The following is a 67924-nucleotide window of genomic DNA, read 5'->3' as shown; positions in this document are numbered from 1 at the left end:
TTTCCGGAACATTTTCAAAAATTAAGTTGAAAAAATTAATTTTTGTAAAAAAGTTGCCATTTTAAATCCCCCCCAATGAGCAGGTTAAGTGATAGATTTTCAAAAAAATGATATTAAATGAAAGGTAAATATCTAAGGTTTTAGTATAAAAAAAAATTATGTTGATTTTTGAAAAAGTTATGGAAGTTTTAAGAAAAAAAATGACAAAATTTACCGATTTTTAAATTTGTAATTTTTTTGGATATTTCCCCCATTTTCGGGTAACGAGGGAATTTTTTTCAAATTTTAAAAGTAATGTTTCCAACTAGATACGATTTGTGATCTTTTGACGTATTTTTGAAAGAAATCGGTCCAGTGAGAGCTGAGAAAAAGTGGTAACAGACACAAAAAATATAAATAAATAAAAAATCATATCATAGTAAAATTAATACCTTCTCAGCTTCGCATCGAAGCTAATATAAAAAATGATTTTCTTAATATAATTATTGTTTTAAGAGAAATCGGGTAGATAAGAGTGGATATTGAGTGTCTGCTTAAAGAATCACTTGTATCTTATAACGTATAACCTAAAATACAGATAAATTAATTGAAAAAACTTAAATAGTAAATTATAACAACACGAAGAGTGATGATTTGAAAGAGTGAAGCTAAAATTATAGAAACATTCTCTATAACATGTTAAATTTTTAATTAAATAAGTTCATATATCATAAATTTAAATTTGAAAAATAGTGAATAAGTACATTTATTATCAGATTACCCAACAAGGAATATCGTAATATGATTACAATGATAGATTGACGTAAATTAATAATTGTTATCACTTTTAACTTGGCTAACCATGGAACACTTGTATTAGACATACAGTAATGTATCTAACTTTTGTTATAAAGATTAGAGATAATCATTTCTGTTTAAAGTGTGTAAAACGTTAAAAATTGAATTAAAAAAAGTATAAAATGTCAGTTAGATCTGTTCCACTCTGTATGTCTATTTTAAAATTGAAATAATATTAAAAATATTAATCTAAAACTAAAAAATCATTAATACGTTTTTTCGGGAACAATGTTGTTATCATCAACGTTAAACACATATTAACGCTACTACCGAAAAATCCCCTAATAAACTTGTCACCTAGTGACTTCATCATAAAATAATATTATCACATTTGATCAGTTTACATTAGTGTAATATAGAATTTTTCAGTGTGGTTAGATACTAATTAATTAAATTGTTCTTATTTTTAAAAATTTCTATTGCCTCCTTTCTATTAAGTTCCTTGTAATTATTTACATTTTTAGTTAGTTTTATGATTTTAATGGAGTGATTATGTGTCAATAAATGTTTAGCCACAGGAGATTTATCAACTTTTTGATTATTAACGTTTCTAAAGTAATACCACAATTCTTAAAAAATCTAGCTAGTTAGTATATTTAAAATCCCCAGACATATTAAAATAAGTGACTTAATTACTTTTTGTTCCTCACAATAGTGAGTATACTAGGTGCACTCCTTTCTTTATTCAACATTAGTGTTCAGTCTAATTTTGAAATTACATTTCATTATACCCTTTAAATCTATCTATTTCTTATACAACCCATGTTCTTTATCAAAATCTATTCTATTCATCATATTATTATCTAATTGGTAAACCACACTATTAGATGTCATTTTGTGTTTATAGCTGTGGTTTGAATTGATCAGAATTTACCTAAATGTGAATGATTGAACGCTGTATTAAGGGAGAAGTCGTTCTCTTCTGTCTGTTCTCTTGTATGTTAAATTTTTTCAATATTGAAATATTTGTTCTGTAGGCTGTCCATGGAATATGCAGCAATTTCCCATACAATGTCATTTCAAACAATTTTATTTTCCTACAACAAGATGCACTAATAATTCCTTTTATCCAATCTTTATAACAACCATTTGTTATATTTATCGGAATGCTCAGAAATAAGGCTACTATGTCAAAGAAATTAACCTATAATTAATTTGAATATTATAACCAGATAATTTTTAAACTATGTCAATATTATTTTTAACTGCAAAACAATCAAATTTTTGAATACAGGAAAACACCTTTACTAAGTATTTAGCTAAATTGTAAGTTACAGCATTAATATTTGACATAATAGCTCTCACATTATCTCCTGGCTTTACTTTGAGCTCTTTACGTGATGATCTTAAGTTGTTAACAGAAAATCTCTTTTCTCACTAATAAAGATTGACTACTTAATATAAACTTCACCATATTAAAGAAAAAATAGCTTAAATTATTTAATTTGTGAGTTAACTTTTTCGAGTCACCGTAAATTTTGTTTTCATATTTTATTTATTCATGTTCTTTTATTTATAATTTATTATTACCTTTTTTTTTTTTTTTTTTATAATTTTTAAATATTACCTAATGATGACTAAACATTTTTGTTATGTTCTAGGCATTTGTAAATTTTAATTTTATACTAAATTTGGATCATACTTATTATTTATAATTATTCATTGGAAAACTAATGTATATATTATGGTTTATTTTTCAAGTTGATAAAAGTGGTGATGTTTGCATATCTATACTTCATGAACCTGGTGATGATAAATGGGGGTATGAAAAAGCAAGCGAACGTTGGTTGCCTGTACATACAGTAGAAACAATATTAATATCAGTAATATCAATGCTAGCTGATCCTAATGATGAAAGTCCTGCAAATGTAGACGCTGCAAAAGATTGGCGTGAAAATTATCCAGAATTCAAACGCAAAGTAGCACGTTGTGTGCGTAAAAGTCAAGAAGATATCTAATAATTATGTCGCCAGTTGCTCTATGCACTATGTTACCAACATTTATATCAATTATTGATGCCAGGGTAAACAATTTGTACATTACATCAGCTCTCTCATTTAATTTTTATTAAATTAAATACTATTCTTTTATTTAAGTGAGAATCCTTAAATTTTATTGTTATTTTGTTTTTGTTTTTTTTTTTAACATAAAACAGTTTTTTGGAAATAATTAATTGAACCTTATAATAATTATTTGTTAAATAATATCTGTATGCTACTTTGTATCTTTTTATTAAGACTATGATAACCAGTAATTTAATAAGTCAGTTCCCTTATTTTTATATCTGTTATGAGTATACTACAGAAAATTCAATCATAAATAATTAACCAATACTAATTGAATAAATGAAACATGCTTAATTCATTAATTAAAAGAAAATTACTTCAAAATGAATTCTGTATTACTTGATACAACTTTAAATAGAAACCAATTTTTTCCTATAGTTATTGCATTATTTATTTTTATCTGTTCCTTTCCCCACAACAATTTTCTTTTTTTTTTTAATTTTTTCAATTCAGTTGTTCTGTATGATATATTGAAGTATTAATTTTTATTATTCAAATTATCTTACTAATTCAGCATAAAGTTAATACTTTATGCTGAATTAATTATATATAATATCAATGGTGCTTATATTGTTATTAGTCAACATTTCATTGATATGTTTGCATTATGTTGTGTAATTACATTACATTCAATTTGACTAAAACATTTTTTCAATATTATAATCTAATATGTATGATGTTTTTCAGGTAACAATATTTAGAGCAACCACAACATTTTTTACAATGTGATTTATTAATGTAAGTTTTTCCAATGCCTAATTAAACGTTTCTACAACTGTCAGATATCAGAATTGTATTTTTATTACTACATTTATTTGTTTTTATTTCCTTAGGTAATTTCATTTTTATTAATTCTTTCATAAAATCGATCAAAGAGTAATATAAAAATCTGTATCATAGTTATAACTTAACTAATTAAAGTATATTATAATTATTGTCTGTACCTTTAAAAGTATTAAATTTGAATAAATGTTAAATGTATTATCTAAACAACTTTTATGGATCATCAATACTATAAAATTAATCTAAAGTTAAAAAAAGGTAAACTTCAATTTTTTTTATAACTCAAACTTAACAATTTGGGGAATATTAAAATGCTTTTTTTAAATCTCTTAAACTTATAAGATTTTAATGAATACATTTTCATTATTTGGTATTAATATGAGCAAGTCTAAAATGTTTTATTCTCGTTGAGTTTAAGTATAATTATTTATTTTTATTACTTTTACACTAAACATTGAATTTATTAGTTATGAGCTTTTAAATTACAACTAAAACTAACTTATGTGCATTTAAATATTCCTTTGGGTTTGAATACAATTATTAATCAATTAATTTACTGAAATAAAATACTAATAAATTATTAGTGAATGTAAATAAAATATGAATTATGTCAACCTTTTTTATTGTTTAGAGGAAATAAAAAATTATACAGTTATGCTTGACTAGACTGATAATGTTATATTAAAAATACTGCATTTTAATTTAAATTCAATTTTTTTTTTATAGACTACTAAATGAAATTCCTATTATTTTTCAACTTAATAAATGATATACATATATATAATAAACCATGATACACTACATGATAAGTTCCAGTGATCTGTTAATCATGAATTTATTATTTTTTTATATATAGGTATTAATTTTTTATGTAAAATTATATTATATTAGGTATTATAGATGATATTTTAACTAATTATGCTGCTTTGTCTATTGTAATTTTTACTATTTTTAATCCTTTCCTGATTCAGCTATTTATTTCATTCAAAATGTATTTCACATGGTTTTATTTAATCTAAAGATATATTATGTTTTACAATTTACAAATAATACGCGTCTTAATTGTTAGTCTGCCTGCTTTCATTTGATGGCATGGCAGCTTGTGTGTATATAAAATGTTGGTATTTTTTAACGATCTTACATTTTTACTTCTGAAAATTTATAATTGATTATTAGATTGATACATAGTATCTATCTGATATTAACGTTCACTAAAGTCCAAAAATGTATTACTAGTAACAAATATCCATACTAAACACCTTTGTATAAAGATATTAGGTACTCTAGGGATACAATATAAAATTAGTACAATTAAAAAAAAAACCATTTTTGGACTTTAATATTCTTCTCTTCCGCCTTTATCGTTACTATTTGGTGTCAACCACCCTTATCCTATACATCCACTCATCACATTCATCTTAATTCCTCTCATCATAGTACATAGTACTTTAATGTTTTATAAAAATTATATTACAAATAATGAAACTTAAGATTTTTTTGGAGCAGAAAATATGTGATATTGAAAAAAACAATAGACGAAAATATCTTACACTAGTATTTTTTATTTCTGATTCAGTTCAATGTTCTAAATTTTTATAGTATCATTTTTTCATAACTAATTTAAATCGAATGGGATATGTTTGCTCAGTACTACCACCTAGTATTTTATTTTTCTTCACTAGCTTTTAATTACAAGTAACTGGTAAATTTACGATGGAGGTCCTGGAGTCTAGACTTCTTATTTTAAACTATTTGCGTTATACTTGTTTTCAATACAACTATTAGTATGCAATGAGTATATTATTTAATTTAAATACTTTAAAAAATGCTATCTTTAAAAACCATCAATACTGCAACAGTTTATAGTTCAGTTATTCTAGGTTTTTTTTAGGATAATCAAAAAACTATAATTATAGACGTTTTAGTACAAAGAGACATTTTATTTTCATAACTATCAATAGTATTACGAGTCTCACAAAACAACATGTAGATAGGGCCGTCTACAATTTGCGGGGCATACAAAAAAAAAAAATGTGATGCAATCTCCAAAAAAAAGATTAAACTGCCGGAACCTCTCACATTTAAAAATGTTCATATACTTAAAGATTTTTTGCCTGTTCTCACCTAATTTATGTACAATTTATTTGGTACACTATATAGAAGACCGGTGACGTAACCAAATAATAATTTCGGGAGGGATTAAATTTTTTTCTCTACATAGCTATTTAAAAAAATTATTAAATAAGCATAAAAAAATTTATCACAACTAAAATATTCAAACATCGTTAATAATTTCGAGGTAGTTATAACCTCCTAATTCTGTTGCTGAAGTTATTCACTATTATTGTCATGCTAGAAATTGTTACTAAGTTATTGCTAACTTCACACGCCTGAAATTTAAACAGTGGGAACCTAGTAAAATGAATAATTGTACCTATACTTAAACAATTTATCGTGACCTACATTTATATATTTACTATATGATATAAAGAAAAGTCCAGGGTTAATAAAATAATATTGATTTTGACTAAAATTGCTTGTTATTAAAAAGATAGATAGATGGCGAAGTCTTAACTAATTCGACAAGAAAAAGATATGGTTAATTAATCAAATAAAATTAAAATTGTATAAAAAATATAATTAATTTAAAAACTAAAAAATATTAAACTCAAAAAAAGTTATTGAAAAACCGCGGATACGTATTTTGGAAACAATGTTACCATCATTAACGTTAAACACATACTGACACCCTGACAAATTCCCTTATATACCCCTAATCTATCTATATCACCTAGTGACGTCATCACTAAGTAATGTTATTACATTTAGCCAGTTTACACATATAATTTTTTCAGAGATATATAATTACAGAGACTTTTTTTAAATTTAACTAAATATTAATTATTTGTGTATTATATTATTTTTGATGTACGTTTGTTATAAAACGATACCATTTGATAATTTTACATAAATCAAACGTAGTTTTATACAATTATTGACGTAGAATAAACGTTAATACTATAATTATGCTTAAATGTTTTTGGGTCAAACATTGTTTTCCTAAGCTGTAAGAAAAATGTAGTACACTTAACATTTTTTTACTTGTCGAATCTTAATATATTTACCGTTTACACTTGAAGTAATACAAGTTTAATTGACGATAATATTAAGTGTTAGTTACATTGAAAAACTTATTAAGGGTGATAAATTCATTAGGATATATAAGGGAGCTTTTTTTAGTCGGGGTGTCAGTATGTGTTTAGCATTAATGATGGTAACATTGTTTCCGAAATACGTATCCGCGGTTTTTCAGTAACTTTTGTGGCTTTTTGAGATTAATATTTTTTAATTTAAAAAAAATTAATGCTTTTAATATATTTTTAATTTTATTTAACATTTCTATGTTAAATGTTTTAATTGCGTCGTTTGTGTTATTATTCTTAGATTATCGGACTCCCTTTATTTTTGAAGTCTTAAAATTAAAAAAATGTAGTTCGGTAATTTTTTATATGGGTCTTAAAATAAGATCTATAATATTTGACATTTAGTTGACACGATTAATTATCAGTAGTATAAGTTTGTGTGGGTTTTCTGTATTATTAGTAGGTCATAATGACCAAAAAGAATAATACAATTTTCATTCTTTCAGCAAAATTTGAAAAATTAAAAAAGTCCTTAATGCATATGAATCTTTATTGAAATTTCATTCTTATCAAAATTTATTTTTTATTTTTATTAGTATTTTTGTTAAAAAATCGAATAACCAACTTTATATGTTATTTTACCAAAAGAAGTATTGAACTTTTTAATTGTTTTTAATAATATTTGTTTATTGTAGATTTATTTGATTTAATATTTTATTAACAATAAATGTTTATAAAATAAAAATAAATAAAATGTGAAAAGTTAATTATTAATTCATTTGTGAATCAAGTAACATTAGACAGAAATTAATATTGCTGATGTAAAATAAATATAGTATATTTCCACATGTATTTGATAATAGAATCTTAAACCTACATAATTTGAGCACCAAGTTTAAAATAGGATGTCTAAAAGCTTGATTAAAAAGTCAAACCCAGTTAATTTGCCTATGAATGGTAAAATTAATGATTCTGTATAGTAAACATATATATTAATGTAAAAACTCTACTGTTAGATAATTTTCATTACTCTGTCTATCTAATAAAATTACTAATGTATTTTTTTAAGACTTTTGTTGCAATAAAATTGTCAAGGCAATCAAACTTTTTCATCATTGTAAGTCGCAAGCCAAATGTAATGAAAAATCATCAACAAATGTAAAATATTTTCTTTTTACTAACTGTTTTGATACTGGAAGAATTGACATAATTGAATAAATCGAATTTAATTTCTATAATTTTGTATGTAAATTATGATTGCTTCCCAATTACCTTTTAAACGAAATAACTCGTTAAGAAGATAAAAATTACCAAGAGTAAATTCTAAAAGATATATGCACTAAAAAATAAAACAGTTATAAGGTTTGTAAGTTTGTTATAACTAGCTATCTTAAAAATAATTATTGTTATATTAACATTTTTAATTTAAAAAATGCATTTTAGGTTTCCACAAGTTAGGCACCTCAATTTTAATAAAACAATAGTAACAGTTTTAATAATTGTTCAAAATTAATAACAACAAACCGAATGATGAACAAAATTTTACATAAAATAATTCCATCTTGTAAATTATGATTACAATTCAACATTTGACCTAAATATAAAAGTAAAGAGTAGAAACCCATTTCTTATATTTAATTGTTGAGTCTACATATTATACTAATAAAGGCTAGACAAAAAAAATGTGAAGAAACATTAAAAAATAAACCATCACGTTGCACTTCATGAGTGAAATATTATGTCATTATATACTAATTTTAATGTATACATATATATGCAATTTATTTATTCTTTTACAATAAAAATGCATACACCCAAAGTGGGTGTTAATGTGAAGTAATGCATGATACATATTGTTTGAAAAAAGTCCTTTTTAATCAAGCTCTAGTGATTTGAATGAGGAGGACAAAGACGATTTTTTGCTACTTTTCTTAACTCTTTTCGATTCGTCTGTTTTCAAACGAGATTCCTCTTCGAAGTGGGGCTTCATTAAGTTCATCCATTCTTTAAAATTAACTATATTCAAGAAAAAAATATTTCATTAATTTTAATAGCTATGAATAGTACAAATTATTAATAATCAAAATGTGGATTTCAATATTTCATGAAAACTTAATAGGTATTTAAAAGTCAAGTTAACTTTCATTTTATCTTTCTGTACATTATTATTTGAACAGGAAAATCAATATTTTTTTTCAGTCTCTATGCGTAATTTTTTATAACGATTCTCGATGAAATTAAAAACACAATTACTAAATGGAAGAACATGGAATCCACGAGAAGAGATAACACGATTATACAGAGACTGAGAATGAATAGGTTTTAGGAAACTAACTCATGTCACCCAATGGAAAAGAAAGGTCCTCTTAAATGCAAAACGTGCGGAGTTCAAATCACAGTGAAACATATACTCGCAGAATGTCAGAGACACGCAGAAGAACGAAAAATTGTCCATCCAAGTACGACACCAGGGAAGATATAAATAAACAATTAGATTCTTAAGGAAAAATCAACCGATAAAATTTGAGTTTATACCTAGGTTTTGAGACCTAACTTTATTATAACGTAAAAAATTAATTGTAACTAATGGCCATTGCAACCGACGTTGTACTTTATTATGAAAAAGGAAACATTGAAAAAAATTCGCATAAGCCTAACCTAATCGCTTGAATTAAGTTGTAGGGGTTAAGAAATTTTAATACGTTTTTGAGTATCCTTTAATAGATTTATACGAATGGATTATTTTAAAATCACTATTATACATACTAACACGATTAACAAAAATGAAATGTTCGCTGTACCTCAATGTATGATTTATTTTGCCTACGCGAGATGTTTTAAACCATATTTCAAATGGAATTGTGAAATTAATATACCTAAATGTACTGTTGTGAATATTCAATAGTTTTTTAAATTTGAAATTGAAAAAAATGAACTATCAAATATTTTTAATAAAAACTAATTGAGTAATACGGCACACTAGAGAGATGGTGATTTCCTACAATAAAACATTTTTTTGGGACGGTACTGATACTAATAAGCCGTCTGAGTTTCTGGTTTGCGCAACAAATGTTTCATCACACACATTCATTTATCTAATAGTTCGACTGCGGTAAACATAAATCATAAAATTAGATATTCGCGTGTGTAAAATTGAATAGAAACAAAGTCGTGACGGATGTCTACGACTAGCGATCACGTAAGTGAAAGAACATGAGCGTTAATGAAATGGTGCAATTACAGCGATCACTTAGCGACGCAGCATACGCAAGGCAACTTATTCCGAGTGTCAACTGTGCGTCTGAATAAGCATTATCAGTGTGTTTTTGAGGTTAGTGTATTAAAAATACCGATTTACAATAACAACGAACGATACATGGAAATTCAAAGATATCACGTACCGTGAAACTTCTCGACGGATTGTATGTGACCGCCATAGTCTTCAAACAAACAGCCTTTTGGTAAAGTTCTGTAAATTTTTTCTAAATCTTTCTCTGAGTAAAAATGCAACTGAAACAAATAACAATTTTAACTATTATAATGTCAGACAAGGGTCAAACGTAAATTATTAAAAAAAGAAAGGTTTACAGTTATTTCATTATTAATAGCGTATCCTGGAACACCGACGCAATGGCAGATGCCGCGGTTGTGTAATAATTTGTATATATTTACGGTAGATATCCTAGACGAAATTTTTTAATATCCTAATCACAATTTCCTCGTAAACACACGGTTTGCACTAATGTAACTGGATAAAAGAAACTCCTCTTAAAACGAGACATAAACCTAGTTATGATAAATTTTATCGTAGAATACATCACATTTTATTGTGAAGCCGAACATCTCACATCTTAATAGTCTACGGCTCGTTATGTAAATATTATGTCGACATAAGGTTTAGTTTCACTAAAATGTAATTAAGAAAACAAAAATACATGCAATGACATTAAATGCTGGACAATTTTTTTCATGAAAAAATATTTTATATGTTAAGATTTCCATGTCATACGGACGTACAAATTCTACCGAGTTATTATAATTGTAGCTCGTTAGTATTAGTTAAACGTGTAAATTTTCAATAATGATAATATTAGTACTTTTTAGTAGGTCATAACTGAGGTTTTTATAAAAAATTTTGTAAACAATATCGTTACATTATTGAAAACTAGGATGAATCACACAAAAATCAATCATTCATAAATAAAAACAACCGCTTAGACAAAAAATATACTAGTCTCATTTAAATATAGCTTAAACACACTAATGAAAAAAAAAATCATACGCATCTATTGATACTCTTAAATTCATTTTAGACGTTTACAACTTTAAAATTAACACATAATATTCTAGACACATATTCAGAATGTAAAATTATATTTTAGATATAAATACATTATTAGGAAGAGCATTTTAAAATATAGTAGTCATAAAATGAGGCTATATAATTTTCATAATTGTGGGACTAGCAAGAAAAACCCCATCAGCGAGAGTATCTTTAAATATTTACTTGAACAACTTAAAAATGTTCAACTTACAATGCTCAGTAATTCTTTCTTCATAAAAGGTTTGATAAGCACCATAATTTTATCTATAAGAGCGTGTGAGTTTAAAACGTGAATACCCTTCAGCCGAACTGGAATTCCTTCCTGGAAAAAAATAAGGGTTTTCAATTATATTGAGACAAAAAATTGACGTAGATATTTGTATACAAATTAACTCATTATATTTGAACTAATCGAGATGTTTAGGCATGCTAAGTAGCCAAACACTCCTTTCCTATTTGCACCTATGGTCTATTGACAATAGAAAAGTTATTATTAACACTACTTACTGTGTACATATTTGAAAAATTTAAGGAGTTTTCCCAATACTACAATTTTGTATATGGGTACATTAATTTTCAAGAAGAACGTTGGTAGTTATTTACTAAGGAAATTGCAGATGTCGTTTTAATTTTTATAAATTATGATTTTTTCTATATCTTATAGTAAATATAATGTATAAAATATTAATGTTACAAAGAAATAAAGTATAGTTTACCTTTCTATGAGCTATCTCAAATTTCATTTTCACCGTTAGAGTTTTATATTAATTACAATCATGTTTCCATTATTTTTTCAAAATAAATATAAGAAATCCCCACTTGCAGATATATTTTATAAAAAATCAAATAATCTTTAATAGACGTTGCACGTCTTAAGTTTATCTAAATTAGGGTTGAGATGTTTCAAAAATTTTATTTTAAACTCCATGTTTAAAACATGTTTTAAAGTAAATATAAGTATATTTTTACTTTATTTTGAAAGTTTTTCTCAAATTTCAACGATATAATTAAAATCAAATTTAATAAAAATATGATTTTTAACCATTAACAAACATAGAACTCATCATCATTGCATTCCTGGATAATTCTAAAGTTTACTATTAAAATTTTGTTACAAATAACAAAGTTCTATTATCTCTGTCAATAATATAACCAGAAACTGAATTTAAAGCACCTTTGTCAAGTAAAAATGCGAAAAATCTAATTAAAATATTAATTTTTATTGGTAATTTGTTATATTTCATTAATAATAATTAATAACTGAACATAACAAAATTTCACAGAAGTAAAAATAAAACATTACTTTAAAATTTAACAAAAAATGATTAAACAAAATGAAAAACTTGAATAAAGTTAAAAATTAATTAGACTATTAACTCAATGATCAATAAAGATAACAAAATTGGTAAAATTTTATTAAGAATTCTATTTTGTAGTATTGTTAATACTATTTAGTATGTTATTATACTCAGACTGCGATTTTTATATGTATTTATTTTTTTGTTTTAAACTTGAACATATCGAGTTTGAAACTTGTTTAAAATACAAAAACAATGTATTAAGAAAAAATCGTGTTTAAAATGATTAAAATAAAATTTTTTATTAAAAAAAAAATCGTTTTTTTTTCTCAACTCTGGTTAAACGTTTTACCATATGTTATGCATGAATAAAAAGCAAACGTTATTTGTATATAAATATATATAGAATATATTAGAGTATATATAGAATACTTATATGCTCTAATATGCGATAACAATATATGCTAACGTTTTTATTATTTACTAACATGTCATGATTAATTATCATAACATTTTTTTGAAAATTAAACTTCGAGTATGCATTTTTTAATGACCTTGATAATTGGTTTTATTAAATAATTGATCCATTAGCAAAATTTTAAGGCCACCAATAGTTTACTGCAACTTTTTAACTAAAACTCGTAGTCTGTTATCAGACGATTTAATGTTTTATTTTTACTGGTGTACGCTAAATAATAAATAACAATCTTCTAGATTTAAAGAGGTTTTTTTTTTGTTATTACAAGTTGCGGTACGACTTTGTATTTATTTTTTTTATGTTTTTATAATTTTTTACACAGGTTAGTAGCATACTTGTATAATGAAATTTGTTATTCTGACCACAGGCGTTTTTTCTTGTCGTTCTGTTTACATTCTTTAAAGATACAGTAGATATGTAATGCTTACATAGTTATATTAAGCAGTGGAACTTTATTCCTCATAAAAATCACGATTATATAAAAAATGTAGTAGTAATTCGATTAATTTTTTAAATACTTGTGTTTTAGTTCTATGATAGTTTACTATGATGGAAGATTTGATTTTTACATTTCAAAAATGTTGATTCGTAAACAATTTTCAATGTATTTTTACTTTATTGAAAAGTGCTAAAATTAAGATATCAGCTTTTGATAATAGTCACAGATGTAAAAGAGTACATAGAATCATCAGTAACTTCTTACTTGTATGAATATGAAGAACTTCCTTAGTGATGATACGCTGAGCCTTGTAAGATGACCTAATTTAACTCCTCGCATATCGAATAGAATAATAAACCCTGGACACGTTCCTTCTACCCTCAAACATGCCTCAAGTGACATAAATAACAGTTTGACACCGTCATTGAACACATATTTACTAGATTCAAATAACCGTAGTTTATGATAGATTATTTGATAACCTTCCGGTGATCGAATTGATGGACATCCATAGTGTCTAAAAAAAAATAAAATTTTAATTAGTCAAGTTAATATATTTATTAAACAACCATTATATGTCGATAATTTTATCAAAAATCAATGAATTTTACTACAAAGCAAAGTAATTTTTTTTCAGCTATTTTTAGTCGACATTCTATAATTAATATATATTTATAATTCAAGAAAAACTTCCACTAATAAATGCACTTTTTACACTGCGGAAATATTGTATCTTGTAAGGTTTATAGAAATCACATAACTGCATAACTCAAGGTCATCAAGTCCAAAAATGACCTTAAATTTTTCTACCGGGTATATTTTATGATAATATTTTTTAATACAATTATTGCAGTTATAATATTTTATGGATATAAATGAAATAATTGTAAAAAGGTGTCATAAGTAGGCTGAAAAAGTCTAAGACTTTATAATATCTATTTAAAATTAAAAATATTAATTTAAAACTAAAAAATATTTAACTCAAAAAGCCACAAAAAAATTACTAAAAAATCGTGGATACGTACTTCAGGAACAATGATACCATTATAAATGCCAAACACATTCTGACATGGGCCAGTATATTTTAATTTTAAATAATATTAGCCACAAGTGATCAATTTTTATTATATGAAAATATCTTTGTTTAATTTATATATTTATTTAGTTAAATAAGTTGCATTCAATCATTTTTCTATAATAGATTTTTAAAAAATTTTCAAAAAAAAAAAAGGTTATTGACATCTAAATTTTTTCATAAGATCTAATATTATACAGATCAGAGATTTTTGGTTCACCTTTTTTGGGCCTCCTCCATTGCCACCATTTTTAAACTGATAACAATACCTTTAAATTTTAATTTTTTTGTGAGCCAATTTGTTAATTGAAGGGGCTAAGCTTCTTCTTTTTACGCATGAAGCAAAAAAAAAAACGCGGAACCCAGTCAACATACTTCAACACTAGATCTGTTTAACGGACAGTAAAACATAATTTAGAAAATTATTTTATCACTATATGAAAAATATTTGCAAACGCCCTGCTACACACCATCTTTTATTAATAAATTACATAAAAATGGGTTAATAACTATATCCTTGACAATAACTTTCTATTTTATCTTTCATTAGTTATCCATAACAAAATAAATATAGAAAAATAACTGAGAACACAGTGTTTCAGTAAACTCAACTTTGAAAAATTCAACAAAAAAAATTTTTAATGTCACATGAGTTTTTTCATTAGAACTGTTATTAAATCAACTCAAAATATTTTAAATTGAACTTTGAGGCTTAATATTCCTATTTTCTAAATTATATGTAAAAAATCGTCTATAATAATGAACGAAAAGCTTGAAAATATTTTATTAATATAATAATTTTTAATTAAAAACTTCAAAACATATTTGCTAATAATTGTTGTAAAACTTTCTCTGAATAAATAATCATTTTATTTAGTTATAAACAAATTAAAAGTATCATTCTAAAAATAAATTACTTTATTGTATTGAAATTTTAAATAAATCATTTTATAATAAAAAAAGGTATGACACAATAACAAAGATAACATAAATTAATTTGTAGTTTCATGAAATAACGATTGTTTAAAAAAATAATTAGTCATAAATATAAAAAAAAAATTTTCAGAACTAAATTTTTCATGTTTATTTACATAAATAATTAAAAATGAATTGTTGTATATTAGTTATTTATTATTATTTGAATAGTCTATAATGCATAATATGCCTCAAGATAACGGGAAAAGCGATTCAATAAAATTAAAGTTTGTGACCTTAAGCTAAATTAGTATATTTTATACGTTATATTAGAAGTTAACCTAAGGTGACAAATATCCTGTTAAAAAAAATAAGTGTACATAAATTCTAACTTTATAAATAGTGACTATTGTTTATTATAACTATATACTGAAAAAAAAATATTTTCATGAATTATAAAAATTTCTATGTTGCATCAATAATTATTTATGAAATCAAAAATTCTAATTATTGGAGGCATTACTTAAATATATGACAACTAATTTGATTGATAAAATAATTTTTATATTTATAATTATTAATATAAAAATAACATTTTATTTTCTATTATATTATAATATAATGGAAAGTGAAATATCAAATAAATATATTAGAGAGATTCACATATTCCTCTCCAAAAACAGTTGATAAATTAGTAAAAGGTACCTATAGATTTTTTGTTTTCAGTATTTTAAAACTTAGTGTAAAATTTTTTTTTTCTAAATAAGTAATACCAAAAGTAGAGAATTCTTTAATTTTTTGCTAAGTAATAAATTAATTTTTATGTAGTAGAAAATAATTACATAATGTAATTATACTTTATACTTATATATAAAATTTTTCCTAAAAAACTATATATTTCATATAAATTAATTTTGATAGAAATTACAAAAAAAAATTTTTTTTTACAAAAAAAAAAAATAGTAAAACTTTTGATGAAAAATGAAAATATAACTTTTTAGGTGTTTTTAACAGGGATTTTTTTACGTCGCAATTGAAATATGATGATTAAATATGATTTAACAAGGACGAATAACATATAAAATTTATAGTCTATTCAAAGTTTCATTAATTCAATTAAAAATCCATTAAATGGATAAAAAAATTTTTTATATTTTGTTATGGATAATTATTTGATATATATTTATATTATAAATATTTTAACTTAAGTTTCTCAATAAGTTCATTAAGTATGATTTTGTTACCACTTACTTCCCTTTTTTTACTCTAACTGGTTCAACAAAATTAATGTTTTTTTAATATTCACCGACGTAATTACGTAGGATGATATATTTTTTTTATGACAAAAATAATAATATGGTAAATACAATTTTTTTTCGTCGGAAGGGGTAGTGAAAATTTTTCTCATGTATATCTACCCATTTAGGACGATTCTCTAATTATGACACTGGGGCTTTTTAGAACATATATTTTACAATTTATTAATCATATCAAATCATTTTTCAATCCATTCCTTGGGATTAAATCGTAAAAATAGATTCACTCTGTGTAGTTTTTTAATAAATTATATGTAAATCATATAGATAGTGTGTGGTTTCATGGGGATCACGTTATTTGGCCAACAATATAATTAAAAATATTTCAAACAATTATCTTTATAATTGACTAATCATCGTCATCTACTTGGCCTCTATATCAATTATTTGAGACTGGTTCTACTTTACGAACTAACAGGTTTTTACATCTGCTGTTGACTTCACGTAACCGCATTATGATTGAGTGTGTCAGTGAAGAGAAAAGTAAATATCACTGTTAAAATTCCCGTAAATCTTTTCAGAAAATATAAGTATAAAAATACGATTAATTATTACAGCTAATGTTGTTGAATAATAATACAAGTCAGTAATTGTTTATGTGTTGATAATGAAACTACTTCTTATATTTTTTACTTTTATAGGCATTAATAATGCATGCTTATGAAGGGAAAAAAATATTGATTTTAATACTAATTGCTTTGTTGTAGTGTCCAAAAAGGAAAATATATAACGGTATTTTTCCCTTCTAAAATAAAAATGTTTTTAGCTAGTGCTCTTTTAACTGCATTTCGATTAATTAATCAAACCAAAGTAAATATAATATGTTTAGTATAAATATAAATTATTTGGCAAATAATTGTTTATAAATTGAAAAAATATAATTTTTATTATATGTTTATAAATTATTTATTTATAAGACACCTACAATTTTAAGTACTTACAGAACGTCAAGAGCTTGTATTAGTTCTTGTCTAGAAACATCCCTGTCTTGGAAAAATTCTGGTGCTTCAGTTTTTAATGAGTAGTAAACTTCTATACAATTTTTTGTCGACTCAGTATTATAATAACAGCTGTGATAAAATAATATTAGCCATTCATCTGCAAGAACACGAATAATATTTTAAAAGTTTTATTGCACTAAATAAAGTTTATTTATTATCTTTATTTATCTTTTTATTATTTTTTTTATTATATTTATTAATCTTTTGAATTCAGCAGCAAAAGTAAGTAGTTTTTTTAAATAAAAATATCACGCACGCATTAAATGCAGGTCTTAATTCACCAAATCATAGGTCCAGTGTAATTAAAAATATAATATAATAATAATAGAATTATTCAATAATTCAAAAATATAAGAATAATATTAATTATAAATTCTATTAGAGCGTCTATAATAGAATTTTAAATAGACATTGAAAAATAACATTTAAAAGAACATAACACATTTAAAAATGAAGTTATGATAAAAAAATTAATTTCTTTTTTAGATGATAATACAACTTTACTTTAAATTTTCGTATCAAAAAAAATAATTTATAGAATAGTTTCCAATTTTGTACAAATTATTGTTACAGTAACATTAATATATTTAAGTCATGAAAAAAAAATAGTAATACCACGAAATATATCAGAGAAAAATATATATAAGTGTTTAGTATGTAAGGAAACAGGTCAGATGATACAAACAGCGAGAACAATATGAACCTGTTTCCTTACTTACTGAACATTTCATATATTGTCGTAGTCAAGCAGTTTGTAATATTGTATGAAATAACCATGTTTTATACTATTATTATACATAATTTACATTTGTATACTTCTACATAAATTAATATAAAACATTATACTTAAATAAATCATCGTACTTATTACCTGTTATAAGATTAAAGAAATACGAGGTAAAACTGGTCGATATGATTAGCGAAACAACCTGTTAGTTAATTATAGAAGTTTATTAATAAGAACTATTAAGATAGTGAATGGTATATTTAGGCTGTACAAAATATTAGATGAAAATTCGAATATTACTAAACTCTTAGCGGGATTTTTTGTAAGGTTAGGCCTGATGTTTATTATTTTATTTTAATTAATATAATTTAATAAATTTAATATATTCATAAGATAAAAATTATTTTTTCATTTTTCTTAGATTATGAAAATAAATAAATAAATATATATATATATATATATATATATATATATTTATACACTATTTATTATATGAATTAAATATAAAATAATAATAACTTATTAACATAATCCATTTAAAATTGGTTAATGATCCTTTTGACATATACGCTTCTGTAGTTTATATAATTTGCTACGCATCAATTATTTTTATACATTTTTTATAAATTCTTATTGTTTTAACAATTTTTTTGTTAACCCTTGTTACGACTGCTTATACAAAAATTTCAATTACTAATATATAGTAAAGCAAAGTAAAAAATAATTTTTATGAATATTTCTAAACGTTGATATTACACTGAAATATGATTTATTTTGATATTTTAAAATATATTCAATTTGATTAGTAAGTAAATTTTGTAATACGTGTTACGTTTAAATCTGTAGTGAGCAATTCTATAACATTAATAACTATCATTTTAGTTGTAGTATCACTCACTATAGCAAAATGATCTATTCAACAATGTAGAAAATAGCGGTGGCTATAAATGACTTTTGGATTGTCCTTTTAAATAATAATTTTTTTAACTACTTTAGAATTTCCTGCCAAGCTGATCTGACTATAAATATAAATACTGAAAGAATAACAACCTAGAAGGCAATTCTCTAAAATTGAAAAATCGTACAACTTAATTTGAAAAATTCCTATTTAAAATAATTTACTCAAATTCCCATTTAGGAGATAAAAAAACGTATTTCCATTAATAATTTCTTTTAAAATAAAATGCATTCAAATTTATTAAAAAATTTGGATACAAAGATGGCTCAAAGAAGCAGTAGGGTGGGCAGTCATCCCATTAAATCAAATTTTTGCCCTTCTCTGGGCAAATATTTTTTATTTGTATTTTTTATTTAATATTATTTAATTGATAAATTTTAATTCATCATTAAAATTGTGTTTTTAATAAAAGTATCACTAATAGCACATTAGTGAGCACTGTCACTCAAAAAATTGACTTGCCCTTTTCGATCAATTTAAAGAAAATTCTGACACTGTGACTGATTTTATTACTTTATAAGCTAGTTTAATAATAATTTATATTTATTATTAAATTATAAAATTAAAAATACTAATAATTGTTTTAAAAGTATTAATAAGAAATATGTCAAAAATCTATTTTTATTGATACGCTTGTTGGTAATTATAATTATAAGGTCGCAGACAAATCATTATAAAGTTTTATCATAATTTTTTTAAAATGGTCTAGTTTTAGAACTTTGTTCTGATAATTTTATTTGGAATGAGAAATTTAAATGCATTTGCATTTACTATTCATTAAAAATAATGTGAGTGCACCCATGAATGTAATTCATTAAATAGGAATCAAATAAAAGTAATACATTCTTTAAAGACACTATTTTTTTTTTAATGATTTGATTTAAGTTTCACTAATTTTAATACAGCTTATGATAATATTGCTCCCTTAACCAGTTGTCAGTGTGCACTTAAATAAAAGTTTTGTTTATTAGTTTGAGTTTAGTATAATTAATGTTTTAATAATACAACAAAAGACTCTAACGGAATTATTTTTTAAATAATGTTATAACAATGTTTTAAAAATATTATTTTTTTTAATTTTTATCTGAGAAATATTTAATTAAATTTTAAATTAAAGGGTGTAAAATATTTATAAGTACATTTTGAAACTAAAAAAATATTTTAGTAAAATGTCGTCTTTGAGAAAAACATAGTTGCTTTACAGTGTTACATAGTAGTAATTTTTATTAAAATTAATAAGTAATGTGAATTGAGAGCAATAAGGTTCAATGAGACTTTGAAATTAAATTTACTAATTAACTATTCCTAAGTAACTCTTAAATATTCAGCAACTCTTTAAGTGTTTTGTGACGTCATTCTATCAAAGTCCTAAAGATTAAAATAGTAATGAAATTATGAGTAGCTAAAACTAATCAATATACATTTGCAATAATTAGTCAAAAAGTTGAGAAATTTATGTGCATTCAATAATATAACTTAAATACAGATAAATTCATTTTTTCAAGTTCAAATTTTTTGAATGTTTTATATCAAGGTTAACTTGTTTCAGTATTTAAAATATACGAATGTATAAGTAAACGGTATAATTAATGAACGTATTTGCGTCTACCCCATAACATTAAATTTTTCCTTGTTATTAAGTTTTCTATTACCGAGAGTAATAATTTCTTAAAACAATTATATTTCATAGTTTTAATATAGTATTATATTGAACAACAATAATTAAAATAAATTTTTGTACCAATAATAATTGAAACATGTTTTTGTACTAATAATAATGTAAATTATTTGAAAATAAATTTAATTGCCAACTCAAATGAAACATAAGATTTAAAAATAATCGCTATATGCAAATCTATATACTCACTGTAAAATTGTATTTTATCAAAAAATAAGGATCCATCAGATTTAACCTATTTTTACGAAATTCTAGAATTTAATTTGATAGTTTTATTTTTCAAAATAGAAATTGAATTAATCAGGATAAATTATCTTATGCTTTATTTCATAATTGTAGATTTACTACCCATTTACAGAACACATACAAATTATTTTAAAATATCATTTTTATATTTCTATATATATTAAAATGGAAATAATTGCTTTTAATATTATAAAAATATAAAAAGTTAAAAATGTTCTGATTGATGTTATTCAAAATCATTTCGAAATTTATTTTTACAATAAATGCATCAAATTATGTGATGACTAGTATTTTCATTTATTATACAACATAATAAATAATTATAATAATCAAACTTTTAATAAAATAATATTACATAAAACAACGTTGTTTTATGTAAATGGAAATTAAAAAAATCAACGATACAAAATAGCGTTACAATATTATGATAATTAAAATATTGTGAACGTAAAAAAATTTAATTTAAACAATAGAAATGTTTAAAACATTTTTAAAATAATAATAAGTACAGGTGGGTAAGTTTTCTTGATACTTATACGTGTTTTTTAGAATAGAGTAAATAATTATTTTTAAATTAATTTATTTTTAACAAAAAACAGTGGGGACGTGGCATAGTTGGGTCAAGTATAATGATATCTGACAGTGATTAAAATCACTATCATAAAAATCGCTTCGATGCAAATCTGTAGATAGTGTTAAATTTCAAAAAATTGGTGGATGACACCAAAAGCTACATGATCTCCTATTTCTTTATTTATATTCTGATTACAAATTTTATGATTTATAAGTGTAATATATATAAACATGTAAAGGGAAATGGTTTTATTTAAAAAAAAGTATGTCGCATAAAATAATAATATAAATAGTACTTATATTAAAAAAATTATAATATTCCATACATTTTTCAAAATGTTATAGCGTTATAAAGTTAAAAATATAAAAAAGAATTTTTCTACAAAAAATTATATTTTTATAATTAACTTTGATGTCCATTTTTACCATGAAAACAAAATAAAGTCCGAAATTTTTATTTCCCATAATAAAGTATATTACATAAACTTTAATTTAAGATATAGATAAATGTGTCAGTATTTTCGGAACACTTTCAAAAGTTAAGTTGAAAAAGTTAATTTTTTATGAAAAAGTTGTCATTTTGAAAACCTGTAGGCAGGTAAAGGGTCTCTATAAAAAAATAATTATATTTATTTGGTCATCTTTGAAAAATGTATGGCAGTTTTAAGTAAAAATAATTGAAAAAAATATCGAAAATTAACGATTTTTAAATTTGTAATTTTGTGGAGATTTTCCCCATTTACGAGGAACGAGGGAAATTTATTTAATTTTTGAGGGTAATGTCTTCGACCAGATACAATTTGTTATATTCTGACGTATCGTTGAATGAAATCGGTTCGGTGAGAAATGAGAAAAACAGACCCAAAAAAAACACATCATAGTAAAACTAATACTTTCTCAGCTTCGCATCGACGCTAAAATATTTTGATTTAGAATTTGCTTGTAAATTTAATAAATAAATGTTCTGACACTACATTATTTTATGAAATACATACTCTTAATATTGACGTATATTATAAGAGTTTTGGAATAAAATATTTTTATTATTTTTTCTAGGTAATTGAGTATTAAAATCCTATTTTTATTGTTAGCTATACATAAAAAGTCTTCTTCTTCCTCGCCTTAATCCCAACTACTAGGTCGGCCACCCTTATCCTAAACTTCCAGTTAACACGATCTTTCACATCCTCTAAGCTCACATCAGTTGTCCTCATATCCCATTCAATAACATCTTTCCAGCTCTTTTTTGGTCTTCCTCTACCTCTTCTTCCTTCAACATTAATTTCTACAACTGTTCTTACGGCTTCCGATTCTTCTCTTCTCATAACATGACCAAACCAGTCTATTTTCTCTCATATTATCCACGATTGACGCTACATCTATACTCCCTCTTATATGCTCGTTCCTTACCCTATCTTACCTAGTCACTCCACTCATCGATCTAAGCATTCTCATCTCTGCTACACTTATTCTCTTCTCTACTTTCTTATCAATCACCCAACACTCTGAACAATTCATTATAGTTGCCTTCACTACAGTCTTGTAGAATTTACCTTTTAGCTTCATTGAAATTCTTTTATCACATAAGACGCCAGATGCTTCTCTCCACTTCAACCACCCGCACTTAACTCTGTGTCTTACATCCTCGTCAATACCACCACTCTTTTGCACAACTGACCCTAAATACTATAACTCTCCACCTCTCCAATCACGTCCTCGCCTATTGTCACTGACCTCCTCATTTCACCTACCTCGTGTTCACCTTTGTCAAACTCGTACTCTATATACTCTGTCTTACTTCTACTTATTCTTAAACCCTTTTTTTCAAGAGCTTTGAAATCTTTGGATTATTGAGTTGCTAAAAAATTGTTTTTTTTTTCATAAATAAAATAACCATATGTTAAGCAAAATTAAAATAAATTTTTTCTTGTTGTTTTAATTAAACTAATGAATATTTGTTAAAATTTAAATTAAACTAAAAATATTAGTTTTTTTTATCAAAAACTTGTTTTTAAATCTAATTAATTCAAAAACAAAATGAATAGATTAATTAAAATATGAATTGATTTATTTTTTTGAAGTATGAATATGACCTATAATATTTCTTATTGTAAAAAGTCAATAAAGTATATTTTTATAGAGACATAATAAAAGGTATTAAAGTTTAATTTTATGATATAAAATTGTTTCGCAAATATTTCATGCTCATACGAGAAAGAGGTGGATTGGAGTTAAAGATACGGGAAATTTTTAAAAATTGGCGTTGAGTTTTAATATAAAATAGTCAAGCCTTGTCCTTAATTTTTTTTTTAATATTATGTTTTTAATTTTACAGTACATCGTGAAAATTCCTAAATACCCGATGAGTTAATCTGTTTATAGAATAAATAATAATTATAATATAATAAAGCATATCTTAGTGATATAGATCATTGTTTCAAATATAGTATATATTATCTTTTTGCCGTTGACTTAAAAATTTACTGCACTATTTTTGATTCTTTTGGATTATATAAGTTCTCAACAAACTTTCTTCATAGTGTCTCACGAATATTTTTAAGTTACGTGGTCTAATGTAACTAATTATAAAAAAATTATTTTTCACTGTAAATTAAAAATAATTAATTTTACGTCCATAACTTTTCGAGATAGTCTTTAGTACAAGTTAATTCAGTAAGTTATCTGGATACGACTTTCCAATCCGACCGGCTCATCTCTAGCCACGTTAATAATATTTGTACAAAAGCTCTTAGAACTATGGGTTTATCATTTGAGTTTAAAATTTTTTAATAATTTCATACACAATAGTATATTTACGCTAAGGCATATTTACTTATGGTAGGTCGTGTTGTGGTTTTTATGGTTGTTTATTATTTTTGTACCTTATATTTAATTACTTTACTGTATTACTCTTATTTTTTATTTATTATGTTTAATACTTTTTAATTATATAGGGTGTTCAGTAAGTTACGAAATGGGTTTCTATTGTTCTCATTATTTAAAAGAGTATGCCTGTTTCCCTACTTTTTCAATACTTAATAGTATATTGACTTGAGCTAATAGGCATTTATACAAAGTGTTCAGTAAGTTAGTAAACAGGTAAATTGTTACAAACAATGAAAACAATAGAAAATCATTTCCTTACTTACAAAACACTCTATATGTATACTTATTAATAACAATAGAAATGAAAAACTAATAACACTAAAGAAAAAAGTGAAAATATTTAATAATTAAAAAATTAAACTTATATCATAAGTGTCAATAACAACAAACCTGATACGTTTTGTGGAAGATGTGGTTGTGTGGCTATCCAATCTTTCAACTTTTGTATGTCCTCTTTTTTAATTTCTGGGTTTTTCTTGTATTCCTCTTCAGCCGTTATAAGTATAGTGCTTTTTTCTTTTATTTTTTTAGACTCTAATTAGATAGAATATTAGTTAATGATTAAATTAAATTTTAACTATCACTACTTAATAATTCAATTGCATATTTGTTTATTGATTATAATTTTCTATTATCTAACTGAGAGAAGATTCAATTAACATTTCGTTTATACTGATACATAAACAAAATGTTAATTTTCTATAAAATTAAAAAAAAAAAACCCAGCACAGGGGGGTCGCGGCACAGTTGTGACGTGGTATAGTTGGATCAAGTATAATGATATCTGACAGTGATTAAAATCACTATCAAAAATAAACGCTTCGATGCAAATCTTTAGATAGTGTTTAATTTTAAAAAAATTGGTGTTTTATTCCAAAAGCTACTTGATCTGCTGGTTCCTTATTATCTCGATTAAGATAAAGTATGTCGAATGAAAAAGGGTTTATTAAAAAATATTATTTCTCATAAAAAAATTGTGTGGATCCATAAACTTTTCAATAAGTTATAGCATTATAAAGTTAAATATAATATGAATAATAAAATCGAGAATTTTCACACGAAAATAGCATTCGGTAGCCATTTTCGCCGTGAAGAAAAGTCCAGAGGTCAAATTTTTTTTTTTCAAATTAAAGTATATTACATTAGCTTTAATTTAAGATATATATAAAAGTGTCAGACCTTCCGGAACATTTTCAAAAGTTATGTTGAAAAAGTAAATTTTTTGTGAAAAAGTTGTCATTTTAAATCCCCCCCTGTGGGCAGGTTAAGTGTCAGATTTACAAAAAAAATATACCAAATGATAAGTAAAGACATCAAGCATCTATATAAAAAAAAATTATATTGATATGTTCATTTTTGAAAAAGTATTTAGTAAAAAAAATTTAAAAAATTTCGAAAATTAGCTATTTTTAAATTTGTAATTTTTTATTAACTTTGATGTCAACTTTCACCACAAAGACAAGTCCAGAGGTTAAATTTTTTTTTTTCAAATTAAAGGATATTACATAAGCTTTAATTTAAGATATATATAAAAGTGTCAGACCTTCCGGAACATTTTCAAAAGTTAAGTTGAAAAAGTTCTACTTTCTATATGCATTTATTATATTTGAAGCCCCCCCATATATAGGGAAATAGTCTGATTTAAAAAAAAAGTATATCCAATGAAAGATGTATATAAATACTACTTCTCATGAAAAAATTGTATTGATCCATACATTTTTTAAAAAGTTATAGCACTTTAAAGTAAAAAATGTAAATTATAAAATCGAAAATTTTCACACAAAAATAGCATTCGGTAGCCGTTTTCACCATGAAGACAAGTCCAGAGGTCAAATTTTTTTTTTTCAAATTAAAGTACATTACATTAGCTTTAATTTAAGATATATATAAAAGTGTCAGACCTTCCGGAACATTTTCAAAATTTAAGTTGAAAAAGTTAATTTTTTGTGAAAAAGTTGTCATTTTAAATCCCCCCCGTGGGCAGAAAAAGGGTCAAATTTACAAAAAAAATATATCAAATGATAAGTAAATACATCAAGCATCTATATAAAAAAAAATTATATTGATATGTTCATTTTTGAAAATGTTATAGCAGTTTTAAGTAAAANGACTTAAGTTGACAAATCTATAAGTTATAGAGTTAAATTAAAGATGATTCTAATAATTAATTAACAGTTAATAAACCAAGAAATATAAATAACTGAAAAAAATAATCTTTTTTCATTACTATGTTAATTTTACAAGTAATTAAGTGATTTAAGGAATACCGATAACTAGTATGATTGAATTACAAAATCACCAAAGAATTATAAAAACTACTTACAATCACCATCAGATGGAAATCCGTTTGGTGAGAGCTGAGAAAATATGGTACCAAAAAAAAAAAAAAAAACACATCATAGTAAAACCAATACCTTCTCAGCTTCGCATCGAAGCTAAAAACTTTTAAGTGAAGAAAATTATGAGAATGGCGCAGACAAATCATGAAATAAATTAGTTATTTAATTTTCTAAACCCAATATTAGCCAATATTAGTATATTTTTATTTGATTTATAAATAAAATAAAATATATTTTTTCGGTTCTCATTTCTATTGCAAGAAATTAAAATAGGTTTCATTAAGTTATTGATGAAAATTATTATTTAAAATATATATATCAATGTAGATCATTTTTAAATAGGTTATTTGCAACTAATGGCTAATCTAAAACAGCTTCGGCGACAGTGTTAAATTTTAATACTTTATATCTGAAGCCTTTTTATATCCCTATAAGTATTTGCAAAAGTATTGGTTGGAGTATTTGTCATAATTTTATAAAATTACTACAAATAAAAGTTGATGAGTAAAAAAAAAAAATTACTCTTATATTAAACTTCTTAATTAAATAAACATAGCTATAAATGACAAAAAGAGCTAAAATTGAGGTGATTTCAAAGTTTCCGGGGGCTGAAGACCCCCTAAAGTATACCTAGATTTAACACTGGTCGAGGGAAACCAGACTATTTTTGTTGATCTAAAAAGTCGAAAATAGAAATAACGTAGTGCAATTTTAATCAAATTAAATAATACAAGTAATGTATATTACAAGAAATGTAAAAATTTTATTTTTAATTGTTGTACACTTATTGTTTATTTTATTTATTTATTTAAAAACGTGGTTTACAAAGTAATTGAAATATATTTCAGAATTTTATTTTATTACATAACTGTCAAAATAACTTTTAATTATTATTACGTAAAACAGTAAAGATATTGATGTTATTTTAGAAAAATTATATTCGTCCAATGTAACCAATGTAACAAATTTTATCAAAAATATATTTACTTTTTTCGTCTTATTATTTTGATTTCTGGTCCACTGTCACACTATATCATTTTTTTTTAGCATATTGCACTATGTACGTACTACATATGTAACATGAGGTTCTGGTATAAAATTTAGAGAGGTTCCGAAAGAATATATGGTCTTCTACCCATCTTAATGATCCATTTATAAGCTTTATAGGTGGTTTATCCCCCTTTAAAAATATAATATTATATTTTTTGCTATGAAAAAAATTAATTTAGCGACCCCAAATTTTTTTATTTTATTTGCGCCAATGAGTCCACTCCTATCTAGATTTTTTCATTAAAACATTGCAGAATACTGTTGAAAAACAAATATAGTATTTTTACATCATAATGATTTTATAAAAATGGTAGTTACTTATTAAATTAAATAATCTAGTATTTATACAATTTCAATATTATTTGAAAATTTATAAGTTAGATTTTAAAATGCGGGAAAAAAATATTTCATCGTTATGTTTATTAAAAGTTGAAATAACATTTTTCCTTACCTTGAAAAGTTATTCCATCGATTTCCTTAATCAACGACATAATTACAATTTGAAAAAACCGTGAAGAAATATTAATCAAATTCGAAGAAAATTAAATGAATATCTACTCAAGTTACAACAGCCACGTTTGTTAGCTATTCACTGACTGTTTAATAATTTGTTTGTGCCTGACCCATAGATTGGCAGACATCAAATCGCAATGCCCTTATGGAAATAATAATACAATTATAATGCGAGATGCACATTTCTTCTTGTACCGACTATTCGTAGTAACAGGTGGGGGTAAACAGTAAAAACAATGATAGCAAAAGTGGAAACAAGGTCTGCGTGACAAGGCTCTTCGTCTAAAATTCAACAGCCAATTGATATTTTATAAAATAAAATAACGAAAAATGGCTTAGTATTATTTTTATGAAATACTAAAAATTCTTATATAAGCTTCACTATGACTGTATGACTGTAAAAATAATTGATTTTTATCAAGTTATACTGATTTATAATTTTTCTTAACAAGTTTATTGGAAATCAAAAAATTAATTCAATTTGTCGAAAATTTAAAGTCAAATTTTAAATTCAAGACTGAATTTATGATCAAACGAACATACGATTATTGAAAATAGTAAAAAGTAATGAGTACGAATTTCACACTTAGTGATACAAACTTGTTTTCATATAATAGTGTATTACATAATGTAATTGCATCAATGAGTTTTCTCACGAAGGATGAAAATTAAACATTTTTACATATAGTAACGAGGAGGAGCGAGTGATAGGAGTACAAATTATCAGGTTCGTGACCCTCTAAAATAAAACCGGCGCGTACCATTTTTTTAATTGCTGCTATATTAATACATAAACCAAAATATTATTTTTATTTTATTATGTATGGTTACTTGTGTTTAACAAGTAACCAAACACAATAATAGAAATATAAGTAAAAATAGTTAGTTTAATTCAACAAAGAGGAAAACAATATTCCTCCAAAAAAAACAAAAAAAAATATTGAAGTCTTGGATATTGTTGGGAGTTATAAGCAGGGTCGGATTAAGACCTATGTGGGCCCTGAGGTGGTACCTTAAAATGGTTCCTATGGAAAATATCGCTACTATAAGTATGATGAACAAAAAAAAGAAAAACTGTATGTCACGAACAATGATAGACTAGTAAAATTTATGATGGACTCTTTAAGCTTATTGATTCACATATTGTTCACTCCTCTTTAATCCGAACATGGTTGTGAGAGTATACTTTATAGATTCTTAAATTAGTAACGTGTCACAAGCGCGACTGTTTAGTGAAGATTTGTCATACATAAAATATCATAGTATAGAAGTGATTATATTATCATAAGATTTATGTAAATATGTACGAGAGGTTTACCGAGATTTTCTTGGTACCTCACCTAAACTATATGAGGCTGACGTTACCCAATGTTGTAAAATCAATTTTGTTGAAAGATAACCTCTTATTGATCACTTATATCCATCCGTATTTGGCGAGGCGTCATGATAGTTAAATGCGCTATAACTTTAAAGTAGTATACATTTAACTAATAAAAAGCTTAGAAATACAATTCAACGCTGAAACTATAAAAAAATCTGTTATTAAAATTATAATTACCTAAAATAAATCAATGTTCGAGTACGAGTAAATAGTTAGGGACTTAGTATAGGCAACTTATTAGTCAAACTTCGATTAATAATCTGAAAAGAATGGTGGATGAGAACTCAAATGAAGGCAGTTTACTGATTTCTATTAAAGTAATATTGTCAAGTGAAATTATTTTCTTACTAGCTATTTAACGATTTTTGTTTTCAATATTACCTAAACAAAAAACTGACGGATAAAATTTGATACAAATATTAATGTTAAATTAAAATAAAATAGTAATAAAAACAGCTGGCTTCATTAAACTCGTCAAATTTGTCAAGAATTCAATTTTAGAAATGTAACTTGGAGTTTCATTTCTTTTCAAAAAGGTTCAATATATCCATTGGTAGGTAAAGTTAATCATCTAGAGTATGTAGAGATAGCCCAATAAATATTAAGAAAGAAAACAATTGACATTATTGGATTGAATAAATTTTATTATTATTTAAAAAGAAATCTTCGACAAAAATAAATGATGACATAACCACACTTAAATATGGCACAATACTGCATATAATTTTACATTTGACATATTGAATAAATACAACATAATTTAAATATAATTCAAACTATACTACTACTGTTTAATTTATAAATTAAAACGTTTTCTTGCATTTTACCTATTTCAATCAGATTATATATGCGATAACGCTCATTTTCACAGAGCAAGTTTTCAATAAAATTTTAATGAAAATACTATAATTATGACGAAATTTCATTTTTATTTTAAGTATAATAATATATATAATAACATAGCTCGAAATAAAATATTTATTAAAATTTTTAACAAATGTCCCATTTTTATATTTTACTTCGGTAAGTTTTGTCTAGATGTAACATGTATTATATTATAGTTTATATGTTATAAATAATTACTAAGTAGTAATAATATTATACTTAAATAAAAACAAAAATAAGTTACACAAAATTTATAAAAATAAATAACAAATTTTTATTAAGTATATATATTAATTTTTATGTACATTTGAATAATAAAGATGGGAAATGAGTTGTAAAATTAGTTGAGGTCTTATTAGCTCTTTAAATACAACAATAAATATTTACGTGATGTACAGAATTATTAAAAATTATTATCAATTTTACACTTAAACAAAATTAAACCATTTGATAAATCTGTATAATTTTAGGTACTTTGGTAAACAAACATTATTTAAAATACATTACACATGTGTTAAATGTTTTGTTATGTCGTTGACACTCAATTTATTAATATGTTAACATAACAAACAAATTCGCTTAAGTACCCTGTTGGTATTTTATTATTTATGAAGTAATTGAATGAGTCATGATATTGTTACATATTACACTTTTTTTAATCTTAACAAAAAATTATTAACTATTTTAAACTAGTATTTATTCTTTTTATTTTAACAAACATTCCAAATTATTTAACCAGTTNTATGTAATGTACGTTATCGCATAATCGACTATCGTAGCCCAATTTAACCGATAATTATGTGCAATGTACATTCCAGGGAATAGTATTAAAAGAACATAACATAATGTGTATTAATAGAAGTACATACACGTGTATTAGTATTAAATATTTGTTTACAAATAGGTATGTAGACGATTCCGTGGAAGACAGCGGATAATCCGCAACGCGGATAATCCGCTCGCGGATAATCGGGAGTTTACTGTATAAGAAATTATTAAAACAAATGACAGTCTTCATATAAAGGATTCAGTCAATTATTTGTTTAATAATTTTGCAAGCATAAAAAAGAATCATATCTACAAAGCTTTATAGTATAATTTATTGTTTTTACAAAGTAATAATGTGTTCATAAAATTATTAAAATATAATCAGTAAAAACACTTCAAACACTGAAAAGTTAATCATTTCAAAATTAATTTTTATCTCTATATGTTATACAACTATATTTACAAACAGAAGTACTTCATTCTTTGAAATTCATAACAGATCAAATAATCATTCATAATATGAAGCATTATACAATTATGACTTCAATTTAATTTGGTTGACTTATGATAAGCATTTTTTATAGAGCGATAGTATTTACAATACATTAAACATTACCATCAAAATATTATATAAATAAGCTTAAAATTGTTTTCCTCATACTATAATTGTTGTATACTTTTATAAATGTATTTTTATTTACATCTATTTGTATTACTGCTACTTATAAAATAATAATTACATTAATTAATTATTTTTTTTACATTTGTCTACATTATTTTCAATAAAAGACTAGAGATTTTTAGTTTATTTTAATTTAATGTTTTTGGAGGCACACGTTTCATTCAATTCATCAGACTTTGATATTTCTTAGAAGACAAGATAATTTTGTTTATTTAGGAACTAATTTTTCCTTTTGAATTAGACAAAATGATACAAAAATATTATATTATACAACAATGTAAAAATTAAACTTAATAGAATAATTATAAATGCCTCCAATCAACTTATTTAAAAATAATTTATATTTTTGAGTAAAGAAATCACAGAACAATTTAGGTAAAACATTAATATCTTTTGTTATATATTTAACAAAAAAGGTGTAGCAAATAAATAGTGTTTATAAAAAACATATTGGGTCTATAAAAGAGCAAACAAACTGATCGGAAAGGAGGAACTTATATAATAATTGATCATTATCAATAATAAAAATTATACAAAAACCATGCAACGCTGAAGACTAGAGAAAAGTAGATTTAAAACCACTTTGAGCTTGTTAATTAGTAAAAATAAAATTATGTTTACACATAAACATATGTATATATTAAAAGTTGTCATAAGTAAAGTTTATGTAAACGGAACAAAAATGACAATTGAATCTTCCAACAAAATGTTTTTAACATTTATTGTGCCATACATTTAGTCATCGTCATTTGCATCTAATAAATCATTTTCTTTGGACTCAAAATCATTATGATCATTGTTTTTTATAGGTCCATCTCCAGAGTTCCTATCTTTTTCTGTGGACATCTCTGCCCTGGCAGCTTCTAAAGCTCTTATGCGATTTTCATGTTTAACAATCATTGCTTTTAATTTACGAATTTCTTCTTTAAACTCTTTAACAATATCATCCTAAAAGAGTATAGAAAAGTTAATCAAGTAGTCGAAAACAAAATATTAGATGCCGTCTTGTCAAATATGTTTAAAAAAATGTTTTTTTTTATATAGATTTGTTTACATATTCCTTGCTTAAGGATCTAAAATGTTTACATATAAATTTTGAAAAATTAAAATATTTTTAAAAACTTACTGGAATTGATTGTTGAGGTTGATTGAACTGTGGTTTAGCTACTCCTGTGGTGGCCCCATGAGAATTATTAGAAATGACCTTTGGAGTAGTTTTATTAGCAGATGGTTTATCCAAAATATTTGGCTTTTTGGCCACTTTCATTTCTGATGCAGTGGGTAATCGAGTAGGCTGATGATAATCTTTAAGTGATATCAATATTGGATCAGCATCTTGACCATTGAACCAATCTTCTGCTTCAACGGCTGGAATATCTCCAATTGTATCTGGATATAAATCCTCTTGAAATAATTCAGACTAAAAGAAAAACAGTTTTTAATTTTATAATAAAACTTTATAACTAAAAAGAAAGTCAAGTTACATTTTTGGAATATCAATAAAGTTGTGAACTTTTAAAAATAAGGTTATAAAATGGAAAATTCCAGATAATATGTTTTATATCAATACTTATTTAGTTATCCATTAATTCAAAATCAAAAAATTAAATCCTATGGGGAATAAACTATTACAGATAAAGTATTGAAAATCTTCACTGCATTCCATTAATCTAATACATTTCTAACAAGGACTAAACAACAAAATTTGTTCTCTAGTTTTGACTGTGGACGAAAAATAAGTTTATGTAAAAAAAATTATTACCGAGATTATTGTTTTCTAAATAACTTTTTGGTGATGAAATATTGTGGATAAATTTTTGAAATTCTTAAGTACACTAAAAAGGTCATAGTGAACCTAGTAATTCTAAAAATCAACTAAATGTATTTTCGGTAACAGAAATATATATAAATGATGAAAATTGAATTTTTTTTTTTTAATTATCTTGAAACATCTAGGTGATTGAACTTTACAGATAGTTTTGAAAATCTTAACTGTACTTCTACTATTTGTAATACTTTTAACAAGGCTATTAACAACATTTTTTCATTAATTACCACTATCTGTGTTTAAAGAAAAAGCTTCTAAATTAAAATAATTATTTAATTAATTCTAAATTATTCTATGAATAATCAATCTTAATAATAATATCAATAATAATGATCTTTCTAGCTATGATACTTAAAGAAAAAAGATTATTTTTTGATTTGCATATCAACATCCTTTCAATGATAGCGTTAAAATTATATTATTGATTTATTAAAATAATTCTTGAATTAAAGCTAACTTAATTACCCATCTTCTGAACTTATAATCAAAGATCTAATTAATTTTTTTTTTAAATCCATTATAAAATTCAAATGTTGATTTTTTTTTAAACCAATTTTTTTGCAAAAATAATTTTTTGGATTTTTCCCAATAATAATATATCATATTAGTTAGTGTGGTATTATCACATTTTTTAGGATATCACAAAGTATAATTAAGTATTATTGCATTTTTCTATGGATATTATAGCACTTTTAAATATAAAAAAAAATGTATTGTAATGCATTTTGAATATGAAAAGGATAATGTAATGGCTTAATAGTTACCTTTCTAGGAACAGTCATGCTGATAACTTGGCACAGTCCAGAATTGTTAAGACGATAGAATTTAGCAATCTCACATATTGATACATCACAACCACGTTTTGGCATCATACCAATACCTCTTTGAGGATCTGGTGTTTGAAAGGTGTTAATATAATGCACAAATGGGTGTTCAGCTGTGATTTCAAAATATCTTATCACACTGTCTCCCTGATAAACATGACCAAATTTTAATATTATAATTGATAGTTTTGTACATAAAAAAAAAAAAATGATTATCCTACCTTTCCACATAAATATATCATATTTGTATCAGAATCATATAATGGAAACATGACACCATTACTAGTGTCAAGTTCAACCATAACAATAGGATCATCTAATTTTTCTGATGATCTTAGAGAATACTGCCTTTCTGATAGCTTACTGAAACCAGTAGTGAATATTAATCCTCCTTTTAAGAAAATACCCCGAGAAGCTTTACTTCCTTCATGACAAATAACTTCCTACAAAAATGATAATATAATAAACAATAAAAACATGTTCTAGCTGAAAATGTTTTACTTGTTCTACTTCTCCACTTCTAGGGTTTATCAGTCTAAGTTTTTTATCTTTACAAGTAGTTAATAGTTGCGAACCATCAAAATTCCATGATGCGCTATATACTATATCAGTATGGCAATCAATATGAATGAGAGGCTCTCCAACTCCAACATTCCAAATGACTACTTGATTATCAGATCCTATATATATATATATATAAAAGTAAATAATTTTTAGAATAAATAATTATAAATTTTAAAATGTTTTACCCGCTGATAATAAAATATTTCGTGCAGTTGGATGCCATAAAACTAAACCAACTCTTCGCTGATGGTATATTAAATCCACAACAGACTCAGTTAGGGTACTAAAAAATTATATTATTAGTAAAATTTATATATTATATTAATAACTTAAGAACAAACCGTGAAATTCCTCCATCTGGAATTTGCCAAACCTTCACAACACAATCTTCAGAACCACTAGCAATTACATTATCATTATGTGGACACCATGCAATATCTAATACTGGTCCTTTATGACCTCCTACTACTGGTTGATCAGCTGCTAGTCTTCCAGTCTAAAAAAAATAGTTCACAAATTTTAATGGAATTTTTCATAAATCCTACTAAAAAAGAATAATTTGATCAGATTTTTTTGAACTATCTGGATCCTAACATTTTTTTTGGATATATGTCCTTTGTAACTGGTTTATTCGAGTAAATAATTTGTTAGGCGTATAAAACCAGTCATTTAAGTATACTAATTATCATTATTTGTATACTAGAGAACGAAATCCGTGTAGATTTCAAATTAATAAAATGTAAAAATAATATTTTTACACCGTATTAATACAAATCGACAATAGAATAACGTGTTTGTTGTCAAATGTCCAACTTCACACGTGTAGGCATGCCTCACGCGATTTGTAAATTACAGGCAATATAAAAATATAACCAATATACACGTCAAACCCCACAATGACATCATCATTTGTTGAGTTTTTAATAGCTATTTCTTGCATTCTAATCATATTACGAAACACTGTTGCTTGTACACTTGTACATGAAACTTTCGTATAGGTCACAATAGGTATTTTATGAATTACAACGATTAACTTTAATACCTTTAAATATTATCTTTTGCTCTGTATTTATAATCCGTTTTAGTGTAATAAAGAAAATAATTTTTATTTTAAAACTATATTTACATAAATATTAAATCTCCTATAATATGGTTTAGTATGTTGTCAGCAAAGGCAGTCAAATAGAAACAGTTAAAAGAGGGGACAGAGTTACTACTCAATGTACTTCACAGATAACTACGTGATGATCGTACAAACTATGAATATTAATGATGACGTCATATTGAAGATTAATCATTAGTGTGGAAAATATACTATAGGAGACAACATAATTTCTAATCGCCCATTTTACACAAATAGCATATTTTGTACATGAAACACATTACTAATAACTAACAAAATAATACGATAAAAATATTAATTTAATACACGTACAATCTTATCTCTCACATAAAAGAGACTAGCTATTAATGTTTATTTCAAGTTTAAAATTTATTTTTATTTTTTCGGAAATAAAATTTATCATAAAAACAAACGTAAATTTTTGGCTATAATGGTTTTTGAAATTAGTACAAAATGTTTTATTTTAAAAATAATTTCTATATGTCAATATTTAATATTTATTACATACACAATTAGTATTAAAAATAAAAATTACAAGTTTACAAATACAAATCGAATGATAAATTATTCCCTACAAGGAGTGGAAAATTTGCGTTCATAATGGCAAAATAAACGTTTTGCGCACGGCACGTAGTTTCAATGTATTTTCGAAGAGCTTATTCTCTTTTTGTGCTAGTAAAGAACTTTAAATATATAAATAGATACGATGAACTACTGAGGTTAACATTTATGTATAAATATAAATATAAAATAATGAGTGTATAAATTATACTTTAGGCGTAAACAACACATCGGCAATCTTAGAAGTAGGGATTGTCCTAAAAAATATCAAAGTTTAAATTAGAATACGACCAAGCAAAGTCATAACACATAATATCATGTATATTATACTATTGATATATCTATAATTGGAGTTTAAAAAATGAATAGTAATTAAATTGATTTTTTTTATTACAAAAAATATACAATAATCAATTTTGGGCAAGACACTCATTTTCTCTGAAACTATTTAAATTTTTTAATTTTTGTAAACAAAAAAATTATTTGATTCAAACAACTACAATATTATGTGGTCAAATTATTATTACATTCCTTCAGCAGACAAAAAAATGACTTATTAATGTATTACATGTATTAATAAACATGAATATTAAAGATAAAATTACTGTAAGTTGGATAATACCTCAGTCAGTAAAAACTAGTTTATATGACAAAATGAAAAACGAAATTTTTTGTTATTTTTAACAATGAAATATCATTGGTAAATCAATCTCAAATTACTAGACTTCACGTATTGTACTAGTAAAACATTTGATCAGACAAAAAAAAATTATAAGGAAACAATTGTTTGTAATTTTTTTATTTATTATATTGTGAAGTTAAATCAGATAGAGATATCCATTTTAATAATTAAATTTCAAGTTTTTTTTATTCCTAAAGGGATAAATAATGTTTTAATTAAAAAATTAATTATTTTCAAGTTTCTGAGAAAAGATGTGTCTTACTTAAAATTGATCACACTATATTTATTACTTAGTTTCAAATTAATGAAGTGTAGTTATTCAAGTCTAAAATTATTATACACAAAAAATTATAAAAACTTCCTCTTGCTTATTAAAAAAAGTACTATTATTTTATTATATATTTCTTGTCAATAGTATACATTACCATATTTATTAACTACAAACAACTCATTATATCATGTTGCCACCATACTTAGAAATAACAATAATAATAATGATAATGTCATCAATAATTCAGCTGACAACTTAAACTTCAGTTCCTGAATTACAAAATCTTAATAAAATATAATCTCAAGATCAATAACAGTTTTTCAAACTTATAAAATATCCATCATTAAATTACAAAATATGAATCATACAAAACAAAAATCTGATCAATGAACGCAAAATTATATATTATAAATATAAATAACTATAATTAAAAAAATTAAATTTAAATGTAGTTATTTCTGTTTTTTTAAATTAAGTATTCCATGTTCTCTTCTTTAATTTCAAATAATAAGTATCTTTAGCTTAAAACCAAAAGCACCTTGTTTATTTTATCTGATATAGATAAAATTATCGATTTCTAAATTATACTACATTATTTACTTCAATACTTTCACTTTCCTATACATTTTCATACCACAAATTTTGATGGTTTATTTTCTTTTTAAAATTTTCCATTTAATTAGAAGTTTTATGTATAGTTTTAACATTATTCTAATATGGAATTATTATTTAATTCTTATGTGTTATTATTTGTTAGATATATTTATCTACTATACAATACTTATTGTTTATTTTTATAAATGGAACAAGCCCAAAAGAGCATAAATACATACATAATAAACAGAAAAACTCATAACTTAATAACTAACAATAAATTAGAAGTAAAATATTAGATGCATTAATTAAAGAAAATAAATAACAGTAAACAAAAAAAAAAAAAAAAATTGAAATTAGCTTAAATAACATTACACAAATTAAATGGATTGTTATTTGTATAAAAATTTATAAAAATAGGGCTGTCTGTAAATATATATAAAATAAATTAAATTTAGTATTCAACATTTTATATAAAAATTGTACGACCAATTACATAAATAATCAAACACTAAAATATGTTATTTTTTCTGATTATCAATCAATGATGTTGATGAGATTTATTTTTTATGCAAATATTCTATGTGTATCGTTTAAGTAAAGTTAAAAATGATGAATTACAATTTTAAGTTTACATATATAATGATAAATATCCCAGCTATACCTAAAATAAATATAACAGTAAGATTGACTAAAAAAATGAGTGATTTATTTCAAATATTCTACTGGCATTCATAGGTGTAAATATTAATGTTTTTATAGAAGTAATTTCAATTTATCCCACCCTGAAAATATTTTATTATATAAAATACATCCAACATTTTATGTTTATATTTTTATTAATATTTTAGTGAGTTTTAAGTCTCTTAGCAAGAGTAATCTTTCTATAAAAACCTAAGCTGACAACATTTGAGACTAGATAATATCTTCAATAGATATATAAATTTAAAATTTAGGAATATTGGAATAACTAGCTTACTGATCTATTTGACTTTGGTTTCATTATTCCATTTAAAACAAATTATATTATTAATAATACTTTTAGTAAAAATAAAATTAACTATGATCAAGTATTTTTTAAGGCAGCAATAACATTTTTATGGTTGAGAATTTTTTTTAATTCTTTAATTAATACATAAATTAAAAAACTTGTATAGGTATTTTCTTGACCCATAATAGGCTTAAGCTATATATAATATATATATATTTAATATTTATACTCTTATTATAATTAACACTTAATACATAAATATACATTTAAATTTATTTTTGTTAATTTATATGAGTATATTTGTTAATAAAAATTAATTTAATTTAATTATCATACCTTATTTAAAGGTAGAACAATAAAAGCTCCACCACCAGCAGATTCCACAATGCAAGCAACAAACTTTGGGTTTACAGCACAAAAAGTTGAGTCCCATGAAGATTTTGATACTCTAATATTGTCATAGCAATATTCACGTTTCAAAGCTGTACCATAAACGTGACGAAATTTGCTACTTCTCACTTTAAACGACATCTAAAATATAATAAAAATTACAATTATTTTGATGTATTTTCAGTTATTAATTTTTTATTTCAATAAAAAACTTAAATACAGAGTATGAAAATTGGTTTAATTTTTATATTAAACTTGGTATGTTATATTTCTAACACAGTTTTTGATTAATTTTGTGTTGAATCTAAACATAGTGATGTGAATCTTTAAAAAGTGTTTCCCAAAGAAATGTCAAATAGCAGTTCTAGGGCAACCCATAAATATTCTGATTGTTTGAAGAAAAAAGAAAAAATTAAATTGTATTAGGTACCAGGCTTTCAATATACCAAAAGATATATTCAACTTTAGAACTTGAGTATCCCTATGGATGAAGCACATTTATCTTAAAGCAAGAAATGTATTTATACATTTAATAACACAAATTAATATATTTGTTTTACCCTTGTCCATCAAGAATGTTATCATTATAAAAAATAATTCTATACATTCTTTTGTTGACATACTATAAAACAAGTATTATTTTGCAGGAATAATTACTTATATACTAAGCATGAACATAATATACTGATATTCTAGGCTCAGCAAATTTATCCTCTGATTTTAGAAAATATCCTATGGTTATATTACTATTTTTTGTGGTAATACTATAAATTTTGAACATTGATCAAAGATTAAACTAGTAAATATATCAAATAAAATTAGAACAATTGGGTGCCACTAAAAAAAATTCAAGTTATTTTTATTATTATTTTTTAACCATGTTTAACATTCTCTTTAAAAACTAATGCTTGTGTCAAATGAAGGGAAAACCCTACATAGTGTAGTGCAAGAGAATTGAATCAAGATACCTAACACATAAAATAAAGAAGCATTACTGATTGAACTAGGTTAGGTAGGCCGCTTATTATGATATCTAATTTAAATATTTAATTAAAATTATAATTAATAGGTCAAAGTAAGTATTTATAATATCATAAATTATAATTATGTCTATGCCTATATAGGTTTTCTAAATAAATACTGTTTATAACTTTTTTAAAGATTTTGGCAATCATGAAAAACCATATAGTTATTTTTTGTATGAACTTAAATTCATTAAAAAACCAATTAGATTAAAATAGAATAAAATAGTTTTAATATTCCAGTTATTTTTTAAATGTTGAAAATGTATTACACAAAACAACAATATTAATAGTAAAAAATAATCATCAAGAAAATATCTTAAAATTACCTCATAAAACTGCAAAGATTATAAGACAATTCAAATAATTTAGTTGAAAATAAGTAAGACTCTTTAGTAATGTTGCTGAGTCAGTTTTAGAAACCAAATATTTAAAAAATACTACATGTTGTTTTGGATTCATAGATTTAGACATTTTAAATACGGTAAACTTTTTTTTTTAATAATATTTATCTATTTTTATATTTAAATAAGTAATCTTAAAGAACAGTTGTAATAACTCTTTAAAACTGCCATTATAATAAAACTTCAAAAGTTTCTTAGATAAAATTGTAGGCATAATTGTAACTCAATTTTAAAATAGTTAAATTGTATAAGATGAATAAGGTATTTTCACATAAAAATTAAATAGGAAATTATTATATTTTCTATCCTATAATTAGTATAACAATATAGTTTATACATTTTCAATATAATCAAATTTAAATCAATTATCTACTGGTTTATTTAAAAAAGTCAATACTTCTGTATTGTATTTAATAACTTTGAGGAACTTATAAAAAAATTAGAATACATAAAATAGTTTGAAGTTATTTAATACTTTATTAACCGAGTTTGTACTAATTTATAAAATCATTTAACTAGTAAATGATTTTATTAATTTTTAAATTAGTTATTGATTATTGTAGATTCTAAATGATAGCAGACCAATCGAATATTAATAATTACAGAATAATATCAATTATTAAATAATTATCACATATTATTAGCAAAATTAAAAACTTCTATGCTCATATTTATACCTAGGTAATACCGAACACTACAGCAGGGTGGTACAGGGGCAAAACCGTTAATTCATTAGAAAAATAGAGACATAATAAATACAAGTTGCAAATAATTATTATTTTGATTTAAAGATCTCTCACCTCAGTTACTCATGCAAATCAAAAATTAATTTTCTTGATATATTTGTAATATGTAGACAATGTTTTCTTCGTTGGGCGTTATCTCAGGGACACTAACACGCACGCAATCACTTAAATACGCGGTACTAAGGAAAAGAGCCGGCTTTTTAGACAGACCGCCAAACGCCAACTAGACTTTGCGACAATTCTAATTTATTAGATCGATAAATATAGTTTTATTATTATTTAGTTTACCATCGGTGGCAAACAGATTGCACTGTTAATATTAACATAGAACACAACGCCGAAAGATTGTGTGGCGCGAGCGGAACAGGAAACCGGAACACATCGGATGTCGTCGTCGTCGTGGACCGTGGTCGTGTATTCCACAATCGTCGGTTGTCGTCGTACACAGTCGTCAGCGTGAGACGATGACGAGGCGGTGTTAGCGGCAGAGTGTGAACAACAAGAAAAAAGAGGGGAAAAGATATTAGTATGGTCAACAGCGACAAAATCGGAGGGAAAAGACTAATGTCCGTCCGATATCACTCGACCTTATTTGGAGTTCGCGAATGGGAACCTAATAGATGACGACGTTGCCAGCAACTGCAGTTTTGCTGATACCCCCTCTAGTGGGAGCACGTTTAAGACGATTTATTCAACAAATGAGTAACTAGAAAGAGTTAAAAAAGAAGAAATTACTAATGTATATACAAAATAGGCAAGTGCCCATTGGAGAGGGAGATGTCCTCCCCTATAGGCAACTCCATATATAAAATTGGTATAATATTAAAAAATTGTGCTCATCAAAATTTTAATATAGTTTTCTTGTTTTATTAAAAAAAAAAATTTAATTTACGTTTTATAATAAGATCATCGCGAATAAAAATTGTTGCATTATTTATGAATTAGTTAACTTTAAAATTGTGAACTGTAAATGATGAACAAAAAAAAAAGGTCGCCAAAAGAACACAAATTATTTGTCCCCCCTGGAATTATTCATTTAGGCGCCTATGTCTAACAGTGTGACCGATTAAGCAGTTCAGCCAACCATTACGAATTCTTACACATTTTCATTTTCAAGTGTTCATTTTACAAATACGTTAAGGTTGTAGTGTAATTAGGAGGCCAAGTCTAAACTATTAATGAATTTGACTATTGTTTGACATTTAGTGTATAGCTTTCCGTGTTATACACAAAAGAAAATTAAATTTACCCTTCAAAAAAAATTAGAAAAAACTCGATGGGGTGGTAAAATGCATTTATGAAAAAATAACATTGATTTTAATATTTGAAAGTTTTTATTATAATTACAACCATAAAATGTTGATTACACTTGAATTTAAACTTCATTTTAACTGGAGGGAAACAACAGATTCAGCCCCCATTTAGTATACTCTCGTATAGAGATTTAAAAAAGATTTTGTTAAATATTTCACAAAATCTTTAAGAAAGTCTTCTAATAATCTGCAGATTAAAATATATTAAACATTAAAATACTGATAATTATTAAAACTCTTCAAGTTTTTTGTTCATAGTTGTGCACTAATTAATTAACAACAAATGTTTTCAGTTGAACGGGTGAGAGGAGCAAGTATTTTGAAGTCATCAATTCTAGAAAAGAACCCAAAATTTCATATTAGCTCTTATTTTTGAAATAATACGTTTTAAAACTGTACATGCTTTTACAGTTCCCTGGCTTTTGTAATAAAATTCCAAAAAACAAATAATATTATGTCATATGAAAGCTAAAATCATGATAAATATAATAATACAGTACAAAAAGTCGAATTTTTGATTCTGAATAAATTTTACATTGACTTAAGTGTAAAAAAACTAAGAACTCATACTCAAAATATCATAAAAACCAAATCTGACAATTTCATTATACAATTACTTGATATAGATTGATTTAAAAATAGATAAATCAGATCAAGATTGTTAAAATTTAAATAATTATATTTATTCACATAAAAAACAATTTTTGGGGTAAATTGGTGATTTTTGAAAATCCTATACATAGATTAATGATAAAATTATTAATGTACTTCTTTAAGATGATTTACAAGTTTTAAATCACTTATAAGAAGATAAAAATACTTTAATACATTTAAATAAATATTTAAATTTATCTTTATTAAGTCAATGTATTATATTTTGAGATTCTGAAAAAGTAATCATCAAAATTTTTACACTAACTTCAAGAAAATTAACACACATATTTACATAACCATTTAGTAATGAAGTATAACATTTTTTACAAAATAAAATGTGTAATATCAATTGATTAATACCTATTTGATAACAAATTTAGTTTAACTCATTCAATTTTTTACTAATTAATGGTAATATATCTCCAAATTTTGCTTCTACTTTTATATCAGCATCATCATCAGCACGAGTTGGTCCTATGTTGATAATAGCAATTGGTTTTTTATATGATTTTATTTCTAGTACTATTCTATATCCAGAATATACAAACAAAGATGATCCTATAACTAATAGGGAATCACAATCTTCTATCAAATCATTCACTTTTAAAATTTGTTTTTTTGGAATATTATCACCAAAAAAAACAATTTGAGGTATTAAAAAATTGTTTTCACACTTTGGACATTTTGGTACCTTAAACTGACTTATTTGTTCCTATAAAAAATATAAGTAAAAATATAATTTGATAAAAAGAGTTTACAACTTCTAAACACTTACTAAAATTAATTCAACATCACCATCTGGTCTAAGATTATATAACTCTTTAATTGGTACCTCTGGATTTAAACTTGACAATACATCTTGAAATTTATGTCTGTTAATAGAATAATCACATTTTAAACAGTGGACCACATAGGAAGTACCATGAAGTTCTAGTACATTTTTACTTCCAGCTTTACTGTGTAAATTATCTACATTTTGGGTAATAATATGAATTATCTTTCCACTTTCTTCCAATTTTTTTAAAAATATATGCCCAAAATTTGGTAAAGTCGATGAAAATCTAGGCCAACCAGCAAAATTACGTGCCCAATATCGTATTCGAACATCTTCATTTTTAACAAACTCTTGAAAAACTATAGGTCTACTTTTACTTGTAGCATAGAGACCAACACCAATTGATCTATAATCAGGTATACCACTTTCAGTAGAAATACCAGCTCCTATTTGTAATAAAATTGTTATGTTATAAATTATATTCTAGGATAATTATAAATTAACAGGAAAATTTATTTCAAATAATTAGTATAACATTAATACCTGTTAGTACAAGAATTTTGTTATGATGTTTTATAAAATTTGATAATTTATCAACATCTATTAGCTTAACAAGATTATGTTCAGGAACGAAGTTTGACTTATATCGAATAATTTTTTTTGTACCATTTTTAGTTATTATATTTTTAATAAAAACATAACACGAAAATATATTAAGCAAGGATATGTAGACCATTACGTTTTTTTTTAACTATACCATTTAGATCATATAGATATGATCGTGATATTGAGAATGATAACACAGAATATACAGAACGTACACTTATACAATTTTACATGGCTAATATAACTCCAGATAAGGTATCTTATCTGGAATTATCTTATCTGTGATATAACTGTATTCTAACATTTTTGATAACTTATCAATATAAAAATAAATAGATTTTACTATAATGAAATAGTTTATGATAAATAATTTTTCGTTCTTAATTGTATTACCAATGCAATACTATTATTCTTGTTCAAAAAACGTAATATGAGTTTGGTTGTGTATTAATTAAGTATTACAAATAAAAATGTCCAGTAGTAATACTGCAGTAAACTCTGTTATGGGGTTAATGTCTCATTTAACACCCTCTGAATTAAGGGAAATTCTGAATGATGAAGAAAAATTTGAACAATATGCTAAAGAAATAAAAACAGTAAATAATTGTAGTATTGTATAGATTATTTTAATGATTATTTTATTTCAATATCTAGAGTAAAGATGGGGATACTGAAAAAGAAATGTTGATAGCGAGTAATCGATCGCTAGCAGAATTCAATCTAACTAAAGAGCCAGAACTTAGTGATGGTAAAGTAAAACTGCGTGAACTTTACGAGGAAGGTGAAAAACTATATAATAGTGTTTTAGAGAAAGTTAATATACTCAGTAAGTTTTTCTCTCAATATTTACTTTTACACAAATTTGTTTAATACTACTCAAGTAATAATACTAATAAAACCAAAAAAATTTGATTTTTTTGTTCTTTTCATAGAAAATAGTAAAATTATGTACTAAATATCTAATAACCAAAATTTAATCAACTTTCTATAAAGAATAAAATATTATTTTAATAAAAAAAGATATCCTTCTTTAGTAAAATTTAATTTTTGATACTTTGTACCTTTTTCATGTCATAACCTCAGTTATATTTGACCAATAGTTAAATTTTGTCAGATCACGAGGCTTAATTAATTTTATTAATTATTAAAAATAATTGAATTTGAATAAAATAATACATACGTATATATACAATGTAAATAATAATTTATTACTTTCTTAAATGTTTATTGTTAATATTATATTTTGTACATATTTGGTATTTATAATATATTTTAAAATTTAGAAAATAAATTTAAGAGGGTGATTACAATTCTGAGCCTCCCTGAATATGCCACTGACTCAACATATTGTTGAGTAAGGTAAATAAAAAAACTAATAATAAACATTAAAAAAACAATAAAATTACCCACTCAATATCTTTGACAATAATAAAAAAAAAATTATAACATTGTGCCTATAGAATAGATTGAATTTAATATATGTTTGAAATGTTTAAGTTATTTGTGTTGTTTAACTTTTAGAAGGACATAAAAGTAGTACAAACCCAGAAACTATTTTGGCATTGCTACAAACTGCAGCTTGTGAAACTGAAGAAGAGTCTGATGTAAGTTGAATAATGTTATAAAACGGAGATTATAATATTATAAAATATACATGTAGTCAATATTATAGTAAATATAATAATCCTTAACTTAAGCAAGATGATAAATCTAAAATTAGAAGTTATTATCATATATTGGAGTTTTACAACTATGTAAGATAATAGAAAAAATAATGTTATATCACATAATTGAGTCAACCATAAATACTTTAGATGACAGTCAACATGGCTATAGACTACTTTTATTACATGTAGTTTATTATTTTATCAATTTATATTTGAATTAACAAATTTTTAATTTTCAACACAGATTCTTATGTCCAATATTGCTTTGTAAAAATTTTTGTTATCTAGAACTATGTTAATATTCCCTAGAATTTGTGTATTACACATTATTATAATTAAATAATACTCAATATCTTGAATTTTTTTTGTTCCCTAGAGTTTTTATATAATGAGAGTCTATTGTATTAATTATCATTTTTTTTAATTTAAGAGCTAAATATAAAATTATGACTAATATGTGATACTGTAAGTACATTAAATTTTCACAAAATTAATTAAAAATGAATCTATAAAGTTTTTGGGTGTTTATCAAAGATTGAATTATAACAATTAATTATCTATACTTAAGCATCACTAGGACCAAAAATCTGATAACAATTTATCCAAAGGTATATTCAGTGAAAATTTTTCTTCTGTATATGTTTATGATATTGTTCAAAGTCCAATTAAAAGTATGAATATAGTAACTAATGACAATATTTTTAATTGTTCATTTACTAAAGTTATTATTTTAGAAAGTGTTTGAAAAGTTAATTAATGATCTTGTATTGAATCTAGATTATGTACTTGCCATATTTCTTGAAAATTGTCAATTTATTGTTTATAAATTATTTAATTGGTCATTGGAGTCCGTTGTTTTTCCGAAAATTTGGAAAGTGGGATTTGTTCCCAATTAGGAAACCAAGATATCATTCCTCAATTTTAATTTATAGACCTATTTATAAACCAAGTTCACTTCTTGAGTTATTTGAAAAAAAAGTTTAGCCAATATTTACTGTTGCAATAAAAAATAATTTAGCAGAAAAACAATATGATTTTTGACAAAAAAAACTCGATAGAAATAATTTAGTTAATTTAGTTTATATCGGCATTTATTTGATAATGTATACAAAGGTTTAAAGTTGATTGAATTTATATTGATACTCTAAAAAAGCGTTCAATATAAAAAATTATAAGTTAAGTAAAACAACAGTAAATAGTACAATGGATATACTTGTATTTATCAAATAAAATACAATTGGTGACGGTGTATAATGAAATATCAAATCCTATTACCGACAACTCCGATTCACCTTTTGGTGGTCATTTGTTCCCTATTTTATTTTTAATATTTGTGAATAATTTTGGGTCTGTATTTAAACATAGTAAATATTTAATGTTTACTAATAGTTTAAAGTTGTATAATTAAATCTCAATATAATTGTTATAAGTTACAATTCGATTTAAATAGCTTTTTTGATTAAGTATTTAACATTATTATATAGTAATTGCTAATACAGTACAACCCAAAAATGAAAAATTTTCTATGCCAAACAATATGACAGTAGATTTAGAATTCAATTTCGTTAGCGATTCGGATACTGATCTTGGAACTATCATTGATTATAGTTTTTGAAATAAACGTTAATTAGTGAAAATCGGATAATTACGTAATTAATTGCTCATTAAAACCCCTTGTATAACTTAAATGCGTTATATTTAAAAGGTATTTGTAAAATTTGCAATCCATATCTCAAGTTTAATGCACTTTACATGGACTTCATAGTTGATTTCGACGTTCATTTTACAAAAATGAACACTGAAATTTTCCTTATAACTCTTTTATGCTTAAACATACATAATTATACATTTTTTATGGCTGAAAAAATTTATATGATTTTATTAATGTAATTTTTATTTAACATGAAAATATGTTTTGAGTGCTACAACACATTAATACCTGGGTGACAAATTTCTGAATACATTTCTGCTATAATTTTGTCGTAAATACATTGATGTTGTATATATTTTTAAAATATTATTAAGCTGATTAATTGTCTAGGAAATTTAATTACCAAATGTTAATACACGAAACCTTGTTTTTTATGATAAAAATCTATCATTAATATTGCAGTTATCACCAAAATTCAAACTTTGTTCTTAATAAAAAACTTTATTGAAGGTCGAATACCTGTAATAATTTGTACAATTTTGATATCATTAATAATCAGAAATTTGTGTTGTGAATTTATTATGTAGGCTATTGTATACACAGATATTTTATTTTATCGTAGAAAAATAATCTTTATAAAATATACAATAAGTACTTTTGATAAATTTTTATACAATTAAACAGTTAATTATATTATAATTTTACAAATATTTAATTTGTGGCTAAAATACTGATGATAAAAAAAATCTAAGGTCATAATCAAAAACTTTTATTTTCGTAATTTTTTATTAATATTGAATGACCCAAATTTTGTCAAGTTGCTTAGTAAGTAAATAATAGTATGAAACTATGTTTCAACTAAATTGTCCCTCAAAAACTAATATACAATACTCAAAATATTTAAACACGTTAATACATTAATTAATGTACACAGTTACATAACATTAACCATTTAAGATTAAAATTTTAAATAAATCTTATCTTATTTAGATTCTTTGATATTGTTATTTTACAAACTAAATTACAATAAAAAAAATAACTTACAATTTTTTATTATTATTATTATTATTTTTTTTTTGAAGCCAATCTCGTACAATTACTTTATCAATAAATGGTACAATTGCCAACCAAATATATACCAAACGTTCACTAATATTTATTTATTAATAAATAAATAATTTTTCGAAAAGTTTTTTTCGAAAAGGCCATATCTCCATAAAATTTTATTTTTCAGGAAACGTAAAAAACTGTTTTTAAAGATCAAAATAAATTTAGATGAAAATTGAATAAGGGTTGAATTATTGAATTCCCTTATAAAAAACCAACTATGATGTAATATTGACTATTTATACCTATTGGATTATTTTATGAGGGAATGAATATGTTTGAGATATCACCTTTTCCAATGGATTGTAAATTTTCATTGATTATGACTTCGCGACTCTGATCAATTGTTTATTATATATCATATAAAATTAAATAATTAGTCTTACAAAATATATTGCGCATTCTTTTTAATAATTTTATTTATGAACTTCAACATCATTTCTTTTTAGTTAACTTTTTATTTTAATACCAATCGTAGACTCAGTTTCGTCTTCGAATTTACTCATATTGACTTATTATTATTTTATATTCTTGATAATAACAATAATTATTATTGTTATTATTAACTATTATCGACAACAGATAGACAATAAACCAGATGAAAATAGAATTTTAACAAATAAAATTGCTGATCAAGTTATTTTTGGAGAAATGGCCTTTTCGAACTCATTCGTAATTTTTAGACTATAACGAGTTGTTTGAGATATGATGGTCTCGCAGGAAATATGTATTATTATTATTATTAGATAAACATATCTATCACATAAAAGTAGTTTTGAAAAAATGTGGAGAAATGGTCTTTTCGAAATGACCGATTCAATTACTACTAAAATTTTAGAAATAATGGAAGAAACAATGATGGAATACTTACAGGAAAATATTCGAATTTTGTTATGTTACTTAGACAGTAATGGATGCCAACATTTAAAATATTTGAAAATAATAGTCTGCATTAATCGATTATTTGTAATATTGGGTATAATTTTGAGTTTTATTAGAATTAGTTTTTGATAAATTTTCTCCAACGGATTACAAATATTAAAAAGAACAAAAAGCCTATATGAAATGCTCTACATTTATATCAAAAGTATAATTCGATGACCCAATTCAAAACTGCAATAACTTAAAATTCTTTTTGAAATCGTTACCATTGGAAAATTTGATTTTTTTATTGTTTATAGCTTTTAAGAATTCATAAATTAATTATAGATAATCATTTTTTAAATTTAGAATTCAAGTTAAGGCAAACCTTTGACAGACCTATCAGAAAAATATTTTTAGCATCGCTAAAAATTAGTTAACGAAGAAACTTCAAATATCTAAAATAATAAATTATTTTGGAGTTTTTGAAGTTATAATCTTTTAATTATGACAGTAATAAATGAATAAAATTATTTAAATATTGTAGTAAAGAGCTGAGGAAGTATTAAATAACGTCGATACTAGTATAATATAAGTTTTTAAACAGTAGTAAGCAATTTCTATATTCTTAAACAATATAATAATGTCATTTAAAGGGAAATCGCAGGATAAGCAAATTAATAATGGTGGGAAAAAGAATATTAAAAGGAAACATGAAAAATATAGGGGCGGGACATTTTGACGAAGAAACGTCGAGTTACAGGTTAGGACGTTTGATGCGAGTAACTTTGTAATTTATATGATTCAATTTATTTTGTGTTACATTTTTATAATACATTTTGACTTTGTGTTTATTTCGTTTCTTAAATAAAATAACTATTCAAAAACCTGAATTGTATTAACTTTTATTTTTTTAATGGAAACATGTATATTTAACCTACTTAAAAATTAAAAAATGATATAACTAAGAAAATGACTATAATAAAAACTTTTGAACTAGTATATCAGAAGTTATTATCACTTTACTATAATGACTAGAGGCTAACTAGCGGATTGTTTATTTTTATCTCTAAACATTTATGAAGCACATTACTTTTTGAGTCTTGTTATATAAATGCTAATATCTTTTAAAATACTGATTCAAAAGTTGTTAATGACCAGACTTTTCTTGTTTTTAAGATCGTACGGGGTCTTAATCCCTTAGAATCGATTTTATTTTTAATTATATAACGTAGGATATTACTAACTTTTAAAAAGAAAAGATTACATAATTTTCAATTTTTTTAAAGTTAAATTAAGTAATAGGTAACCTGTATATAAATATAAATTCTGTTACGTTAAGTTAATAGAATTAAATTAGATATTTAATTCTATATTTTGTTTTCAGAAAATGGCTGAAAAATTTCTCAGTGGTGACATTGAATTGGATGGATTTTTGGAAGATTTTGTTAATCAACGTAAAAATATGCATCTTAGAAAAGCTAAATCTGATAAAATGGCCGAGTTGTTACGTAGACGTAACAGTTCCTATCGATCATCTATTGAAAATGTTACTAATAAAATAATAGGATATCCTCAACCAGGGTACTCTCAGCAACCCTACTTTCAACCTAATAATTCTGTGCCTTATCCAAGTATGCCTGTTAATATGCCTATGCCAATGCCTGGAAATCCATTTATCAACAAACATTTTTAAAATTATTTTATTAATTTTATAATATTATTCTTAAAAAAATATTATTGAAACTATTTTTAATATATTACACTTGTAAACTTAAATTATGTATATAAAATAAAATATATAAACATTAGTATGTTAATAATGCGTCTTTATTTTATTATCACCATTTAAGAACTCCAGGTATGTATTTATCAATAAGTGACTGATAATAAGGCTTCAATTTTTCAATATCTGGCATTTCTCCTCCTTTTGTATATAAATCATATTTACTAAAACAAATACAAATTAAACATTTTATTAATGTTATGAATACTTAACTTAGTTTTAATATTGTCCCACAATTGTAATAACAGATAATCATAAATTGAATTGTAATTGAGGTCGGCCTAAAAGAATGTGTCTATAAAGTATTTTTCGGTGTTGCAAAACCGGGAAGTGGGCCGACTGCGACGATTGTAATGCAGAGCATCGTCAGTCATTTGACAATTATTGTATGAATACTATCACTTTTATTTTTAATAAACTAATTAATTATTCGGCAATACTATTTTATTTTATTCTATTTGTTACTCTCGTAACATTAATTTTGGTGGCAGCGGTGCGATCCGAAGAGACTAGTGCCGAAAAAGAATAATTAAAATTTTTATCATAAAAGTTACTAAGTACGCAAACAATAGTCAAATAACTCATCAGAACCTCCAGAAAATCAAGAAAAGCATTGAACTCAACATACAGAAAATCTTCAAAAATCAAACAACTTCAAGAAAATCAATCAAAAATAAGATAATAATAAACAACAAATAAAACTTGTTTGTTGTATTTAATACAATAAACGGTTAGTAATTTCTACTGTTATTTCGTTCACTATCAACGTATATACTTTCGCCGCCGCCCGAACTCATATATATATATATATATATTTTACAAAAATATAAAAAAAAAAATTCACTAAAAACCCACAAGTCAAGTTTCTCCGCGTGACCAGTTTCAGAGTGTAGAACATCAATAAAGAAACATCAATCCAGCCCAACCAAACTATCAATACATCATGTTTATGGCGGTGAATGTCTTATTACTGTAAGTTTTATTTTGTAGTTTAATTTATTTTTTTAAAAAAAAAAAAGAAAAGAAAAGGAAAAAAAAATAATAATAATACATTTATGTATATAGATAATATTTTTCGTTTTTAAGTGTATTCATTTATACGTACATACATATATATATTTTTTTTTTAATAAATAAGTATCAGAAAATCTTGGGGGTAAATTAGTTAGTTATTTATATATTTATATAATTTACATTTATCTATTTTTTATTCATGTTTATTATTTAATTATCTTTTGTGGAATCAGCTCAGCTTTGGAATTTAAGATAGTATTATAAGTATTGTTTATGAGTAATTCTAGTAGTAGAAGTAGTAGTCCTATCGACGACAAATCAGTTGATCCTGATTTCAAACCAACCTGTAGTACTAAAGTATCTGTTTCAAAACATCCTTCTCGTAATTTACGTTCAACTTCGTCGTCTAATCCTCCTATAGAAAATTTATTAACTAAAGGTGATGCTCTTCTTGAATCTTCTTCTGAACTTTTAAATACAACTTTTGGTAAACTAGGTGACACCGACAGTTTTTTAGGTCAGTGTAGTCAAACCTTGTTAAAATTAGAGCAAGTCCAAAATCCAATTTCTGATTTTAATCCAATTATTCCTATCAAACAGAAATCTATCGTACAGTCTCCAGAATTTCAGTCTTTATTTATCGAACCGAACCTCAATCAACCTCTTCCCCTACCTCGTGAAATGGCCAACAATCAGATAAGTCTAGAGGCTGCCCTACGTCTATTACCACAGTCGTTTGATGGTACCAGTTCAGAGGATCTTGAAATATTTTTAGAAAAATGTGAGTTTGCCATAGAGTGCGCAGACTCAACAGCACAGGAAAAGCTTCTTAAAGGTATTCAAGTACGTCTATCCGGCAAAGCTAGACAAGCAATCAAATTCAAAGAAATCCAATCGTGGACTGACTTAAAAAATACTCTAAAATCCACTTTAGAACCACAGAGGACAACTACTCATCTCTATCTAGAGCTATATTGTACCAAACAGGCTCCTAATGAAGATGTTATTTCTTATGCCAATCGTGTAGAATGTCTACAATCACAAATTTTAGAACAAGAAACAAATGGAAAAAGCACTGAAGCAGCTACCGCCCTTGAGCAAAGCCTTAAAGCTCAAACAGTCCAAGTGTTCACCGAAGGTTTAAATAATCTTAAAGACTTTATAAAAGCTCGTAATCCACCAACATTAGAGAAGGCTATTCAAGCCGCCCGTGAAGAAGAGCGTGTCCGAAAATCATGGCACGAATCTAGGAAGTTGACCCCTACAACAGGAGGAAAGTCAAAAGTTATGTGTTTTAATTGTACAAAAATTGGTCATTTAGCAAAAGACTGCAGGTCTACTTCAAATCACACGCATAAATCATCAAATTTTATTAAGCCTAAATCTAATTTGCAAAGCTATCGTCCTAACTTGGCTCACGTTCAAATGGTTGTGTGTCGTTATTGTAAAAAATCAGGACACACTTTAGAAGTATGCAGAAAACGCCAATGGGTTAACAACAAGAAACAATCACAATCAACACCAGAACCACAGACATCTAATGCGGGAAACGAGACACGACAGGCAACTTTCGGCGGAAAACCTGTCAGCAGCATCAAATTAGCCGATCTCTCCATTTTACCGCAAAATTAGATAACCACCATGTTGTCTACCCAATTCATCAGACAAACTCGGGCACTGCCAGACTTCTACTTGATTCCGGTAGTGACCTAAACCTTATTAAAGTATCATCTCTTAAAAGTAATGTGATTTTTTATGATCACATAATATATCATTTGAAGGGCATAACTGACCAACTAGTTATGACATTAGGAATGACTACCTTAACTATACAACTAAATAACCAATTCCTTCAAGCAGAGTTCCATTTAATTCATCCTGACTTTCCCATACCTCATGACGGAATCCTAGGAAAACCTTTCATAGTAGGACATCAGACTCTCATAAATTATGGAACCAATGAATTAATCATTCCGAATTCAGCCGGTATTGTTATCTCTCCTCGATCAGAAACTCTTATTACCATACCAGCTTCGACTATTAAAGAAGGCACCATGCTCTTAATTCCTTCTCAGTCAATTAACGAAAACCTCGTAAGTGGAAATGTCGTAACTCAGGTCCAAGGCAATCGCGTATTACTTTCTATTTTAAATCCGTCAGAACAACCCGAACATCTTCAGATACCAAATCTCGAAAGTCTTAATTACGAAGAATATCTAGAAGTATCTATAAATATTACGCAGTCACAATCCCAAAGTAACTTCGATGGAAGCAGAATTAGTCGACTTAAGCAAGCTCTTCGTACTGATCATCTGAACAATGAAGAACGAAATTCATTGGAAAGCATTTGCAGTCAGTTCTCCGACGTATTCCATTTAGAAGGGGATCCAATTACGCATACTACAGCGGTATATCACGAAATTAAAACACCTGATAATGTCCAGCCGATAATGGACAAGCCCTATCGACTCCCTTACAAACACAAGAATGAGATTAATGAACAAATAGCACAACTCGAGAAAGAGGGAGTTATAGCTGCTAGTGAATCTCCATGGAATGCGCCATTATTAGTAGTACCAAAAAAACCAGACATATATGGAAATATCAAATATCGCGTCTGCGTTGATTTTCGAAAAATCAATCAGGTCTCTCAAGGAGATGCCTATCCTCTTCCTAACATCACTGATATCCTTGACCAGCTTGGTAAATCTCGCTATTACAGTACTCTTGATCTAGCAAATGGTTATTATCAAGTCCCTATGTTACCCGAACACCGTGAAAAAACCGCTTTTTCGACTGACAAAGGTCATTTTGAATTTATTCGTATGCCTTTTGGTTTGAAAGGTGCACCAAGCACATTCCAACGCCTGATGAACAAAGTTTTAATTGGCATAAATGGAGTAAAAGCTTTCGTTTACTTAGATGATATAATCATATATGCTAAAAATTTAGACGATCATTCTCAAAAGCTCACAGAAATCTTTGATAGACTTAGACAATATAATCTAAAATTACAACCTATTAAATGTGAATTTCTCCGCAAGGAAACTCAATACCTAGGTCATGTTATTACAGACCAAGGTGTTAAACCTGATCCAAGAAAAATAGAATGCGTTCAAAATTTTCCCGTACCTAAAAATGTTAAGGAAGTTAAGTCATTTCTTGGATTATCCGGTTATTATCGACGATTTATTAAAAATTATGGGGAAATTGCGAAACCTTTGACAGCTCTCTTAAAAAAGGATGTCCCATTTACTTGGAGTGACCTTTGCCAAGAATCTTTTCAGACGTTAAAATGCGTATTAACACAAGCTCCAATTCTTCAATATCCTGACTTTGAGAAACCCTTTGTCCTCACTTGTGATGCTAGCAACTATGCCGTAGGTTGTATCTTGTCTCAAGGTCCTATAGGAAAGGATTTACCTATAGCATTCGCATCCAGAACATTAAATAAGGCAGAACAAAACTACAACACCACCGAAAAGGAACTAACAAGTATTGTATGGGGTGTAAAACAGTTTCGCCCTTATCTTTTTGGTCAGAAATTCACAATTGTCACAGATCATCGTGCTCTCACGTGGTTATTTAACCTCAAAGATCCTGGGTCCCGGTTAACCAGATGGAGATTAAAACTAGAAGAGTATCAATACACAGTGCACTATAAAAAAGGATCACAAAATACCAACGCTGATGCTTTGAGTAGAATCCATCAGGTAACTACTCGTTCAACAAGTAAATCAGTAACCGAATCGATGAATTCAGAAAATCCAGAACATTTACGAAATCCAGAATATTCCGAACACTCATTAACTCCAGAAAATTCAGAACATTCACTAACTCCAGAATATCCAAAATCATCTTCATTTTCCAATATTAATGAAACCATCACAGAATCTCCGTGTCAATACGTATTGAACAATATCAGCCATTATTCTAATCTTCCTAAAAATATAGTAGAAACCCATGGGAAGGTGTTGAATGCACCCTCAGACTATCATCTGGCAAATTTTGTATCCAAAGATCTCAAGTTATCAAAAGGAATTGCTTTAGATTTTCGTCGACAATTTGGGCAATTATCTAGTCTGCGGAAACAAAACAAGAATGTTACTGAAATCGCTTTTCTCAAACAATCCAATAGATTTATCCTCTACATAATAATAAAAGAGAAGATTTGGCAGAAACCAAAATACGAAATTATTTTCACTGCCCTACAAAATCTCCGAGAATTTTGTCATGTAAATCATTTAGATAAAATAGCTTTACCTAAAATAGATACTGGTCTAGATTGGTTAAATGTTCGATCTATCATAAACTATATCTTCAGAGACTCTAACATTCACATTCTTCTCTATTCTCTAGTTGAATACTCATCAGAACAAAAATCTCATATCATTCAAGAATTTCACCTAAATCCCTTAGGTGGTCATCAGGGTATATCACGAACTATCAATAGATTAAAGAAACAACACTCATGGATCGGTATGAATCATGACGTGGCTGAGTTTATAAAAAAATGTACATCATGTCAGAAAAACAAGACTACAAATCGTCATGTAAAAGCACCGATGGTAATTACTACTACCTCTTCAAAGCCCTTTGAGAAAGTTTTTATGGATGTAGTCGGTCCTCTTCCACGTACACCTCATAACAATGCCTACATCCTAACTCTTCAAGATGATCTTACAAAATTTTCATGGGCTGTCCCTATGGAAAATCATGAAGCAAACACTGTTGCTTATCATTTTGTAACCAAATTCATATGCTTACATGGTATCCCTCAGAATCTCGTTACTGATTGTGGCACCGAATTTCTTAGTGATGTGTTTAAAGAAACATGTCGTCTACTGAAAATAAAAAAAACATCTACAACTCCCTATAGGCCGCAGAGCAATGGAAGTCTCGAGAGAAGTCACCGGACTTTAGGTGAGTATCTTCGACACTTCGTAGATAAAGATCAGCGAAACTGGGACACTTATGTTCCATTTGCTATGTTCACTTACAACTCAACAACTCATTCTGCCACGGGATACCAGCCCTACGAACTTTTATACGGTTATGAAGCCCAAGTCCCAACATCATTTACCCGAGAACCGGAACCACAGTATAATTATACAGACTATCAATTCGAATTAAAAAGAAACATGCAAGAAACTCATAATATTGCCAGAAAAAGATTATTAGAAAAGAAGCAGAAATCTAAAACCTCCTATGACCAAACTCAATTCCTTCCCACACTTCATATTGGTGATAAAGTTTTAATTCAGGAAAAGGCTAACAAAGGAAAACTGGCTCCTAAATGGTTAGGTCCTTTTGAAATATTAGACACAAACGCTGATTCAGTAAATATAGTTATTAACAAAAATGACAAACGTCAAACACTCCACAAGAACATGGCTAAACTCTTTCATGAATAATAATTAACAAATAATCATTATTGTTTGTTACAGAATGGTTACTCACTTCTCTCAATATTATGCAGAAAACCTAAAAGCGTTCATAAATATCACTGAGTTCAATCAAACGTCCGGTCTGTATTACGAATCCTATGGTCCCCTCAGAATCTCCCAGAGTACCTGGCAACTTATTTCCTACCTGGATTTAAAGAACTACCAGCAACGTCATTCTTTAATCTTAGGTTATTACAATCAAACGGTGCGTCACTGTCGGGACGCATCAGAAAATTCAAAAGATATAAAAATAGCTACAGTCTGTACCCAATTTGTTCAAATTACATTACCTTATTTAAATGAAATAGAATTCAATCATATTACTCTTTCATCTATGTTAAATCTGAAGGGGAATAGCAGTTCTCTTTACTCCCGACAAAAGAGAGGTCTAGCAAATTTCGTTGGTAGAATAGCAAATGTTTTATTCGGTGTATGTTCCGATCAAGATGCTGAATATTTTTATAATAAAATCAGCGAACTTCAGGAAAATAAAGAAAAAATTCTACGACTATCCAAAGAACAAATACACATTATGAAATCCGTAGTTCATCACACATACAATTCCTCACTACATCTAGATCAAACACAACAAAATATGTCCCGAAATATACAGAAACTACTATCGCAAAGTCAAATGAATGCTGATAAAATCAATTTAGTAGAATTCATTTCTACTCTAGCTGAACATACAGCCACCATAACTCTACTACTTAGCCAATACAGTTGGGAAACTCAGAACCTCCTTGCTATAGTTAACTCAGCTCTAAGTGGTCGATTACATTCTAGTATCCTACCTCCTAATATCCTACTTAATGAATTGAAAGAAATCCGTCTTAGTTTACCATCAACCCTTGAACTCCCAGTTTCTATCTATTCTACAAGTCTAACTGATTTGTTCAAGATAACTACTATTGATGCATTATATATTAATTATACTTTGATTTTTAATTTAAAAATCCCTTTATTGTCTAATTTAGATTTTAATTTATTTCACCCCATATCCTTGCCTATACCACAAGGAAATCAAAATTTTATTTTTATTGTAACCGAATCTAAGTATTTAGCTTTAAGTAGAAATAATGATTATTATTTTTCTTTATCAGACCTTCAACTTTCAAATTGTTTTGATTTAAGTAATTTTAAATTGTGTAAGTACTCTAAAGCACTATATCGTCATTCCAAAACAAAAAATTGTGACGTAAATCTATATTTTAAACCTAATTATCCAATTGTCAATTGTAATCTTAAGTATCGTAAATTGTTCATTCCCATATATCATAAATTAGAAACTCAAAACTCTTGGTTATATGTGACTCCTACAGAAACTCATATGACACTCAAATGTAATAATGTACAGAACCTCTTTTCTATTAATACCATTGGTAAAATAACAGTGGATAAGTCTTGTACTGTGAGTACCGAAACTTCAGTATTATTACCATCTCAAAACATTATTTCTGTTTTCTCCCAAGACTTTGTTCCCGAGAATCCTTTAGTTTACATGAATTCTAATATAACTAATAAAATTTCTAAATATCAGCCTGAACCGTTAACAGAAAATAATTTCATTCAAGATTTGAATCAATTAGCAGATGACTCAATAGATCTCAATAATCTTGAATCCACAATAGCAGAGTCTTCCGATCATTTCATCTTAAATACTCATATCCCATTTCTTTACTGTCTCTTTCTAATAATAGTAATTCTAACTTCATATGCATTGTGTAAATATAAAAATACCACCCGACAATATAAACCAGATATCGCACAATGTACAAATTGCAATGAAAGTATGGTCTGAAGTCTTGTTAATTTAATTATTTTATTGTAATTTAAGAGTATTATATGTAAGTAGTATTTCAAACACTACTTCCATTTAAGGGAGGGAGTGTTATGAATACTTAACTTAGTTTTAATATTGTCCCACAATTGTAATAACAGATAATCATAAATTGAATTGTAATTGAGGTCGGCCTAAAAGAATGTGTCTATAAAGTATTTTTCGGTGTTGCAAAACCGGGAAGTGGGCCGACTGCGACGATTGTAATGCAGAGCATCGTCAGTCATTTGACAATTATTGTATGAATACTATCACTTTTATTTTTAATAAACTAATTAATTATTCGGCAATACTATTTTATTTTATTCTATTTGTTACTCTCGTAACATTAACTAAATTTTTAGCTACAGTAAATTACTTGAATTCTAAAATCCATTTTTTCATTTTTTTGTCTTCTTCAGTACATAAATGTTGATAATCACCACCAGAATGCCATGGATAAAATGAATGGTACCTTAAAAGTTTAAAATTTTTTTATAAAATATTAAGACAATTTAATTTATAGTATTTTATAAAAAAAATTACTTGATCATGTAATGGCCTTCTTTAGGTATTTTCGAATTATTGTGTTCTAACACTCTGTAAAGGTATTCATCGTGTCCCCAGGACATCAAAATTTTATCTAAACCACAATTTTCTGAGTAAATTCCCAGCTTGGTACTAGAAATAATTTCATTGTTATTTTACTAAAATCTTTCAAGACATCTATAAAAGAAATTAAATACTCACTTGTACTTTTTGTTCCGAGTGTCTGGATTATTATCGAAAGTAGTATCTCGGTAAACAATTGATTTACCCCATGCACACCCCACCGGAAATGTATCACCTACTACACACCATTGAGGTTCTCCTTTTAAGGCCATTACCTATAAGGAATAAATGTGATTTAAATTTAAATAAACTAATCTAATACTAAAAGAGTAAATAAAGCTTCAGAAATTTATCTGTATTCAGACTTCAAGTCCAGTAAATTGCGACAAGACTAACTTGTATAATTGATTAGTACTATTACGTAGGTAAATAATTTATGCTCCATTGAAATCAAACATAAAACACATATCTACATTTTTTAAAATTATTTCTCTATAATAGTGATATGGTAAATTTATTTNAAAATTATTTCTCTATAATAGTGATATGGTAAATTTATTTTAAGATTCAAAATTCAAATTAAAAAAGATAATTTATTAGTATTATATTCATTGAAATAAAAACTATCTAAGAAAACAATATTGATTAAATTTGATTTAAACATTTATTTTTTTCAATATTATGATAACTATTTTATCTATTTCTGCCTGGCAAGAAATTTTTTAAAAATAATATAGGCTATAACGTAACTGTACACATTGAGTAAAAAAAAAACAAAAAAAAATCGATACTATTTCATGTCTATTCATTGTCTCTTATAAGGGTTATCACTTAATTTTTTTTAACAAAATCAAGACTATGATTATGTAAAAAATTTCATAAATTATTTTTAATTTCATAGAAAACTTAAATGAAAAGGACCACTCCGTTTTTACACTATCACTGTCAGTTGTAGTCGAGAAGATACCTTTAATATGAAAAAATTTCATCAGGGGCGGCCATAGAGAAAGAAAGCAACTGTCCCTAAGTTGTTGTCTATAGAATGATAAAGATCCCTTTAAATTTTTATATAAACCGGTTTATAGTTTAATTTTTGACCTTTTTTTTAGGAATAATTTTTTTTCACCCTGGGCCGTTGACCACCCAGTACGTTTCTAGTTTTCATTAATACTTACTTTGCCTAAATCATGTATGAGGCCGACCAAGTGAAACCAATCAAGATCAGGATGATCTTTTCGGATGCGTTCAGCGGTTTGATATGCATGAACAATATTTGGAATGTCGACGTCAGGATCACTCTCATCTACAAGATTATCTAGGTAGTCTAAGGCTTCCATAACAGTTGCTTCAAATTTGTTAAATTTACACCAATCATCCATTTTTCCTAAAGTTAAAAAAATATGATAATATTACATTGAAAAGTTATATTGGAAATGAAAAAAGGAGATTATTTTTTTTTTTGAGAGGCTCAACTTATAATGACGCAATGATACTTTTTAAGCTGTAGTATGACCACAAGCGCAGATTCAAAATAGCAACTTTTGCACGAAAAATTCAATTATTCATCATAACTTTTAAAAATGTTTCGGAAATACTCTTGAATATATGTTAAATTAAAGCTTATGTTATGCACTATAAGTTAAAAATAAATTTGTCTTCTATATTTAAACGCCCCTGAACTCAAAAAATCATCACTCTTCGTGTTGTTATAATTTACTATTTAAGTTTTTTCAATTAATTTATCTGTATTTTAGGTTATACGTTATAGTGCTATAAGATACAAATGATTCGTTAAGCAGACACTCGATATCCACTCTTATCTACCCGATTTCTCTTAAAACAATAATTATGTTAAGAAAATCATTTTTTATATTAGCTTCGATGCGAAGCTGAGAAGGTATTAATTTTACTATGATGTGATTTTTTTTTTGTGTCTGTTACCACTTTTTCTCAGCTCTCACTAGACCGATTTCTTTCAACGATACGTCAAAAGATCACAAATCGTATTTAGTCGAAGACATTACCCTCAGAAATTGAAAAAAATTTCCTTCGTTACCCGTAAATGGGGGAAACCTCCAAAAAAATTTCAAATTTAAAAATTGATAATTTTCGAAATTTTCGAAATTTTTTATACTTAAAACTGCCATTACTTTTTCAAAAATGAACAATTCAATATAATTTTTTTTTTATAGATGCTTGATGTCTTTACCTATTATTTGATATATTTTTTTATAAATCTAACCCTTTACCTGCCCACAGAGAGGGATTTAAAATGACATCTTTTTCACAAAAAATTAACATTTTCAACTTAACTTTTGAAAGTATTCCGGAAAGTCTGACACTTTTACATATATCTTAAATTAAAGATAATGTAATATACTTTATCATGGAAAAAAAAAATTCGGACTTTATTTTGTCATCACAGTAAAAACAGACATCAAAGTTAATAAAAAAAAATACGATTTTTGTTAAAAAATTCTTTTTTATATTTTTAACTTTATAATGCTATATCTTTTTGAAAAATGTATGGATCAATATAAATTTTTTTTATGAAAAAAAAAAAATTTCGGACTTTATTTTGTCTTATTTTGAAAATGGATACCAAATGCTATTTTTGTGTGAAAACTCTCGATTTTATATTTTACATTGTTCACTTTAAAATGCTATAACTTTTTAAAAAATGTATGGATCAACACAATTTTTATAAGAAATAATATTTTTTAATAATCCCTTTTTCATTCGACATACTTTATCTCAATTAGGTTATAAATAAGAAAATAGCAGAACATGTAGCTTTTGTAATAATCCATCATTTTTTTTAAATTAAACACTATCTAAAGATTTGCATCGAAGCGTTTTTTATGATAGTGCTCTTAATCAATGTCAGATATCATTATACTTGACCCAACTATGCCACGTCACCACTGTGTCGCGACCCCCCGTGCTGGGTTTTTTACTCTAATTTAGTTTCTATAATAGAAGAATGGGGTCGTATAAATGTAAGATATACGGATTTTAAGAAAGCTATTGATAGCGTTTACCATGAAATTCTATCTAATCCAGAAACTAAATTTTATGGGTATTAATGATTCCATGTTTTCGTGATTTACTTCTTTTCTTAAAAGAAAAAACAACAGGTAATATCAATAGTAGTAAGTCAAATCTAATCGAATTATTGTCAGGAGTACCACAATATCATCTATCACCGCTATTATTTAATGTTTTTATTGATGACTTACAAAATGTATTTGACCATAGTAAAGTTCTATTATTTTCCGATTATTTAAAACTTTATTTGAAAATAATCACATTGGATGATTGCTATAAAGTACAAAAGGATTTGATTAGATTTACGAATTGGTTATTGAAAATAACATAGGTATTAATGTATCTAAGTGTTTATAAATAACTTTTATAAAGTACAAAGAACCGTTTGTTTTTAATTATGAAATTATTGGTAATACATTATATAAGATATCATGTGTCAAAGACCTTAGCGTTACCTTTTCAAGTGATTTTTTCATTTAATGAACTCATAATTACAATAACTAATAAAGCCCTTAGAATTTTAGGTTTTGTTAAAAGAAACTGTGATGAATTCAACAACCCCTACTGTTTGAAATTACTTTATAATTCATATTCAATCCTTGAATATTGGTCAATTATTTGGAGCTCATATCAAATTGGAATTATTAACAAAGTTTTGTTTTTATTTATGCTCAGAAGTAAAATTGGTAAAAATAATAATATCTTATTTGAAATATGTACTGAGTTTAAAATTAGGTCAATTAAAAAGAGGAGACTTGATAATGATATCATATTTATATATAAATAACTAAATAATTTGATAGATTGTTCGGATTTATTTAGTCTTACTTAGTTAACTTTCATTTCCCTAATAGGAAACATAGTTATTTTGGTAAGAATCTATAAACAGAACTATAGTCAATATGCTCCTTTAAATACAATAATTTCAAATTGTAACTACAAATGCACTTGAGTTTTTCTTTGATCACTTATCCAAGTTTCTATTGTATTTTGTTTATTTTTATCTGTTGCCATTACTAACTATTTTAAGTTATTTACTTTTTTTTTTACGCTATATCTATACACAAATTTATTTGTACTCGTGTCCACATGGGCGTTGATATTTTATTTATTTTTTTGTTAAAATTGTTTAATATTATATATTAGCGTATACATAATCGCAAATTTAATGTAAAGTAATATTGCTTATAATAAATAAAATCATATATCATTTAATATCATAAAATTTGTAATTTTAACATAAAAATAGCATATTTTTGAATACGATAATTTGTACCTTGAATTAGATACGATTTGTGATCTTTTGACGTATTGTTCAACAAAATCCGTCTAATAGGAGCTGAGAATAAGAGTTTAAAGACACAAAAAATAATCTGCTCATTATTTGTATTTCCCCTTACTTAAATTTTTATTTTATATAATCGTATATGTAATTTTTCAAACATTTTAGAAGGATTAAAACTTTTTAATTTTCACCTATGTTTTGGAGCTATTTTAGTTATATTTTGTTAAAAATAATAAAATTGAATTATTTGTTCATATAATCTACAATGTACAAAAATAAATACTTTATCATTTTGATTAGGTGAGTTGCAACATAACTTTTATGTATGTGTTTAGCGTTGATTATAGTAACATAGTTCTCGACATATGTATCCTCAAGTTTTTAGTAATATTTTATGGCTTTTTGAGTAAAATTTTAAATAATATTAGCTACAAATGATAAATTTTTATTATATACTCATTATATTAATTTTAATCAAATTAAAAAAAATGTTTAGTAAATTTATTACTAAGTATAAATGCCTTTTGTAACTTACTTTTCACGAAGTCAACTGTTTGATTAGTATGCATATCAGTATAGGTGATTCTAACCCTTTCCTTAATAGGATCATTTTTATCTACGGAATAGTCTCTGTATCGACCAACAGGTTTTGATGCAAATGATTCTTCGGGTCTCATCAATTCCGATACATCTAATATTTTAACTGTTTGATTTGTAGCCTAAAAACCATTTTGACGAATTTTAAATTAGTAAAATATTAAAATAGCTAACTGATTAATAGTTAGCTATTTTTTAAGGCATTTTTTATTTAAAGGCAAAAAAAACTTACGATTGCAGTCATGTTTGAGTTTTCTTGAATATCAATTAACTTTTAATTGAAGCAATTATTAACAATATGATTCAGTTTACTATAATGAAATAATTAGCTGGTCCTCTAGCATTTATATAGTATCTAATAAATGTGTTTATCTCATAGTGTTCATAAGATTTAGATTAGTATAATAAATAAAAATAATGATAAATTTGATAATTATATATTTACTATCAATAATTTATTATCATGATTTATTACATCAATTAGGTTCAATTTTACTTAAAAAAAAAACAATTTTCCATTTATAAATAATAACTTAACATATAATAAAGTAAACCTTCTATGTTTTTTCCATCACATATAATTACTAACAAATAAATGAGTACAATATATATTTTTATAACATAAATAAAATGTACGTAGTTTGAAATTTCAATTACAATTTAACGTAATTATAAAATATTTGCTTCGTTTACATAATATGAAGTTGTAATATTCTAAATAATAAGCTTAACAACATTAAGCTTTATTCACAACCTAATTGAAAAATCTAAAGGTCAAAACACACTTTAATTGAATAATTGTAATCTTGACCATTAATTATTAAAAAATTATGTTAGTTCATAAATATTTGTAATAAGATAATGATTAATGTACATTAATTGATTATTTTAAAATGAACTTAGATTTAACAATTTATTGACGATCTTATACACAGTGATTTATTGATAATAAAAGCACCAAATTTGAATTAAAAAATAAGTTTTCACTGAAATGCACTGTATAATTCTTTTCTAATTTTTGTGAACTACAGTAAATAACAAATATATTTTTATTTTTAATTATTCCTAAGGTAATTTTTAGAGTTTATTACTTTTTTAAGTTAAATAGAAAACCACTAGTACTATTATAATATTAGATGGGGAAAAAACTAAATAATATTTCTATTGGTCAAGAATCAGATTAGTAAAATTACTTTTTTGAATATTCTCATTTAAAAATTTAGAAAAGATGATGATCGAGGTAGTGTTAACAATGCTCTATTTTAGCCATAACCACAGATAAGAATACTACTATATTGTTTATTCATTTAGCTTATTAGTA

General features: G+C 25.4%; 6 protein-coding genes across 7 annotated transcripts in view; 2 read left to right on the top strand and 4 right to left on the bottom strand.

Moving 5' to 3' along the window:
- The window catches only part of LOC126903210 (ubiquitin-conjugating enzyme E2 G1), a 6241-nt gene extending 2553 nt beyond the window's left edge, over positions 1 to 3688 (top strand). The window contains exons 4-5 of the mRNA XM_050681281.1: positions 2539 to 2860; positions 3591 to 3688. Coding sequence (XP_050537238.1) covers positions 2539 to 2795 — 257 coding nt within the window. The 3' untranslated portion in view covers positions 2796 to 2860; positions 3591 to 3688. The remainder of the gene's footprint in view (positions 1 to 2538; positions 2861 to 3590) is intronic.
- A 4896-nt stretch (positions 3689 to 8584) lies between these two features.
- LOC126903198 (alpha-tocopherol transfer protein-like) lies at positions 8585 to 28783 on the bottom strand. Its single transcript, XM_050681254.1, has 7 exons — positions 28584 to 28783; positions 25134 to 25277; positions 17616 to 17772; positions 13633 to 13885; positions 11365 to 11475; positions 10231 to 10339; positions 8585 to 8845 (listed from the first exon to the last, which is right to left on the bottom strand). Exons 1-7 carry the CDS (start codon positions 28621 to 28623, stop codon positions 8703 to 8705), a joined length of 957 nt encoding a protein of 318 aa, XP_050537211.1. The 5' UTR covers positions 28624 to 28783; the 3' UTR covers positions 8585 to 8702.
- A 2996-nt stretch (positions 28784 to 31779) lies between these two features.
- On the bottom strand, positions 31780 to 43117 carry LOC126903189 (coronin-1C). The gene is made up of 9 exons (XM_050681241.1): positions 42416 to 43117; positions 40136 to 40330; positions 35919 to 36073; positions 35763 to 35860; positions 35515 to 35693; positions 35235 to 35456; positions 34954 to 35160; positions 33488 to 33781; positions 31780 to 33309 (listed from the first exon to the last, which is right to left on the bottom strand). The coding sequence occupies exons 2-9, from the start codon at positions 40328 to 40330 to the stop codon at positions 33097 to 33099; spliced, it is 1563 nt and encodes a 520-aa protein (XP_050537198.1). The 5' UTR covers positions 42416 to 43117; the 3' UTR covers positions 31780 to 33096.
- Positions 43118 to 44613: 1496 nt separating this feature from the next.
- Positions 44614 to 45914, bottom strand: LOC126903194 (NAD-dependent protein deacylase Sirt4). Its single transcript, XM_050681251.1, has 3 exons — positions 45647 to 45914; positions 45104 to 45549; positions 44614 to 45040 (listed from the first exon to the last, which is right to left on the bottom strand). The coding sequence occupies exons 1-3, from the start codon at positions 45837 to 45839 to the stop codon at positions 44705 to 44707; spliced, it is 975 nt and encodes a 324-aa protein (XP_050537208.1). The 5' UTR covers positions 45840 to 45914; the 3' UTR covers positions 44614 to 44704.
- Positions 45915 to 46037: 123 nt separating this feature from the next.
- LOC126903207 (vacuolar protein sorting-associated protein 37B) lies at positions 46038 to 52935 on the top strand. Its single transcript, XM_050681277.1, has 4 exons — positions 46038 to 46305; positions 46364 to 46535; positions 47231 to 47313; positions 52383 to 52935. Exons 1-4 carry the CDS (start codon positions 46180 to 46182, stop codon positions 52689 to 52691), a joined length of 690 nt encoding a protein of 229 aa, XP_050537234.1. The 5' UTR covers positions 46038 to 46179; the 3' UTR covers positions 52692 to 52935.
- LOC126903199 (inositol oxygenase-like) lies at positions 52808 to 66995 on the bottom strand. 2 transcript variants are annotated; one of them, XM_050681256.1, is made up of 7 exons: positions 66836 to 66995; positions 66542 to 66725; positions 62849 to 63057; positions 61812 to 61948; positions 61608 to 61742; positions 61415 to 61536; positions 52808 to 52977 (listed from the first exon to the last, which is right to left on the bottom strand). In XM_050681256.1, the coding sequence occupies exons 1-6, from the start codon at positions 66845 to 66847 to the stop codon at positions 61437 to 61439; spliced, it is 777 nt and encodes a 258-aa protein (XP_050537213.1). In that variant the 5' UTR covers positions 66848 to 66995; the 3' UTR covers positions 52808 to 52977; positions 61415 to 61436. The 2 variants fall into 2 exon arrangements, with proteins under 2 accessions (XP_050537213.1, XP_050537212.1); XM_050681255.1 differs by having other exon boundaries at positions 52808 to 52945; positions 61441 to 61536; positions 66836 to 66994.
- Positions 66996 to 67924: the final 929 nt, after the last annotated feature.

The sequence above is a fragment of the Daktulosphaira vitifoliae genome, unplaced genomic scaffold, assembly GCF_025091365.1.
Source record: "Daktulosphaira vitifoliae isolate Bord-2020 unplaced genomic scaffold, ASM2509136v1 Scaffold_3, whole genome shotgun sequence".
NCBI classification, from domain to species: Eukaryota; Metazoa; Arthropoda; class Insecta; order Hemiptera; family Phylloxeridae; genus Daktulosphaira; species Daktulosphaira vitifoliae.
Note: the sequence above shows the minus strand (reverse complement) of the source record. Positions and strands in the feature narration are given on the sequence as shown.

Excerpts from the sequence above, each read along its gene's own strand:
- LOC126903198 (XM_050681254.1), bottom strand. The coding sequence starts at position 28,623 with ATGTCGTTGATTAAGGAAATCGATGGAATAACTTTTCAAG. Across the intron at positions 17,773-25,133 it reads TCTTCCACAAAACGTATCAG|ATGAATGGCTAATATTATTT; the intron begins GTTTGTTGTTAT and ends GTGTTCTTGCAG. Across the intron at positions 13,886-17,615 it reads ATACAAGCTCTTGACGTTCT|ACACTATGGATGTCCATCAA; the intron begins GTAAGTACTTAA and ends ATTTTTTTTTAG.
- LOC126903189 (XM_050681241.1), bottom strand. The coding sequence starts at position 40,330 with ATGTCGTTTAAAGTGAGAAGTAGCAAATTTCGTCACGTTTATGGTACA. Across the intron at positions 35,457-35,514 it reads GAAGTGGAGAAGTAGAACAA|GAAGTTATTTGTCATGAAGG; the intron begins GTAAAACATTTT and ends TCATTTTTGTAG. Across the intron at positions 35,161-35,234 it reads TGATATATTTATGTGGAAAG|GGAGACAGTGTGATAAGATA; the intron begins GTAGGATAATCA and ends CATGTTTATCAG.
- LOC126903194 (XM_050681251.1), bottom strand. The coding sequence starts at position 45,839 with ATGGTCTACATATCCTTGCTTAATATATTTTCGTGTTATGTTTTTATT. Across the intron at positions 45,550-45,646 it reads CAAAATTCTTGTACTAACAG|GAGCTGGTATTTCTACTGAA; the intron begins GTATTAATGTTA and ends TATTACAAATAG. Across the intron at positions 45,041-45,103 it reads GTGATGTTGAATTAATTTTA|GAACAAATAAGTCAGTTTAA; the intron begins GTAAGTGTTTAG and ends TATTTTTTATAG.
- LOC126903207 (XM_050681277.1), top strand. The coding sequence starts at position 46,180 with ATGTCCAGTAGTAATACTGCAGTAAACTCTGTTATGGGGTTAATGTCT. Across the intron at positions 46,306-46,363 it reads ATGCTAAAGAAATAAAAACA|AGTAAAGATGGGGATACTGA; the intron begins GTAAATAATTGT and ends TTCAATATCTAG. Across the intron at positions 46,536-47,230 it reads AGAGAAAGTTAATATACTCA|AAGGACATAAAAGTAGTACA; the intron begins GTAAGTTTTTCT and ends TTTAACTTTTAG.
- LOC126903199 (XM_050681255.1), bottom strand. Across the intron at positions 63,058-66,541 it reads AACAGTTGACTTCGTGAAAA|GAAAAATGGATGATTGGTGT; the intron begins GTAAGTTACAAA and ends TTTTAACTTTAG. Across the intron at positions 52,946-61,440 it reads AAATGGATTTTAGAATTCAA|TAAATATGATTTATATACAA; the intron begins GTAATTTACTGT and ends TATTTGTTTTAG.